Source organism: Sciurus carolinensis, chromosome 4, assembly GCF_902686445.1.
Source record: "Sciurus carolinensis chromosome 4, mSciCar1.2, whole genome shotgun sequence".
In the NCBI taxonomy this organism is placed as follows: domain Eukaryota; kingdom Metazoa; phylum Chordata; class Mammalia; order Rodentia; family Sciuridae; genus Sciurus; species Sciurus carolinensis.
Genome location: NC_062216.1, coordinates 115,132,809 through 115,204,897, shown reverse-complemented (window position 1 = coordinate 115,204,897; position 72,089 = coordinate 115,132,809). Strand labels below are relative to the sequence as shown.

General features: G+C 33.8%; 3 protein-coding genes and 1 pseudogene across 3 annotated transcripts; 1 reads left to right on the top strand and 3 right to left on the bottom strand.

The window, feature by feature from the left end:
* Nucleotides 1–11,952: 11,952 nt before the first annotated feature.
* Nucleotides 11,953–12,924, bottom strand: LOC124983069 (olfactory receptor 6C6-like). Its single transcript, XM_047549973.1, has one exon. The coding sequence runs from the start codon at nucleotides 12,910–12,912 to the stop codon at nucleotides 11,953–11,955; it is 960 nt and encodes a 319-aa protein (XP_047405929.1). The 5' UTR covers nucleotides 12,913–12,924.
* A 17,259-nt stretch (nucleotides 12,925–30,183) lies between these two features.
* On the bottom strand, nucleotides 30,184–31,109 carry LOC124983586 (olfactory receptor 6C74-like; annotated as a pseudogene).
* Nucleotides 31,110–43,696: 12,587 nt separating this feature from the next.
* Nucleotides 43,697–48,744, bottom strand: LOC124982582 (olfactory receptor 6C1-like; the record flags this gene model as incomplete). Its single annotated transcript, XM_047549452.1, has 2 exons — nucleotides 47,828–48,744; nucleotides 43,697–43,718 (listed from the first exon to the last, which is right to left on the bottom strand). Coding segments are annotated over exons 1-2 (939 nt in total), but the record flags the coding sequence as incomplete, so codon positions are not given.
* A 21,441-nt stretch (nucleotides 48,745–70,185) lies between these two features.
* On the top strand, nucleotides 70,186–71,136 carry LOC124983013 (olfactory receptor 6C6). The gene has a single exon (XM_047549864.1). The coding sequence runs from the start codon at nucleotides 70,192–70,194 to the stop codon at nucleotides 71,134–71,136; it is 945 nt and encodes a 314-aa protein (XP_047405820.1). The 5' UTR covers nucleotides 70,186–70,191.
* Nucleotides 71,137–72,089: the final 953 nt, after the last annotated feature.

Here is a 72,089-nt window from a genome sequence, read left to right as displayed (position 1 = left end):
TAGGAGGTCTCTGCTGGGTATGCTAATTGCCACCATCTTGCTGCAGAGCCAGGAGAGAGCCTTGCAAGGGGCCCATGGGTTGGAAGAGTGTGTGAGGGCATCCTGATCCAGGCTCACCCAGCTAACAAGCCTGGCACCCACCTAGAGGCAACTCTGGCAGTACTTGGTAGGACCCAATATCAGCCTGGTCCACAGCTTCCTCCCCAATATGGCATCAACTGACTACCTGGTCTTGCCAATTTGGCAATCAACAGGGCCCTCTGCCTTATCAGTCTCCAGTCTCCCTAGCACCCTCTAGCCACCAGCATGGACCAGTACGTGCAGCTTCATGGCTGGTCCACAGCTCTCAATGCCTGGCCGTGATCTGCCCCATACAGAATAATTTTCCTCCATGGGCACACAGGTCCCAGTGCTCAGCCCTCAGGATCTCTGGGGAGAGAGGTTTCTGATTGGGAGGTCAAAACAGCAGGGCAGGAGAGATACAATTTAGAGACTAAATTAGAGGCCAGGAAGCGTGGGATCCACAAGTGAGGAAAGGGGCTAAGACCAGGCTCCTGCATCACATGAGTGGACCCCGGAGGAGAGTCCAGGGGTGCATTCCTCCAGAGGGACTGGCAATTGCTATACTCTGCCTCCAGGAGAGCCGCCTCAAGAGGAATCCTCCCACCCTCTTCACTATTTGGAGGGTGGAGTTACCAGCAAACTCCAGAAAACTCCACCTATCAGATGAGAAGGGAAGCAGAGAAAATATTGATCTCCAACAGAAACAATTGTTCAATTTTCCTTGAAGACTCTTTTCTTTTCTTTTTCTTTTTCCTTTTTTCCCCTATATTTTTCTTTTTTCATTGCCTGTTCTCACATCCCCAACATCTTTATTTTTATTTTTTGTACTTTTAATTTTTATTTTTTACAGACTGCATTTTGATTCATTATACACGAATGGGGTACAACTTTTCATTTCTATGGTTGTGCATGATGTAGATTCATACCATTCGTGTAATCATACATGTACATAGGGTAACAATATCTGTCTCATTCCACCATTTTTCATACTCCCCCTATCATTTTGCTTTACATAATCTGAAATTCCTCCTTCCTTTTCTCACCCCTCCCACCCCTCACCCACATTATATATCATCATTCACTTTTCAGGGAAAACATTCGGCCTTTGTTTTATGGGATTGACTTATTTCACTTAGCATGATATTCTCCAATTCCATCCATTTATCTGAAAATATCATAATATTATTCCTTTTTATGACTGAACAATATTCCATTGTTTATATATACCAGAGTTTCTTTATCCATTCATCAATTGAAGGGCATCTAGGTAACTACAATCTAGTTACCGTGAATTGAGCTGCTATAAACATTGATGTGACTGTGTCACTGTAGTATGCTGATACTCCTTGGGTATAAACCAAGGAGTGGTATAACTGGGTCAAAAGGTAGATCCATTCCAAGTTTTCTGAAGATTCTCCACACTGCTTTCCAGAGTGGCTGCACCAATTTGCAACTCCACCTACAATGTATGAGTGTGCCTTTTTCCCCATATCCACGCCAACATCTATTATTGTTTGTGTTCTTGAAAATAGCCATTCTAATTGGAGTAAGATGAAATCTTAGAGTTGTTTTAATTTGCATTTCTCTAATTACTAGAGATGTTAAACACTTTTTCATGTATTTATTAATCACCTGTATATCTTCTACTGTAAAGAGTCTGTCCAGTTCCTTGACTCATTTATTGACTGGGTTCTTTGTATTTTTAGTGTAAAGTTTTGTAAGTTCTTTATAAATTTTGGGGATGAGTGCTCTATCTGAGGTACATGTGGAAAAGATTTTCTCCCACTCTGCAGGCTCTCTTTTCACATTATTGATTGTATCCTTTGCTGAGAAAAAGCTGTTTAGTTTGAGTCCATTTCATTTATTGATTCTTGCTTTGATTTCTTGTGCTTTAGGAGTCATGTTAAAGAAGTCTGATCCTAGGCCAACATGATGAAGATTCTGGCCTACTTTGTTGTCTATTTGGTGCAGAGTCTCTTATCTAATTCCTAAGTCCTTGATCCATTTTGACTTGGGTTTTGTGCAGGGTGAGAGATAGAGGTTTAATTTCATCTTACTGCATATGGATTTCCAATTTTCCCAGCACTATTTGTTGAATAGGTTATCTTTTCTCCAAAGAACAGATCAACACCAAAATAGTAGAAGACAGGAAATAATTAAAATCAGAACTGAAACCAATGAAATTGAAATGAGAGAAACAATTCAAAACATTGACAAAACAAAAAGTTGTTTCTTTGAAAAAGTAAACAAAATTGATAAACCCCTATCCATACTAACGAAGAGAAGGAGAGAGAAAACTCAAATTACTAGAATCCGTGATGACAAAGGAAAGATCAAGACAGACACCATTGAAATGCATAATTAGAAGCTACTTTGAAAATCTATACTCCAACAAAATAGAAAATATCGAAGACATTGAGAAATTTTTAGAGACATATGATCCTCTCAAACTGAATCAGGAAGATGTACACAATTTAAACAGATCAATTTCAAGCACTGACATATAAGAAGATATCAAAAGCCTATCAATCAAGAAAAGCCCAGGACCAGATGAATTCTCAGCCAAATTCTACAAGACCTATAAGGAAGAACTAATACACCTCAAAGTATTCCAGGAAATAGAAAAGGAGGGAACCATTCCAAACTCATTTCATGAAGCTAGTATCACTCTGATAGCAAAACCAGACAAAGATGCATCAAGGTAAGAAATATTAGACCAATATCCCTGGTGAACATAGATGCAAAAATCCTTAACAAAATTCTGGAAAATTGCATACAAAAACATATTAAAAAGATAGTGCACCATGATCAAGTGGGGTTTATCCCAGGGATGCAAGGTTGGTTCAACATCTGGAAATCAATAAATGTAATTCATCACATCAATAGATTTAAAGTTAAGAATGAGATGATTATTTTAATAGATGCTGAGAAAGCCTTTGATAAAATACAGCACACCTTCATGCTTAAAACACTTAGAAAAAACAGGGATAGTAGGAACATACCTCAACATTGTAAAGGCTATCTATGCTAACCCCACAGCCAACATCATTCTTAATGGAGAAAAACTGAAAGCATTCCCTCTAAAAACTGGAACAAGGCAGGGATGCCCTCTGTCACCTCTTCTATTCAACATTATCCTTGAAACACTAGCCAGAGCAATTAGACCAAAGAAATTAAAGGGCTACAAATAGGAAAAAAGAACTCATGCCATCACTATTTGCCAATAACATGATTCTATATTTAGAGAATCCAAAAAACTCCACTAGAAAACTTCTAGAACTCATAAATGAATTCAACAAAGTAGCAGGATATAAAAACAATATGCATAAATCTAATTCATTTCTATTCATAAGTGATGAATCCTCTGAAAGAGAAATTAGGAAAAACACTCCATTCACAGTAGCCTCAAAAAAGAAAAGAAGATCCTTGGGAATCAATCTAACAAAAGAGGTGAAAGATCTCTACAATGAGAACTACAGAACACTAAAGAAAGAAATTGAAGAAAACCTTAGAAGATGGAAAGATTTCCCACGTTCTTGGAAAAACAGAATTAATAGTGTCAAAATGATCATTCTAACAAAGGTGCTATACAAATTCAATGCAATCCCAATTAAAATCCCAATGATATTCCTCAAAGAAATAGAGAAAGCAATCATGAAATTCCTCCAGAAGAATAAGAGACTTTGGATATTCAAAAAATTCCTGAGCAAGAAAAATGAAGCAGGAGGTACCACAATACCAGACCTTAAATTATACTACGGAGTAATAGTAACAAAAATAACATGGTATTAGCACCAAAAGAGACAGGCAGACCTATGGTACTGAATTGAAGACACAGACCAACCCACATAAGTACAGTTACCTCATACTAGACAAAGGAGCCAAAAACATACAATATAGGAAAGAGCCCATTCCCAAACATTTTTAAAATCAAGTACTTTTCAATCATCAGGCTACTGAGGACTTGGAGGTTTAAATAGTGTATTACAGTGTTGTGGTACATTCTTTTATTTGTTTGTTTTTACATGTTTCTTTCTTTTCTTTTTTGATGTTTGGGGACTTTTTTATTATTATTATTATTTGATTCATTGTACACAAATGGGGTACAAATTTTTCAGTTCTCTGGTTGTACATGAAGTACACTGTTTGTGTATTCATATATATACATAGGATAGTGATGTTTGTCTCATTCCATTATCTTTCCTTCCCCCTACCCACTCCACACCCCTCATTTCCCTCTACACAATCCATCCTTCCTCCATTCTTCCCTTACACCCCACCTATTATTTACCATCATACACTTATCAGAGAAAACATTCATCCTTTGGTTTTTTTGGTGCTGGCAAACCTGGAAATATATATGCAGCAAAATGAAATTAAACCCATATCTCTCACCCTGTACAAACTCAACTCAAAATGGGTCAAGGACTTAAGAATTAGACATGAGACCCTATGCCTAACAGAAGAAAAAAGTAGACTGAAATCTTCATCATGTCAGCTTAGGTCCAGACTTCCTTAACAAGACTCCCAAAGTGCAAAAAATAAAAGCAGGGATCAATAAATGGGATAGATTCAAATTAAAAAGGTTTCTCTCAGCAAAGAAAACAATCAACAATGTGAAGAGAGAGACTATAGTGAGAGAAAATCTTTACCACTCACGCTTTAGATAGACCACTAATCTTTTCTTTTTTACTCACTCTATTTTCCTCTTATACATTTGTTTCTTTGGAGTCTCTTTCTCTATTTTCTCCTGTTGACAAACAACTTCTTTTATCCCTCTTTCACTCTTCCTATGATCTAACACCTCTGTATTCTCACTTCCTATCTCATTAGCATCACATCCTGAATTCCTCCCCTGTTCTCTCTCTGTACACCATTTAAAAATTGTAGATCCTATTGCAAATCTAATGTTTATGTTGTAGATGGTATTAAACACATCATCTCTGTTTATTGAGACAAAACTATTGATATCTTAATAGGGGCTACTTGATGTATGGCTTCTTATTATTTGCATTGGGTACTGTTAATATAACTATAAAACTATAGGGTGGAAACTGTAATACCTCAGATCCACACTGCTAGAGGGGAAGACACAAAAACAACATGAAAAAACAAGGGTAGAAAGTTCCCCAAGCAAACCAAGATGCTATATTAATGAAATCCATTGATAGCACAGTAGAAGAAATGTCAGAGAAGGAGTTCAGAATATACAAATTAAAATGATCTGCAAAGTAGTGTTTGATGTAAGAGAGAAAATGCTAGCAGCAAAGGATCACTTCAATAAAGAGTTAAAAGAGAAAATGCAGAAAGCAAAAGATTATTTCAACAAAGAGATGGAGATTCTGAAAAAAACAAATAAACAAACAGAAATTCCTGAAAAGAAGAAAACAATAAACCAAATTAAAAACTCAATAGAAAGCATCACCAACAGAATGAATCACTTGGAAGACAGAACCTCAGACATTGAAGAAAAAATATTTAATCTTGAAAATGAAGTTGACCACACAGAGAAGATGGTAAGAAATCATGAACAGAACTCTGAGCATTATGGGATAACATGAAAAGATCAAATTTAAGAATTATTGAGATTAGGAAGGCACAGAGATACTAACCAAAGGAATGAACAAACTACTTAATGAAATAATATCAAAAAATTTCCCAAACCTGAAGAATTAAATGGAAAATCATATACAACAGGCTTACAGGACACCAAATGTATAAAATTACAACAGATCCACACCAAGTCACATTATAATGAAAATGTCCAGCATATATAATAAAAATAGAATATTAAAGACCACCAGAGAGAAGTATCAGATTACATATAGGGGGAAAACAATTCTAATATCAGCAGTTTTCTCAACCCAGACCCTAAGAGCTAGAAGATCCTGAAACAACATAGATCAAGCTATGAAAGAACATGGATGCCAACCTTACATCCAGCAAAACTAAGCTTCATATTTGATGATGAAGTAAAAACATTCCATAATAAACAAAAGTTAAAAGACTTAAAAATAGAAAGCCTGCACTACAGAACATTCTCAGCAAAATATACCATGAATAGGAAATGAAAAACATCAGTGAAAGTCAGCAAAAGGAATAGCTACCTTAAAGGAAAAATTGATCAGTAAGAAACCAAGTCAAGTTAAAAACCAGAAATAAGGCAAATGACCAGGAATACAAATCATATCTGAAATCATAGCTCAATAATAACCTAAACTCATTAATCAATAAACGTAGATTGGCTGGCAGATTGGATTAAAAAAAACACCCAACAATATGCCACTTTCAACTTCAGGAATCAAATAGACTGGAACACAATAACACGGGGTGACTTTAACACATCTCTCTCACTACTGGATACATCTTCCAAACAAAAATTGAATAAAGAAACTATAGAAATCAATAATACATATATAGAATATCCATCTATCAATAAGTGAATACACTTTTCTCTCAGTAGCTTATGCATCCTTCTCCATATGTTATGCCACAAAGCGAGTCATAGCAAATACAAAAAAATAGAGATACTACCCTGTATTCTATCAGATCATAATGGAATGAAATTATAAATCCATGATAAAATTTAAAATAGAAGCTACCCCAACACTTGGAGAATAAATACTATGCTATTGAATTATGCATGGATAGCAGAAGACATCAGGGAGGAAATAAAACAATTCTTAGAGGTAAATGAGAACAATGATACAACATACCAAAATCTCTTGGATACTATGAAAGCAGTAGTAAGAGGAAAACTCATTGCATTAGGCTCATCATTAAAAGAAAAATAAAGTCAATGAATAAATTACCTAATATTACATCTCAAAGCTCTAGAAAAAGAAGAACAGATCAACACTAACAGTAGTGGAAGACAGAAAATAATTAAAATTAGAGTTAAAATCAATGAAATTAAAGCAAAAGAAACAATTCAAAAAATTGACAAAATAAAAAGTTGGTTCTTTGAAAAAATAAATAAAGTTCATAAACACTAACAAAGAGGACAGAGAAAACTCAAATTAGTAAAATCAATGATGAAAAAGGTAATATCATGACAGACACGATTGAAATAAAAACGTAACTAGAAACCATTTTGAAAACATACACTCCAACTAAATAGAAAACCTTGAAGACATCAACAAATCTCCAGAGACATGTGATCTACCTAAACTGAATCAGGAGGACATACACAATTTAAATGGATCAATTTCAATCAATGAAATAGAAGATGCAATCTAAAGGTTTCCAACCAAGAAGGCCAGGACCAGATGGATTCTCTGCTGAGTTCTATAAGACCTTCAAAGAAGAACTAATAGCAATACTCCTCAAAGTATTCCACAAAATAGAAAAGGAGGGAATGCTCCCAAACTCATCCTATGAAGCTAGTGTACCAAAACCAGATAAAGACACATCAAGCAAAGAAAACTGCAGATCAATATCCCTGATGAACATAGATGTAAAAATTCTTAACAAAATTCTGGCAAATCACATACAAAACATGTTAAAAAGATAGTGCACCATGATCAAGTGGAGTTCATCTCAGGGATGCAAGGTTGGTTCAATCAACATCTGGAAATCTATAAATGTAATTCATCACATCAATAGATTTAACTTTAAGAATCATATGATCATTTCAATAGATGCAGAAAAAGCATTCGATAAAATACAGTACCCTTCATGTTCAAAACACTAGAAAAAACAGGAATAGTAGAAACATAACATTATAAAGGTTATCTGTGCTAAGCCCAAAGTCAATATCATTCCAAATGGAGAAAAATTGAACAGCATTCCCTCTAAAAACTGGAACAAGACAGGGAGGCCCTCATTCATCACATCTATTCACCATAGTCCTTGAAACCTTAGACAGATGAAAGAAATTAAAGGGATATTCATAGGAAAAGAACTATTACTATTTGTCAATGACATGATTCTATATTTAGAGGATCCAAAAAATTTCACCAAAAAACTTCTAGAACTAATAAAAGAATTCAGCAAAGTATCAGCATATAAAATCAACACCCATAAACCTAATGCATTTCTATTCAAAAGCGATGAATCCTCTAAAAGAGAAATTATGAAAACTACCCCATAAAAAAAGGTCTCAAAAACAATAAAATATTTAGGAATCAATATAACAAAAGAGGTGAAAGACCTCTACAGAACACTAAAGAAAGAAAATAAGGAAAACCTTAGAAGATGGAAAGGTCTCCCATGTTGTTGAAAAGGTGGAATAAATATTGTCAAAATGGTCATGCTACCAAAAGTATTAAACAGATTCAATGTAATTCCTATTAAAACATCAACAATGTTTTTCATAGAAATAGAGAAAGCAATTGTGAAAATAATTTCAAAAAATAAGAGACCCAGAATAGCCAAAGCAATGCTTAGCAAAGAGAGTGAAACAGGAAGCATTGCAATACTATACTACAAAGCTGTAGGAACAAAAATGGCATGGTATTGGTGCCAAGATAGGCAGATCAATGGTACAGATTAGAAGGCACAGAGAAGAACTCACATAAATACATTCAACTCATTCTAGACAAAGGAGTCAAAAACATACAGTGGAGAAGAAAAATAGCCTGTTCAACAAATGGTGCTGGGAAAACTGGAAATCCATATGCAGCAAAATGAAATTAAACCCCCATCTCTTACCCTGCTCAAAATTAAACTCAAAATGGAACAAGGACCTAGGAATTAGACCATAGACCTTGCACTAAATAGAAGAAAAAGTGAGCCCAAATCTTGATCATGTTGTCTTAGGACCAGACTTCCTTAATGAGACTCCTGAAGTGCAAGATATAAAATTAAGAAGCAATAAATGGAATGGATTCAAACTAAAAAGCTTTTTTCAACAAAGGAAACAATCAATAATGTGAATAGAGAGCCTACAGAGTGGGAGAAAATCTTCACCACACCCGTTTCAGATAATGAACTAATCTCCAGGATTTATAAACTCAAAAAACTTAACACCAAAAATACAAATAACACAATCAACAAAAGGGCTAAGGAACTAACCAGACACTTCACAGAAGAAGATACACAATCAATCAACAAATATATGAAAAAATGTTCAACATCTCTAGTAATTAGAGAAATGCAAATCAAAACTACCCAAAGATTTCATCTCACTCCAGTCAGAATGGCAATTTTCAAGAATATAAATAACAGTAAGTATTGTGGGGATGTGAGGGAAAATGTACATGTCTGGTGGGGTTGCAAATTGATGCAACCACTCTGGAAAACAGCTTTGAGATTCCTTAGAAAACTTAGAATGAACCCACCATTTGACCCAACTATTCTACTCCTTGGCCTATACCCAAAGGACTTAAAATCAGCATACTACAGTGATACAGCTACCTCATGTTTATAACAGCTCAATTCACAATAGCTAGATTGTGGAACCAACCTAGATGTCCTCCAATAGATGAATGAATAAAGAAACTGTGGTATATACACACAATCAGATATTACTCAGCCTTAAAAAAGAATAAAATTATGACATTTGCAGGTAAATGGATGGAGTTAGAGAATATCATGCTAAGCGAGATAAGCCAATCCCCCAAACTCAAAGACCTAATGTTTTATGCTGGTACATAAAGGGGTAAGGAGGTAAGGAAGAATGTAGGAACTTTGGTTTTAGCAGAGGGGAGTAATGGGACGGTGGGGGCAGGGGAGTGGGAAAGATGATGGAATGAAACAGACTTTACTCTACATCATGTTCAACCAGAGAAATGCGAAGTTGTACTCAATTTGCATACAATGAATCCAAATGCATTCTGCTGTCAGGTATAAGTAAATAGAACAAATTTAAAAAAAAAATCATCTACTATGCCCCCTAAAACCATGCTTACCAACCAGGATATCAAAGGCATCTGAGGTATCCTGTGTAAACATTTATGGATGTAAACATTCAAATTGAACTTCAAATGGTCCTATGTAAAGGGGCTTTTTTGAATGAGAATTTGAAAAATGAATCTCATCCCTCCCAATATGTCCACAATACTGACATCACTGAGTAGAGCCAGCAATAAAAGCAGAGATTTGCACTCTCTGATACCATAACTTTGGTTTTCATAGAATCTGCATTGAAGTACATATTGCTAAGTCAATGTGACACACCTAGTTGTTCTTTATGAGCAGAGGACCAACTGGGAGGCCATTTCCCAAGGTTTCCTTCCCTGTATGGTAAATTGAAACCATCAGAGGACTTTGTGTAAAACTTGGAGGTGGGAAAAGAAGCAAAGGTTATTGTTCTCCCAGAGGTGTTTGTCGTCAGGCTGCTGAGCTAATGTGACACCCAGAGTATCTTCTCAATATGCGTTTAAGAATTACCTACTATACTGGTAAGTACTCTTTCCAGAAATTACTGAAATTCCTTGCCATTTCCCATTCACATTTCCTGCACCTTCTCGGCGGGGATCCAACCTGAAATCTTCAGTATTTGTATCCTCAACATTTAGTCATTAACACTCAAAGTTGGCTTTTGGCTCCCTCAGGTCTTCAAAAGTAAGTATAGTCTCCTTGGAGTCTATTGAATTACAGGGACAAGTAATCAAGTTTATTCTCAGCTGTAGTGGGTTCATAAAGAGAGTAACAAAATGTGGAAGGTGTTCCTCCACAGTTACCCTTCCTCTTTTCCTTGAGGGACACTTTTTTTGCAGGATGGGAATTGAGGAGTGGAATCAGCAAGGCATAAGGACACAGTCATTCTTACTAATTCCCATTTGACAGATTTTATTTCTGAAGGGCATATGAAAGGAAAGAAATTTTCAGAGATTGTCATTTCAGTTTACTCACTTTTCACACTATTGAAAGAAATGATTCACTTTTGTGGAAAGATTCCTTATAGAATAAAATACCAAAGTATTGAAGTAAGGGAGGAAAAACTGTCTATTTCAAAGGACAGGAGACATGCTGCTAAATCACACCAGCATAAGGAGAACCCGTGATGCATGCAATAGCCTGGGTGAACTTTGCTGTGTTGAATAGAAAAAGTCAGATGTGAAATTCAAACTATGTAGTTTCTTTTATATGACATTTCTGAACGGGCATGACTAATCTACAGTGACTAAGCATAATCAGTATATTTTTTGATTCAGTGGTGGATGGAGGTGTTTTATACAAATGTTTAAAATGTATAAATATTTCCCCAAAACAAGAAAGAAATGAATTGTAGATTTAATTTCTTCCATGAATTAAGATCACCTGTTGTGTTCAGAAAGTATAAATTTATAACCAAAGCCTGGAGTGGTTATTTTTACCCCAAATGACAACTAATTATGTTTATGAATAACTTCTTATTACAATTACACAGGAGAAAATTTTTCATAGAATATCCGTTCCTTTCATATGTTTTAGCCCTCATCCCAACAGCCTTGAATTTTTATTTTCCCTATTCATCTTTCAAAGTTTATTTTAAGTGTCGATTCTTCTTGGAAGTTTACATTGAACTTCAAAATTATTTAGGTTTTCTATTTCTTTTTTATCGTAACATCAATTACATTACATAATAAATGTCCATGTTGTATGTCTCTGACAATGATGACAATGCAAAATGCTTAAGAGCAGATGAAATGCTTAGCAATTAACACATATATCAAAATATTTAAGTATATCCAGGAAGGTTCGATTGCAAAAAGCATTCAGTAAACAAAACTACCCTTTAGGAGAATAGACATTTTTAGGTAAAGATAGAATTTAATATTCTGAATTGAAGAAGGCAGCCTATTCCTAGAGATTAGTAAGATCTACTCACAAAGAAGCACATAGAAAAGAGCATTAGACTTAGTTAACCTAGTAAGTTCTAAATAGTCAAGGAAAAAACGGCATAGATCCAAACTAATATAACAGATAATCATTGAATTTCATCATTCATGTGCCAACATCCTGTTATTTATGTCTAAAATTTGTCTTTTTTTTTTTTTTAAATGAACAAAACCTTTGGAGCATATGCTTGAGAGCTTCTTTCACCTGCTGGTTCCTCAGGGTGTAAATGAAAGGGTTGAGTAAAGGTGCAACAGAGGTATTGAGCACAGCTACATCTTTAATTAAAGTCACCCTTTCTTTTGCTGATGGCTTCATGTACATAAAGATACAACTGCCATAAGTAATAGAGACAACTACCATGTGTGAGGAACAGGTGGAAAAGGCCTTCCTTCGTTGTTGAGCAGAAGGGAATTTGAGAATGGTTTTGATGATGTAGGTATAGGAGAGGACCACCAATAACAATGTGAGGACAAGGGTCATCACAGCAAAGACAAAAGCCATCAATTCTATGAAACGTGTATCTGTGCAAGAGATCTGCAGGACAGAAGATTCACACAGGAAGTGATCGATCACTTTGGAAGCACAGAAATCCAGCTTGAGTAGCAAGAGCAAAGGCGGAAAGATGATTAAGAACCCAGCTGCCCAGGAGCTGAGCACCAGCTGGCAGCACACTCTGCTGTTCATAACGACTGGGTAATGAAGGGGTTTGCAGATGGCCACATAGCGGTCATAGGACATGGCAGCCAGGAGGTAAAACTCTGTAACCCCTAAGAGGAAATAAAAGAATAATTGAGTTGCACAAGCATTGTAGGAAATTGTTTTGTCTCCAGTGAGAATGCTTATCAAGAACCGTGGAATGGAGGCTGTGGTGAACAAAATTTCCAAGAAGGAAAAATTTCTGAGGAAGAAATACATTGGAGTCTTGAGGCGGGGATCCAACAGGGTGAGGATGATGATGATGAAGTTCCCCATCAGGCTCAAGATATAATTGAAAAATAGAAACAGGAAAATCACAATTTGTAGCAGAGGGTCATCTGTCAGTCCAAGCAAAATGAACTCTATCTCCACTGATTGATTCTTCATTTCTCCTTTGTTCTATAAAACTTACAGAAAATAAAATCTAACATCACAAGAAGTTATTTCTTCCTTTTCAGCTATATAAAATTCCATTTTCAGCAACTTACCAGTTTACAAATATTTCTACAAATCAACTTAGAATTCATCACAATAAACATATCCTCAATTTATTCATCATGTTAATAGAAGACTTGTCCAAAGCTGAGTAGGTCCTACTGACCAGTTTATAGGACACTTAACAGTTATTTGAAATTTAGTTCCTCAATTTGAATAATGTTAATCTATGACCAATCTTTCAAATGCTTTATCACAATAGGCTATTCAAATATTTGTTATTTTTTATATTCTGAATTTATCTAATATTTCAAGCAAATTTTCATTCAAGTGACACAATGGATATAGGAAATAGTTTTCTTCCCAGTAGCCATAAAAACTAACAATATAGGGACATATATAATAGAATAGCAAATTTCTAAGAAGAAAAAAGTCCAAAGGAAAGATTATGTGAGGGTCTATTAAGTATCTACCATGGTAAGTTTGGGTATGCTCGGATCAAACGCTGCTTAGTATGTCATTGATAATGAAAAAGAAGATAAAGAAAACAACTTTCAAATGTGGGTCATCATTTGAAGTTGCTATGATAAATACTGTCAAGTGGTTTCCCATTACCATCCTCTGTCTTTTATCAGGTCTGAATTGTAGGGGTTAGGAAGGAAGCTCTATCTAATAACAGTGATTCCTAGTGCTTAAGCTACAGTTAGCAAAATTATGTCAGGTAGACAGTGGTCACTCATGATTTACAGGTAGTTTTCAGGTAAGAAAAGCAGTTTTTAATTCCAGAATACTGTGACAGAAAATTAAAACTTTAGTTCACAGAAAGTGAAAAAAACTAACATCACAAAGAAGAAGTTACTTTTTCCTTTTTAGCTATATAAAGTTCCATTTTCAGAAACTTACCAATTCACAAATATTTCTCAAATCAGCTTAGAGATAATAACAATGAACATATCCTCCAATTCATTGATCATGTTTATAAGAACACTGAGAGGTCCTTTCCTTGTGCAGAGCTGAGTAGGTCCTACTTATCAGTTTATAGGACTCCTGGTAGTCATTTCAAATGTAGCTCCTCAATTGCTCAATTGATTAGTGTTAACCTGTGACCAATATTTCAAATGCTTTAACCATAATAGTCTCTTCAAATATTTGATTTTTTCTTCTTTTTTTTTCTTTCCTTTTTTTTTTTTTTTTTGTACCAGGATTGAACTCAGAGACTCTTAAACACTGAGTAACATCCCCAGGCCATTTTTGTGTTTTATTTAGAGAGAGGTTCTCACTGAATTGCTTAGGGCCTGGTAAGTTAAGGAGACTGGCTTTCAACTCAGGATCCTCTTGCCTCAGCTTCCCAAGCCCCTGAAATTAACAGACATGAGCCACCATGCCTGGCTTGATATTTATAATTTTTTATTTCTGAATTTAGCTAATATTTCAAGCAAATTGTCATTTGAGTGACATAATATTTATAGGAAATAGTTTTTTTCCTGCAGCCATAATAAATAAAACTTTAGAGATACATATAACAGTGTAGGAAATTTCTAAGTAGAAAAATATATATGAGGGTCTAGTGAATTTCTAGCAGGATGAGTGCAGAAATGACCAGGTCAGAGCAGTGCCTAGGAAATAATTGAGAAGCAGGAAAACAAATAACACAACTCTCAAATGTGGGTCATCATCTGAACGATAAAAAACACTGTCACCCCTGTATGGTTTCCCATTACCATCCTTTCTCTTTTATCAGGTCTGAATGGTGGATGCAGTGGGGAAAGTTCTATCTAATAACGGCGATAAGCTGTTACAGTTAGCAAAATTATGTTTCAGGTAGTTATGCAATGCTCATTCATGTTTATAGGTAGTATTCTGGTAAGATAATAGTTTATATTTCCAGAATGCCTAGGCAGAAACTTAAAATTTTATGTATTCTAACAAAATTAAAATTGTATAAATGCAGTGAGTATTGATCATATGGATTTTTAGAAGACCCAGAAAGCTTGGAGAATGTGCCTTTTTCCATAATATTTAAGATCTGAGATGGCATGTCTGTTCTTAAATAAGATCTTATAAAGTAGAACAAAATATACAACAATCTATATCTGGCATTTAAAATACACATTGTGAGAAACAAATCTAATATAGGTAATCAACCAGAATGTGTCCAACTCTCCTGTTTTATTGAGTCTATGAAGGTATAACATGCCTGATTATTTAGTGACTGTTATGCTTATTGATACGACTGGTCCTCAAATATTTCCCAATAAACAGGGAAAGAATCTATTTGCTTTTCTTGGGAGAATTTCCAACTCCTCATCTCTGATGACACTTATACCAGATACCACTCCCTTCCCAATACATTTCCATTATGAACAATTTGGTAATGCTGTTATAGATAGCAAAAACTAACATTTTTCTTCTAGTTATAGTTTGAAACCTGATAAGATCTAATGATGTGAAAAGTACAATAACAGTTTTTGGAATCAAATAAATATAAAAACGTGTTTGTGATGTACTATGAGAAGAGAAATACAATGTGAAGAGAAAGAAATGGTCATAGAAACCTAAAGAAAAATTATATTTTTTAAAAGTTAGGGAAATGGGCTTAAGGAAAAATTGAATGATTAAAATAAAGAAAGATAATTTTATAAGTATGTATATATAAAGGAGTAATAAGGGAAGAACTTTTAAAACAAGAATTTTCTTCTTTATTGCAACATACCACTTTGTTGATTCCATAAAGCGTAGACTACAATCATGAGTATACTTTAAGTCAGCATGATCTAGAGGGGGGAACAATTAAGTGATAAATTTCAAAATTATACTCAGTGGTTGAACTGCAGTTCAGACAACTTTGGATAGCATGTATAGCCTTACCAACATAATGATGTCAAATGTCAGGTAAACAAACTACTAAGTCAATAAATATAATCTTATGTCCATTGAGAACTATACAACAATTACTATTCTTGATACTCTGCATGTGTTATGTGGGACAAATGAGATTAAACATTTAAAAAAGTGTCCAGGCTTGCATTCAGAGCAAAGAGTCAGATTCATAGAGGTTATTGTCAGAAGTCCTGACTTTACACCATTTTCTAAAAACTTTTACTCAGGTTTATATAAGTTTTAACTAGAACCTGAATTATGGATAATACTTCTAAAAAGAATTAGTGATACTCCTACAGAAAAAAATCTTTCTTAGGTGTTTTTATGATCATAACAAAATATTTAAACCTACTTTAAATGGTCGCTATGTAAAATTTTTTGCATTGAGAATATTAATGGAATTATCTTCAACATCTAAAGCATCACTGATTCTTAAGACAGCAGAATCCATATAAAAATAAACATAAAAGAATCAAGAGCTAACCAAAACATGAGAGATCTTCCCAGTGTTCTCTACAGGAATTTAAATAAGGAGATATCTGAGTATGGATCTTTAGATGGGCCTTAGAAGGAGATGAACAGATGAGACAAGTTATGCTAGGCAGATGAAGCAGTATAAGCCAAAGAAAAGCAATGAATCCAAAATAATTTGGTTGGAAACAGTGTTTAGAGTTCCCCTATTTAATGGTGTCTAATAAAAGCATAAATCATTGGAAAGAGCAGTGACCCATGTCCATAGTTCTTTGCTATATTCAAATGATTGTAAAATTATATATTATAAAATTATTTCATTTACACAAATCATCACAATGGCAACACTGATATCAATGTTTAATCATATAATAAACTAGAATTTATTCATATCAAATTATTGATTTGTCCTGATTCAACAATCACACTTACCATGTATCTGTACAACACATCTGTGAGGGAAAAGAACATAGGTCATTGATCACCATCCAATAACTGCAAGTTCATGCTGTTTTGTTGAAAATAGTGTATATCACATAAAAATTGTAAATTTTAAATCATTATATTTATCTTACCTATAATCTTTAACCAGTATCCTCAAGCTAACATGAGGATCCTAGTTAAAACACTAACCACTTAATAGTTTAACACAGATTTGTGCTCACTGATTTGGGCAAACCTTCTGTGCTCCCATACTTAACTCATCGTCCTGGTGAGCAGAGAGTACTGATGATTTCTCCCTAGGTACTTAATTCTACATAAAACATATGTGTGATTTAAATGTTATTTTAGAAATACTATTTTTGACTCATACATTACCTGTTGTTAAGAAATTTATCAAATTACCTTCTTTTCCAAAATTTACTATAACCCACTTATCTGAAGTATTGTACCCCTTGCTAAATGTGATAAATTAACCATCATGATATTGAAAATGATTTTTGTCTTCTGTCTTACAGGAAAATATCTAACAAGAACAATGAATTCTCAGGATAACTGATATCCCAGAATATCATTTCCTAAGGGATTGCCAAATTGTGAATTATAGAAGTGTTTCTGCACACACACACACACACACACACACACACCTTTACATGTTCTAGCTAGGCTTCCAAAGAATTCTGTGAATGTTGCCCTACTAGTTGATTTCCTACCACCACACACCAGTCCCAGGGTTCAGAAGTAGAGAGAAAGAATATTTTTTCTTTAATTTTTTTATTTTTATTTTTTACAGACTGCATTTTGATTCATTTTTGAAATGAAAAGCGTGACTATAAGATGGAAAAATATAGCCTCTTGCAAACATATTGACCTCAGGCTAAATATGTCATATTACAGATACCTGTTTCCTTTTGGTTTATTCACCAACCAACAATATCCTGTCAAATACACCACATGAATTCATGGAATCATTTCAAATTTATTAATTGCTGCATAGTCCTTCTTTATAAGGATGTGTCATAGTTAATTTATACACTTTCATATTTGGCTAATAGATTGTTTTGAATTTTGACAATGAATGAAATTTGGGCATATGTATTTTCATTAAAAAAGTTTAATAAACCACGAATTACAGTATAAATTCTTAAAACTGGAATTTCTGAATCAAAAGCAAACCCCATTCATTTTCATTTAGCAATGTCAAATCATTTTCTACACTGTATTTCAATTCCCATCAACAGTGTTTTATTAAGGTTCTTGTGTCCCATCAACCTTAACAATAAAGTTAGGTTTTTATAGTTACAAAATGTTGACTACCTTAAGAGTTAGACATGGTAACTGAGAATACATGTTACTTTGAATTTCCCTAATTATATGTGGGATTGAATATTATTTCACAAATCAAACAGCCATTTCCTGTAATTCATATAGAAATTATGAATTATGAATTCATAATTCATATAATTATGAATTGTCTGTCTTTAGCTAATCTTCTTTATCAAGTTTTCATTGTTATATATTTTAAGTTGTTTATATATCATTAAAATCATCTTTTTATATTTGATACATTATAATATTTCCTCCTCGTTTGACCATGACTTGATTTTGTTTATGAGGTTGTATCTATGTATGTGTACTAAAAAGTTTACTTTTGTGTCTTCAAATGTGTCCATCATTTTTATTGTGCTTGTATCTGTTTAACAACTAGAAAACTTTTTCTTTTATCAAAGATGAAGAGATATCCAACATATTGACTATTTCATTGTTGTGTAGCTTTTTTTTTTTAATTTCATTTTTTTTTTTTTTTTCTGGTTTTTGCTTTTGTGTCCTGTGCTTTTAAGGCCTTGTCTAAATAGCCTTGCCCATTTCAATGACTTAAAATTCCCCTTTATTTTCTTCCAGTAGTTTCATAGTTTCAGGTTTCACATTAGGTATTTCCTTCTCTTTGAGTTAGTTTTCAGAACTGGTGAGAGGTGGGAATCTAGCTTCATTCCTCAGCATTTGTATATTGAATTTTACCAGCACTGTTTAGTGAAAAGTTTATCTTTCCTCCCATGCATGTTCTTAGCACCTTTGTCATAAAACAGTACCATAGATGTGTGGGTTTGCTTTTAGGATTTCTGTTCTGTTCCACTGGACTACATGTCTGTTTTTATCCCAATACTATGCTCTTTTGATTACTATAGCTTTGTAGTATATTTTGAAAGCACGTAATGCAATGCCTCCTGCTATATTCTTTTTGCTCAAGAGTGGTTTGGCTATTTAGGGTCTTTTGTAGTTGAATGTGAGATTTAGGATTTTTTCCCTAGTTCTTTGAAGAATGTCACTGGTATTTTGATAGAACTTGCATTGAGTTCATAGATCACTTTGGGTAATATGGACATCTTAACTTTTGATTCTTCTAATTCAAAAACATGGAATATCTTTTTATTTTGGGGGTCTTTCATCTTGGATTTCTTTCTGTAATGTTTCATTTTAAATGTGAGATTATTCCTATTATTTCATATTTTTCTAACTATTGTCAAAAGGATGATTTTCTTGATTTTTAGATAATTCGTACATGACTTATAGAAACGCAACTAGCATTATATATTGATTTTATATTCTGCAATTTTGCTGAATTCACTTATTACTTCCAATTGTCTCTTGGTGAAATCTTTCTGAAGATCATGTCATCTGCAAACATAGACAATCTGACTTCCTCCTTTTTAATTTGGATGCGCTTTACTTCCTTCATTGCAGAATGCTCTGATTAGGACTTCTAGTACCATGTTGATAACATTGGTGAAGTAGGCATTTTGTTCCAGAGTTTAGAAAGCTTTCAGCATTTCCCAGTTCAGTATGATGTCAGCTCCTTGGCTTGTTATACACAGCCTTTATTATGTTGGGTTAATTTCGTTCAAAACCTAATTTGTTCAGAGTTGTCATCATCAAGGGATAATAAATTTTATCAAATGTCTCTTCTGTATGTATTGAAATAATCATTTTTTGTCCTTCATTCTGATGACATTTATCAATTCACATGTTGAAATAACATTTAATCATGACAAATCATTTTTTAGTGTACCATTGGATTCAGTTTTTTAGAATTTTGTCAAGAATTTAGAATCTATATTTATCAAGGACATTAGCATATACTTTTCTGTGTGGTGTGGTGTGTGTGTGTGTCTGTGTGTGTGTCCTCATCTGACTTTGGTATTAGAGTAATGGTGGCCTCATAGAATAATTTTGTGAGAATTTCATTTTCTATATTTTTTGAAATAATTTCAGAAAAAAAAAGTATTAGTTCTTCTTCAAATGTTTACTGTCTTTTAGCAGTGAAACCATCCTGTCCTTGGCTTTTCTTAATGGGAGATTTTTTTGTAAAGCTCACATGTGACAAGGGATTAATATCCACACTATGTAAGAAATTCAAAGAAATCAACAGCAAAGAAAAACAAAGGGAAAGAAATAAAGATAAAAACAAGAAAAAAATCTGTTTCATAAAATGTAAGAGTAGAATGATAGTAACAGAACCAGGCAGAATAAGGAAGAAGGAGGAATGAGGCCTAGTTTATCATTGGGAATTAAGGTACATTTAGATAGAAGTAAGATGTTCATTGTTATTGAACAGTAGGATGAAAGTAGATATCAACAATATACTGTATATTTCAAAAAGTTGAAAGAAAGGATATTGAATGTTTTCACCATGAACAAATGAAAAACCTCTGAGGAGATATATGTGTTTACCCTTATTTAAGTAATTCAAAATGTATACATCAAAACTTCAGATCAACAGCCAGCTTCTCCAGGTTCTCGGAACGGAACTGGCCCGCTAGTGAGAGCCTGTCTGAACAGAGCAGGCTCCAAGTCCCGGAGCCGCTGCAGTGCAGTGTACTCCTGCAAAGAACCAGCGGAGAGCCCCGATCTGCAATCAGCCTCAGGGATAAGGGCAGGGCAGCCGGAGACCTCTTCAGGCGGCTCTGCCCACTCCGGCTGCGGGCTCTCTTCACGGGGCGATCCAAGATGGCAGCCTAGAGGGAGACTGCACCCCCGGTCGCTCCAGAACCCAGGAGCTAAGAGGGGGAGGCATAGAGAGACTCGGACTGAAATAGAGCCACGAGTGAGTCTGCCCACTGGGTAAAGCTCAGCCCGGGTGGCAGGCCCAGATAGAGGTGGCTTAGCAGAGCCGGGCAGGGCAGCTTGAGTCTTCCCAAGGTAGTCTTCCACACTCCGGCAGTGGGCTCTTCCCACACGGCCAGCTGCACGGTGCAGGCCCACAGTGAGAGCATTTCCGCACAGAGCCAGTTCCAAAACGTGGAACCAGTAGGGGGCTAGGGGCAGTATTCTTCGAATGAGCTGCTTTATCAGATTCCTCCAAGACATCAGGCTACTGAAGGCTGGGAGGTGATACACTGGAAATCTACTGGGACACTATAAGCCAATAGTGGAAAACTGCAATATCTCAGGGTCCCACTGACAACTGACCATTATGAGAAAACAAGGGAAGAAAATGTCCCAAACAAACCTAGATACTACATCAATAAAACCCAATGACAGCACAGCAGAAGAAATGTCAGAAAGGGAGTTCAGAATGTACGTAATTAAAACGATCAGGGAAGCTAATGAGGAGATGAAAGAGCAAATGCAGGCATTGAAGGAGGAGATGAAAGAGCAAATGCAGGCATTAAATGATCGCACCAATCAACAGTTAAAAGACCAAATACGGGAAGCAAGAGATCATTTCAATAAAGAGTTAGAGATACTGAAAAAAAACCAAACTGAAATCCTTGAAATGAAGGAAACAATAAACCAAGTTAAAAACTCCATAGAAAGCATAACCAATAGGATAGAACACCTGGAAGACAGAACCTCAGACATTGAAGACAAAATATTTAACCTTGAAAACAAAGTTGAACAAACAGAGAAGATGGTAAGAAATCATGAACAGAATCTCCAAGAACTATGGGATATCATGAAAAGGCCAAATTTGAGAATTATTGGGATTGAGGGAGGCTTAGAGAAACAAACCAAAGGAATGAACAATCTATTCAATGAAATAATAACAGAAAATTTCCCAAATCTGAAGAAAGAAATGGAAAACCAAGTACAAGAGGCTTATAGAACTCCAAATATACAAAATTACAACAGACCCACACCAAGGCACATTATTATGAAAATACCTAACATACAAAATAAAGACAGAATTTTAAAGGCCACGAGAGAAAAGAATCAAATTACATTCAGAGGGAAACCAATAAGAATATCAGCAGATTTTTCAATCCAGACCCTAAAAGCTAGAAGGGCCTGGAACAACATATACCAAGCCCTGAAAGAAAATGGATGCCAACCAAGAATCTTATACCCAGCAAAACTTACCTTCAAATTTGACGATGAAATAAGATCCTTCCATGATAAACAAAAGCTAAAGGAATTTACAAAAAGAAAGCCAGCATTACAGAACATTCTCAGCAAAATATTCCATGAGGAAGAGATGAAAAACAACGATGCAAATCAGCAACAGGAGGCGCTAGCCTAAAGGAATAGCCAAATAAAGGAGAAACCAAATCATGTCAAAAACAAATATGAGTCAATTGACTGGGAATACAAATCATATCACAATAATAACCCTGAATGTTAATGGCCTGAATTCATCAATCAAAAGACATAGACTGGCAGATTGGATTAAAAAGAAAAATCCAACAATATGCTGCCTGCAAGAGACTCATCTCATAGAAAGAGACACCCATAGACTAAAGGTGAAAGGATGGGGACAAACATACCATGCACACGGACACAGCAAAAAAGCTGGAGTATCCATCCTCATCTCAGATAATGTGGACTTCAAACCAAAACTAGTCAGAAGGGATAAAGAAGGACATTACATGCTTCTTAAGGGAAGCATAAATCAGCAAGACATAACAATCATAAATATCTATGCCCCGAACATTGGCTCATCCACGTACGTCAAACAAATCCTTCTCAATTCCAGAAATCAAATAGACCACAACACAATAATACTAGGCGATTTTAACACACCTCTCTCACCACTGGATAGATCGTCCAAACAAAAATTGAATAAAGAAACTATAGATCTCAACAACACAATCAGCAATTTAGACTTAACGGACATATATAGAATATACCATCCAACAAAGAATGAATACACTTTCTTCTCAGCAGCACATGGATCCTTCTCTAAAATAGACCATATTTTATGCCACAAAGCTACTGTTAGTAAATACAAGAAGATAGAGATACTACCTTGTACTCTATCAGATCATAATGGATTGAAATTAGAAATAAATGACAGAATAAAAAACAGAAACTTCTCCAATACCTGGAGATTAAATAATACACTATTATATGATGAATGGATAACAGAAGACATCAGGAGGGAAATAAAAAAATTCTTAGAAGTAAACGAGAACAAAGACACATCATATCAAAATCTCTGGGACACTATGAAAGCAGTACTTAGAGGAAGATTTATTTCATGGGGTGCATTCAAAAAAAGAAGTAGAAATCAACAAATAAACGAGTTAACACTACAGCTCAAAGCACTAGAAAAAGAAGAGCAGACCAATACCAAAAGTAGTAGAAGACAGGAAATAGTTAAAATCAGAGCCGAAATCAACGAAATCGAAACAAAAGAAACAATCGGAAAAATTAATAAAATAAATAGTTGGTTCTTTGAAAAAATAAATAAAATTGATAAACCCTTAGCCACACTAACAAAGAGAAAGAGGGAGAAAACTCAAATTACTAAAATTCGGAATGAACAAGGAAACATCACAACAGACACGAGTGAAATACAAAACATAATTAGAAGCTATTTCGAAAATCTATACTCCAACAAAACAGAAAACCTTGAAGACATCAACAAATTTCTAGAGACATATGAACTACCTAAACTGAACGAGGAGGACATACACAACTTAAATAAACCAATTTCAAGCAATGAAATAGAAGAGGTCATCAAAAGCCTACCAACAAAGAAAAGTCCAGGACCAGATGGGTTCTCAGCCGAGTTCTACAAAACCTTTAAAGAAGAGCTCATTCCAATACTCCTCAAACTATTCCATGAAATAGAAGAGGAGGGAACCCTACCAAACTCGTTCTATGAAGCCAATATCACCCTGATACCTAAACCAGACAGAGACACATCAAGGAAAGAAAATTTCAGACCAATATCCTTAATGAACATCGATGCAAAAATTCTCAACAAAATTTTAGCAAATCGCATACAAATATATATTAAAAAGATAGTGCACCACGATCAAGTGGGTTTTATCCCAGGGATGCAAGGTTGGTTCAACATTCAGAAATCAATAAATGTCATTCACCATATCAACAGACTTAAAGTTAAGAATCACATGATTATTTCAATAGATGCAGAAAAAGCATTTGATAAAATACAGCATCCCTTCATGCTCAAAACACTAGAAAAAATTGGGGTAATGGGAACATTCCTAAACATTATAAAGGCCATCTACGCTAAGCCCATGGCTAATATCATTCTAAATGGTGAAAAACTGAAAGTGTTCCCCCTAAAAACTGGAACAAGGCAGGGATGCCCTCTTTCACCGCTTCTATTCAACATCGTCCTTGAGACTCTAGCCAGAGCAATCAGACAAACCAAAGAAATTAAAGGGATACGAATAGGAAAAGAAGAACTCAAACTATCCCTGTTCGCTGATGACATGATTATATATTTAGAGGAACCTGGAAATTCCACCAGAAAACTTTTAGAACTCATAAGTGAATTCAGTAAAGTAGCAGGTTACAAGATCAATGCTCATAAATCCAATGCATTTTTATACATAAGTGATGAATCTTCAGAAAGAGAAATTAGGAAAAACTACCCCATTCACAATAGCATCGAAAAAAATAAAATACTTGGGAATCAATCTCACAAAAGAGGTGAAAGACCTCTACAATGAGAACTACAGAACACTAAAGAAAGAAATTCAAGAAAACCTTAGAAGATGGAAAGATCTCCCATGTTCCTGGATAGGCAGAATTAATATTGTCAAAATGGCTATACTACCTAAAGTTCTATACAGATTCAATGCAATTCCAATTAAAATCCCAATGATGTACCTCGCAGAAATAGAGCAAGCAATTATGAAATTCATCTGGAAGAATAAAAAACCTAGAATAGCTAAAGCAATCCTCAGTAGCAAGAGCGAAGCAGGGGGTATTGCAATACCAGATCTTCAACTCTACTACAAAGCAACAGTAACAAAAACGGCATGGTATTGGTACCAAAATAGACAGGTAGATCAATGGTACAGAATAGAGGACATGGACACAAACCCAAATAAATACAATTTTCTCATACTAGACAAAGGTTCCAACAATATGCAATGGAGAAAAGATAGCCTCTTCAACAAATGGTGCTGGGAAAACTGGAAAACTATATGCAATAGAATGAAACTAAACCCCTATCTCTCACCCTACACAAAACTCAACTCAAAATGGATCAAGGACCTCGGAATCAGACCAGAGACCCTGCATCTTATAGAAGAAAAAGTAGGTCCAAATCTTCAACTTGTTGGCTCAGGATCAGATTTCCTTAACAGGACTCCCATAGCACAAGAAATAAAAGCAAGAATAAACAACTGGGATAGATTCAAACTAAAAAGCTTTCTCTCAGCAAAGGAAACTATCAGAAATGTGAAGAGAGAGCCTACAGAGTGGGAGAATATCTTTGCCAACCATACCTCAGATAGAGCGCTAATTTCCAGAATCTATAAAGAACTCAAAAAACTCTACACGAAGAATACAAATAATCCAATCAACAAATGGGCTAAGGAAATGAACAGACACTTCACAGAAGAAGATGTACAAGTAATCACCAGATATATGAAAAAATGTTCAACATCCCTAGTAATAAGGGAAATGCAAATCAAAACTACCCTAAGATTTCATCTCACCCCAATTAGAATGGCGATTATCAAGAATACAAGCAACAATAGGTGTTGGCGAGGATGTGGTGAAAAAGGAACACTCATACATTGCTGGTGGGGTTGCAAATTAGTGCAACCACTATGGAAAGCAGTGTGGAGATTCCTCAGAAAGCTTGGAATGGAAACACCATTTGACCCAGCTATCCCACTCCTTGGCCTATACCCAAAGGACTTAAAATCAGCATACTACAGAGATACAGCCACATCAATGTTCATTGCTGCTCAATTCACCATAGCCAGATTGTGGAACCAACCTCGATGCCCTTCAGTTGATGAATGGATAAAGAAACTGTGGCATATTTATACAATGGAATATTACTCCGCAATGAAGAATGATAAAATTATGGCATTTGTAGGCAAATGGTCGAAATTGGAGAATATCATGCTAAGTGAGATAAGCCAATCTCAAAAAACTAAAGGACGAATGATCTCGCTGATAAGCGGATGAGGACATATAATGGGGGGTGGGACGGGCTAGCATTAGGTTTAGGGTTAGGTTTAGAGTTAGGCTAAGAATGAAGGAAAGAAGGACTGTGTAGAGGGAAAAGAGGGGTGGAGGGGTGGGAGGGGGTGGGAGGGGTGGGGGGAGGGGAAAAATATAATAAACAGCATTACCCTATGTAAACGTAAAAAAAATAAAAAAAAAAAAAAAAAAAAAACTTCAGATCATAGTCCATAAATAAATATGGTCTTATGTTCTATGTATCAGGGAAAAAATCAAAAAGAAATTCACCCACATTTTCTTTTAATACTGTCTATTTCATTTTTCACATTTCAATCCCTAAGTCATTTGGAGTCAATTTTTATATATGGCTTAAGAAATGAGGTATCTTTATCTTTCCAAATTGCTTTTCAATTTGCCCTGTAATATGTATTTAAAAGTTCATATAATGCCTGTGATCTTCTAGCTTTATTATATGCAAAATTTCATATGTAATATAATCTATACCAATATTTTCAATCTATTCCATTTAATCTAATTATTAATATTTCTACAACTTGATATTTTCATTAAATATTCAATGCCCAATAACTGTAGTTAATTGTAGACTTTATTTTCTTAACAAATTCTTTAGGCAATATTGCTTTATTACTTTTTCACGTATAATGAATTATACCTACATCCATAAGAAAAATCTCATTGATACTTTTATTAAACTTTTAGTAAACTTTTAGTTTATTAAACTTTTAGTAAAATAAGTGAGAACTTTCATCATTTTGTAAAGAATAATTCTGTTGAATCACAAGGAAGGATTTGTTGGTTTCCTTCTACCTTCAGTGAATGTGTATGATTTTTCACTTTATCTCAATAAGAGTTATATTCTTCAAAATACAAAATCAACAAATTGTAGTCCAGTCTAATACAGAATAACAGCAGAGAAAACTAAAATTAATAAAATAAGAAATGAAAGAAGAAACATTATGACAGATGCTTCAGAAGTAACAGAATCATAATGAACTATTATGACAAATTTCTTGCCCCAAAATTAAATAACCTAGAGGAACTGGACAGATTCCCAGAAATATATACCCTACCAAGAATGGATCAAGAATAGCCTGAACACACTAATAACAAATAAAGAAATGTAAGTAGTGATCAAAAATTCCCCAAAAACAGAAAAGCCCAAGATAAGATTGTTTTGAAGATGAATTCTAAAAATTCAAGGAAGAACTAATACCAATTCATCAATTCTTTGAAAAAAATTAAAATACAGAGAATACTTACAAATTCATGTTCACTCTGATATAAAAGCCAGAATATTTCAAATATTTTGACCACAATAGAAATCCCAGGTAAGCTTTCAATAAATAATACTGTGAATGGAATGTAAAATTGGCTCAATAAATAAGTTAGTAAACAGAGAATCTGTTAGTAAAAATTTCAAGTTATGACCAGCTTTAGAAAATGGATTTAAATTTATAAGAATATATGAATATAGGAATTATGACATGTTTGGGAAAACAGAGCAATAAGGATAAGTAATATAAAATTTAGAAAATTATATTTTGGATTATTCAGAAAAAACTTCAAACTTCTGCTTAGAATTTATTTTATGTGTAAATGATATAATGCTTTAAAAGAGTCTAAACATAGACTAATGGCTAACATAATGTTAAATTACTTAGTGACTTAGTAAAATTATAAAAGAAATATTACTATTTTACAAACCAAAATTTTGAGATATTTGTTTTATGAGTGAACATTCTGACAGTTTTCCTTTTTTTCTATAGTGACATTATATACATTATATGTTTTCCTACAAAATTTTACCTATATTTTCACATTTTATTCATTCATATGTATTTTTATTTGTTCTAGTTACTTATACATGGCATTAGAATGCATTTTGACACATTATACATAAATGGAGTATAACTTCTCATTTTTCTGGTTGTACATGATGTAGAGTCATATTAGTCATGTAGTCATCTATGCAATAGGGTAGTGATGTCCACTTCATTCTACCATCCTTCCTACCCCTTCCCCCTCCCCTCCCTCCACTCCCCACTGCCTAATCCAAACCTATTGAAAACATTTTTTTGAATAATAAGTAAAGGTCTTCCACTTTAAATATTTTATTTCAACTCAGGAAGATTTATTTGATGAGTGAACAAAACCTGGCTGGATGCATAATCAGAATGGAAGTTTAAAACTCTTAGAATCTATTTTAAAAGAAGTTAATTCAAATAGCTAATTTTATGGGTAAATCAAATGGTAAATTAGAATGACATTCGTGGGATAGGTTCCACTGAGTTACTAAAAAAAAAAAAACAGTGTTATGAATTAAGTAGCGGAGACGGTTGAGTGATAACTCTGCCTTGAAGTGACAAATCAGTTACTTAAGAAAAATGATATTTGAACTGGATGATTAGAGGTCTCAGAATAGTTAATACAAGAAGTATTTCAGAATAAATGACAGTTAACCAAGTAGTTTAACTTGTATGGTATTGATTTAAGTAGACCGACCCTCACTGATACATAACAGAGTCAAAATTAAGTTTCTATTGAGAGTACCCCTTAGGCTTTAGTTTCATTACATTGCTACAAAATATTTATACATAAGTGTGTACATGTGTACATACACGTAATGTGTATACATTTATAATTTGGTGTCTTAATATTTCTAAACATTAGATAATGCTCTAGTGTAAATCGACAAGTGAGAAAAAACAATTTATAATGAATTGCTTAAATATGATTTTCCTGAAATCACATTTTTAACATAAATATCTTCTAAGATCCAATTCATTCTATGAATTCTAAAGAAACTTGAATAATTATCTAATTATATCCAATGCTGATTTTTCTCCCTGGTTATATTTTATTCTGTCTCTTTGGGTGCTATTTTCAAATAAGTATACTTTGTTGCTACCAAGATTCACAGTTTCAAAAAATAGAAATGAAAAAGAACGATCTGATCTCATATACAGAAGTTTATTGAAAAAAATCATGAAATTGGATGTGTGTGTTTGAAAATATTCTCTACTATATTTAATTTTTGAATAATTGTGGTTATTGCACAAAATTTAAATTTCAGAATCCCCTAATAGATTTGGTCCAAAGCTAAAATTCTCTAAGCTAGAACTTTAATCTTCTACTATCTTGGTTTCACTGGCAGGAGGTATGTTCATAACTATACCTCTGCATATCTCTGTTATGTACACATAGATCTGGCACATATATCAGACAAATAATATGTGAAAACAAAGCAGAATTAGCATTGTTCTTATTTCACAATGATTCACAAATCATTTAGAATTTGCTTTAGGAATATCCCAAGTTAATCAGAGGAAGTTTGGGCAGAACCTCAAATAAGTATTACATTTCATTTTTGATTTCCAAAACAAACCAGTAAGTTTATCACATCTTCTTTAACCGTGATAAACATCCTTATAAATTTAAAGTCTTTATCTGAACACTAAGTGATTTGTTCCTTTAGATAATATGCACGTACTCATACGAATGTGTGAATATAGACACACATATAAGACACTTAAATATACACTTCAAAGATAAACAGTGCTCAAAAGGGAACATCAAGAACTCTGTTACAATTTTCTCTTAATTACTTAATTACAATGTACATCAATTAATTGGAAGCATAAAAAATAAATTAGTTCTAAATTGGTTTCAATTGGTCATATATCAAATACAATTTTAAATGGAAGAAAATTTTAATTGCATTTCTTAAAAGACAAAAGAGATATTGAAAGTGGAAGCTCAATATTTTCATATGTCCGTAGGGAAAAAACTAAGAGAAGTGGGAAAGCAAAGTTAAAAATAAAAGGCAGCTTTAATTGAGATTAAAAGGAATATTAGTATTTTAGACCAAAGTTTTGAGAAAATATATTTTTCAGAAGACAAAAAGATGAATTTCAGAGCAATGAAATACAAAGTAAAAGGGGAAACTATCATTTGGAAGCTGCTGATACTACCTGAGCCTCTTTTATTTATCCTATGGATAAGGAAGTAGAATACTCATTTCTTTGAGGAGACAATCCCGTGCATCAGATTGACAAAGGCTTTTTTCACTTGTTGATTTCATAAGGTATAGATGAATGGGTTCAGAAGTAGAGCAACTGAGGTATTGAGCACTGCAATTCCCTTGGAAAAAGATATTTTTTGTTTTATCGAAGGTTTAAGATACATGAAGATGCAGCTGCCATAGGAAAGAGATATCACGATCTTGTGAGAATATGTGGAAAAAGCCTTTTTCCTCTGACTGGTTGAAGAACTTCTTAGAATGGTCAGGGTGATATAGGTGTAGGATATGATCACCATGACCAATGTGACCAGGAGTGTCACCAAAGCTGAGATGAATCCCATCATCTCCAAGAGCTGGGTGTCTGTGCAGGAGATCTGCATGAGGGTGCAGAGTCAGAAATGGTCAACAACGTTGGATGCACAGAGGTCAATATTTAGGCCTAAGACCAGTGGTGGGAAGATGACAAAAGAGCCAGCAAGCCAACAACTGAGGACCAGCTGAATGCAGATTTTGCTGTTCATGAAGGTCATGTGATGCAGGGGCTTACAGATGGCCACGTAGCAGTCATAGGACATAGCTGCCAGCAAGTAAAATTCTGATGCTCCAAGGAGGAAGGCAAAAAACACTTGGGTAGCACAACTGGCATAGGAAATGGTCTTGTCCCCAGATGCCATAGTAGCCAGCAATTTAGGGATGCAGGTAATAGTTTAGGAAATTTCTAAGAGGGAGAAATTCCAAAGGAAAAAGTACATGGGGGTCTTCAGTCCATATCCACCAGGGTGAGTGTGATGATGATCAGATTGCCAGTGATGCTGAGCAAGTAGGTAAGAAGCAGGAAGACAAATAACATGACCTTCAATTCTGGGTCCTCAGTCAAACCCGCTAGGATGAATGCTGTCAATCTTGTGTGGTTCCGCATTACAACCTTCTGACATTTACCAGTTCTGGATAGTAAACAATAATAATCTCAACAGAAAAATGACAGTGATAACTAGTGTCAAGCTAACATTAACAAAGTGATTTTTCAAAGAGAGCAATAATACTCATTGCTCTTTTAAAGATGATTATGTCAGGAAGAATAATAGATTGTGTTTTCAGAATATATAGGCAGAGAATTAACACATTAATTTGCAATTGCACTGAAGAATAATCCATACAAGGGTAGTAATTGTCCATTCTGTTTATGTGAATACAAGAAAATTTTTATAAAACAAAATTTTAAAAATCTGAATAGAGAAAAATATTTTTGCTTTCTTGAGAACACACAGGAGTTGGGATGACATGTTATTTTCCTGTTCAATTAAAGAAGTTGAATTCAATAAAACTCAACAATTTTGCATAACCAAAGATATACCTATTATATGAAATGCAATAGTTTGCATTCTTACTTAAAAAACACACATGTACACACAGAGCCATGTTCCACCTATAGGACTAGGATGGCTTCACTATTATATTCAAGAAATCCCAAATGCAGGATTCTTGTCTCATTTACTTTCATGGTTGAGATCCAGGTTCAAGTAAGTGAAAATGATGCACAGGACGTAATTCCATTTACTCTTTCTAGTATTTGCATTACCTCAATATCTGCTGTCACACCAATCTTTCTGCCCTCTACCCCAATACCAAATCAACTAGACCTCTCTGATAGTGTGTGTAGTAAGCCACTGCAGTTCTCCTCTGAGGTTGTGGTTCTGAGAATGGACCAAGTAAAGTAAATAGTGAGACACATGAATGTAGAGACAAAGAACAATATGTAAATGTGGATTTAGGAAGTTGTTTGAAGTGGGAGAAGTAAAACAAAACAAAATGCACACTAGATACATAAGAAGGAGTCTCAGAGATAAGATAATGAGCTGGGGAAAAATTAAAAGATTAGACGTGTAAATTAGTACATGAATATTACAAGGGAGAATGGTCATTAATAACATTTCTCTCCATCTGCTTCTAGTTCTTTTTGCTTTTTGTCTAAAATAGAGATTGAAACATCTACAATTTTGAGTTCTGCCCTGGTCTAAGAAGAAAAGCAATAGTTGGTAAATTTCAAAAGCATAATGAATCACAAAGTAGCATTGACACAAATTATAGGTGGCATGTATTTCCCTATCATGAGAATATTCAAATGGCCAACTAACATGCAATTAAAGAGATATTAATAAATAGATAATTATTTCGCACATCTAATGTATATTGAGACAGTGAAATTAAGAAATAAAATCATGTTCATACAGCTAGTACATTGGAAATCTAGTATTAAGGTTAATGGTATATCTCCAGGGAAAATTTCCTTCCTGGATAGTTTCATCATCAAATGCATAAAATATTTACATTTTCATAATTAGCTTGGCATTACATGATAGTGCATGTAATTATTTGCAACCTTCAAAACTTATATTATGACAGGAAAGCATATACATAAATAAAAATAGACATATAAGGACAAATAAAACTGGTTTGTAATAATATCTAAAGAAGTGTACAGGAGAAATTTGGATTCTAAAGTAGGCCTTGGAGAAAAAGAAATGAGATAAAATATTCTTAGGAGAAAGTAGTCTGAACAGAAAGTAAAAGGCACACATGAATTCATTAGAACAACGAGTAGAATTTAGCTGCTAACACCATACATGTTAGTAATGTTAACAAAAAAGTGACAGAAATGATTGTTATTTTGTTAGAAATTTCTTCACATTCATATGATTTTGGAACAATCTGTTATAAGATTTTCCTCATTTACGCAAATTACCCCAATGGCAACAGTTGTCAGAATCCATACATCTATAACATAAATTAAAATTTTGTCATATCAAATCATTTCATTGTTCTACTTAAACACTCATACACACAAATTATCCCTCAACAAACACTGTAAAGAGATTACATTCATATTTGAAATCAGGCCTCTGAATGCAATTTTGTTTAGTTGTCTAAGCTCTCATGATAACAGATGAATTTAAAAATGTAAAGATATTGTCAACTAAATTATCATGGTATTCTATGGACTGTATTCACCATTTTTCCTAAATCAGAATTTAAGTGTTGGAATTATAAAAAATGTTAATGATTTAATGATAAATTACTGAAATGAACCAAATAATTTAATGATAAACAAATATCTAATAGGAAATATATTTTTTTGGTGACATCCTTGCCTTTATTGATTTAATCAGGGGAGACTCCAAAGAATATATGGAAATGCATTTTAAAATACATACTTTCTTGTATCAATCAATAACTAACATCTATTATCATTCCTTCCCTGCTGTCTTGACATCCTGGAACCTGCTGAAATTGGGTTTTGCTCATTCACCTTCTCAGTAAGAATTTCTCTGATTGGTCCTTTTTATTAATACTAATAATAGCAATACCCCAACTCCTAGTAGTCTCTATTTTCCTTCCCTGTCTTGTCTTTCTCTGAAGGCCTTATTATCATCTAACATACTATAGAATTTATATGTTTAAGGACATACCATTTTTAACTTTTACAAATGTTAATTATTTTCATCTTTGAATCCTAAAGCAGTGTGCAAAAAAAAACCCAAAAAACCCTATAGAGTGCAAACATTAATATGAAACACAAATTCTTTGGTGGTGGTAGGGTACTGAAAAGTAAATCCAGGGGTGCTTTACCACTGAGCTATATCTCCAGCCCTTTATATATTTCGAGACAAGACTCACTATGTTGCTGAGAGTCTCACTAAATTTCAGAGGCGGCTCTAGAACTTACAAATTTCTGTCTCAGCCTCCAAAACTGCTGGGATTACAGGCATGCACTGCAATTACCAGCTGAAAGAAACATATTTTAAAGGCATAAAGATACAAGTTTATTGAGAGAAAATCTTCTGAGCCTTGATATTTAACAATTTTACCATATTGAACTGAGCTTGCAAACATTCCACTCCTCTCTGAATGTTCTACCTCATAATTTTAGATAGTTTCTTCTCACCTGCAAATGGCACTCTAGGAAATTATTTAATTTGTTATTTTATGGTAGTTAGACCAGTTTATTAAATCTCTCCTTCTCTGTAACTTATTTATTCATGTATTAAATCCTTTTCTACATATCACCCACACTGCCAAATAAAATAAAGCAATCCTGACCCTATGAACAGTTTATACTTTCTGTGCCCTGAATGAAAATAGCTAGATTATGAAGAATTCTCAAGATGACACATGATCCAAGAACCATTTTCCTAGAGAGCACAAGTTTTTATATTATACAAGCATTCTCCCCAAGCACTCTACATTTTAAAAACAAAATTTATATTAAAAAGAGACTAAGATAGATCACCAGAGTATCCAGTATAGATTGCCTTAATATGTGTTTGCCTTTCCATTTGTGGAAAGGAAAAATTTATATTTTTCAGAAAGGCATCTAAAGACAGACCTAATCATTCAGATTATAGTTTAGTCTGGCTTCCAGCATCACTTTCCTGCTAACTGGTATGCCTCAGGCCTCCCAGTTCAGTAAATTGGTTTTGCAAGGGCTAACTGAAGGCAGTGGGTTGAATCTCTCTATTTCTCGAAGCCGTCAGTCATGTGTCATTATCTTTTTCATTCATTGACTGAGCATAGGGCTTGGGAGGATGATTGAGGTGTTTGACCCGGGAGGTTGGTGAGTTGGGGGAATATGTAGTTGCTGGAGTCGCCCCCATTGTCTTTGTTATCCAAAATTTCATATAAATGGAATCACATAGGGCAGAGTTTTTAACCATTTCTTCTTATCTTTTTGCATTTTGCATTGATATTTCTTCTATGTGCTTGCGTACATGACAGTTTATTTCTTTTATTATTGAATAGTATTCCATTATGTGGATATATCACATATGTATAGACCCCTGCTAACGAAGAATGTCTTAATGGCTTCTATATTTTGTCACTTACAAATAAAGCTGCTTATCATTTGAATACAGGTGTCTGTGTGGATATGAGTTTTCAGAAAACTATTGAGTAATTAGGAGTGTGATTTTTTTTAATTGTGTAGAAACATTATATAATTTTTTAAGGAAATGTGACATTTTCCTCAAGTGTGGTTCTCTTACTTTGCATATACAAAGGCCATGAGTGTTTATGCTATTTTCTCTTTTCTTGTGCATTTCAGGTTATTTATTCACTGAATGTTTTTAATAGTATGGAATTATCCACAATATTCCCTAATTTTTGTGTGTGTCTTGCCATATTTTCCTAATGTGGAAATTTGAGATATTTTAGATCGCTCTTTTTTATAAAAATTCATTTAGTCCTATGATTTTTTTCCTTTAATCATTACTTTGCTACATCTCACAATTGTACAAGTTGCATTTTCAATTTTATGTAGATAAAATGAGTTTATGTAGATAAAAATCAGTTAAATTGTGTAGTAACTTCAATTGCATCTCTCTTTCAAATTCTTAACATTTATTGGAAATAATTGGAAAAAAAATTCTTATACTAAATATCATGTTATTGATTTGGTGAATGCACATTTGTAGATTAGTAAATAGTACCTGAAGCAGTTTTCTTAACTGTCATGTGAAATAATGTACCCTCATTCTCTTGACCCTTTCCACAACATATTCCTTGAGTCAACAAATGGTAGCCTGTAGGCTACCAGCAGCCCAAGGGCTCTTCACACAGTTTTCCATCTAGGAAATCCTAATTTCACGTGTTTAAGGGGCTGTCAAAAGAAGGAAAAAGGAGACAAATTTTATAATTAATCTGTAGTTTTTTAATACCAAAGGTTTTTTTCCCTCATATTGCCCCTTATTTAGACCAATGTACTAATTACCCTATAATAGACATTCTGAACCTATCCTTACATTTATTTTACTAATCACCATGCAATTTTACCTTTAAATCTTAATTTACACTTGAATATATTAACCTCACTAATCTCTTGTCGATCACTGTTTCATTCATTTATTTATTCCTTAGTAGGCACTGGGTTAGATGATAAGGATGTAGAAATCTATAAGAGGTAGAATCTTCCTCCAAGAAATGAATACAGAAAATTTGTGTGATCCATTAAGCACTATTCAGATTTTATTATGAGCACTATGAATGATTGAATATGGAATGAGATATAATTGTTGACCAGACTGTCCATAGGAAGCTCCATATTAATTAACTTCAACTGATGGTTAAAATTTTGCAAGCCAGCAAAGAATATTTGAACAGGCATCTGCATTCTCTGTTTGTGAATGCATGCATTTTGTGCAATATACTTAGTTGTTCAAAGTGGTTGAGGCATACGGTTTGGCATAGAACCTTTATTATTATTATAGTGTTGCTATTTGAGTATCTGTTGGGATGGATGGATATCTTTTGCTTTTATGTGATGGCCTTCTTGGTATGCAGCTTTTTCCTGATGATGTTAAGTTGGTGTTGGTTTGCTGTGTCATGATGTATTTATATCCAAATGGACATGATAGCATAATCCTCTTACAGCTCCTTTGGCTATGATTCATGGATTTGAGCACATAGTGTACCACATCGGAGTTGGAGAGACTCATTGCCTGGGCAAGTCTTATAAGAATGGGAATAATCTGCTACTTGAGGTAGATGGAGTGTAGGCAGCAGGATATGCACCCTCTGTGGTTAGTTACTTCTACAATGAAAGTCTCTATCAATTGTCACAGTTGGTATTAGTTCTGCTACTTGAAAATGATTCCATTGGTTGTTCCAGTCTTGATGAAGGGCCTATTCTCTTACTGGACATGTTACAGATCTAAGCATTTCATAGAGAGACAACAGGTCCCAAATAACAGCTTCCATTCAGTGAGATGCACCTCCAGTCTTGTTGGTCCTTCTTGATCTGACAAGATGTGGTTACAAATCCGTGGAGAACCCTTATAGATGTGGTTTTAGCAACATTGTATTTTTCCTCTCTGTCCCTATGGTGGGACTGTCTACCTGGGAGAGGACCACAGATTACTCTTAACTGTGAACACTTTGGATCAGGTCAACAACTGGGAATTTATAATTTATATTTTTCTTATAATTTCTTATTTTTCTTATTTCTATACCTTAAGTACAAGTGTTCGCCAGTGTTCAGGAAGGAGCATGGTTGGAGATGCACACTATTCCTTTCAGCTGGACTGTGGGTGCAGCTCAGTAGCAAAGTGCCCAACCATCTTGCACTTTGATTCAGTGTCCAGCACTGAAGAAAATAAAGAAAAGAAAAAATGGAGAAATAATGTGAAATAAATAATTAAAATTAAATTTAAAGAAAACTCAAAAAATTAAAAATAATTAAAATGCAAAGCACAATACATAAGAAAAATGATTTTACAATAAATAAAATGAAGGAGATACACAAATTCCACTGGTGGAGGTGCTCACATATGCGAACCTGGGCAGATGGTCATGGGCTATGCTTAGCAGCAGAGTGCCCAACCCATCTTGCACAGGGTCTAGCTGCAATCTCCAGCCTTGAAGAAAATACAGGAAAAGAAAGGAATGAAGAAGGAATATAAAATATGTAAATAAAAATAAATTTAGGGAAAGCTTAAAAATTAAAAATACTTAAATAAATAAGAAAAATGTTTTAAAAATAAATGAAGGAGATACACAAATTCCTTCTAGTGGAAGTGGTCACATACACAAGGATGGGCAGATGGTCATGGGCTGTGCTGATCCAGGTCTCTGTGTTCTCCAGGCCTTCTAAGGTTTATATCTTGGAAGCAAGGAATTATCTTGGGCTTTCTTATTCCATTTCCTTCAGAAGAAGACCCGGCCAGCTGTGACAGTGGGTGGATCCCTGGTGAAGCTAGATGAATGTTGTCTCAGTTGGATTTCTTATGAGTTTGGGCAGAATGAGAGCCATGCAGGTTGTATGTTCTCTTGAAACGTTTTAAATTGCAAGCCCAAAGCCTGAGAACTTACGGAAGGTTTGGTGGGTCTTCCTCACAAAAAAATAAGGGTGTAACATGTATTGCACCAGGTTCACACTCACTTCAGAGCTTTACAGGTTGTGTATCCAGTGGCAGAGCAAGTGATGAGGCTCTTGTGGGCTCCTAGATGCCTGGAGAAGGAGGGGGGATCACACTTGAACCCAAGTTCTGCACTAGGACCATGGGAACCCTGTGATTTGCCACTTTCCCACCCTCAAACCTGTGACTTCAGCCCTGGCCCCTGGGCACAGCTACACTCAACTGTTCCTTCCCTGATGATGAATTCAAAGAGCTGAAACAAAACAAGAGCAACAAAAGAATCCCTCCTGCCAACCAGTAATAATGTACCCAGTAAAGTTGTCTTTCAGAAATGAAGGCAAATATATATATTCCCAGAGAAATGAAAGAAGTTTCCATGTATTTTCTTTTATTTTTAAAATTAAATTCATTTTTAAACATACATAAAACATAAACATCATACATGATAATAGAGTACCATGGAATATTTTGATACATTGTGCATCATGTAAAGTTTAAATCGGGTTAAACATATATATCTTCTTACACCACTATCATTTCTTTATGGTAAAAACATTCAAAATATATCATTCTAATCTTTTGATATACACAGTACATTATTGTTATGTGTAGTCACCCTGCTATGCTATAACACACCAGAGCTCTTGGCTCCTATTTAAGTGTAACTTAGTACAGATTGGTCAACATTTCCCTGTTGTTCCTTTCTTCCTATTCTCCCCAATCTCACCTCTGGTAACTACCAGTCTACTCAACTTCTTTGTAACCAAATATATATATATATTTCACATATGAGTAAGATAATACATTACTTGTCTCTTTCTTTCTAGCTTATTTCACTGAATATAATGACCTCCAGTTCTACCCATGTTGTTGCAAATAATGAAATTTCATTCTTTTCTATAGCTAAAAAATACTTCATTTTGAACCACATTTTCTTGTGGATAGATTGTTTCCATTTCTTGGCTATTGTGAACATTGCTACAATAAAAATGGAAATGCAGATATCTCTTCAACATATTGATTTATTTCCTCAGCATATATAACTAATAATGGGATTTCTGGAAAAGGCATTTGTATTTCTAATTTTTTAGGAACCTCCATTTTGTTTCCCTACATGCTACACTAATTTGAATTCTCACCAGCAGTGTGCAAACAAACATTCACATATTTCTGAAATCTCCCCAATATTTATCAAATAGTAACCATTCTTACTGGAGTAAAGTAATAACTCATGTGATTCTGATTTTCATTTCCTTGATATTAACCTTATAATATGAAAATAATCTCCTTTTCAAAACTTTAATATTGACTTTGAAGCTCTAGTGTGTCTAATTTTCTTAAAATTTTATTGAAGGTAAGTTAAGAACAAATATGATAACTCCAAAATTCACAAATTCTCCTTCACACATTTATCCAAAGAGAAATATTGCTTATAATTTGTTGAGGATAAAGATATGCATCCAACAAAATTAAAACTCAGTATTTGAATGGATATGCAAATATATGCACAATTAACATTTTTCTTTCTTTTTGTTAATCTAAACAGACCAAAATGTATTTAAGAAAAAAAAAAATTGTTTGCTGAGTTTGATCAAAATCACAGCTTTGGTTTTGACTTTGCAGTTCAGCTAAAAAGCATTTAACCACTCACACTATTTGATAAGTCATTGGCCACTGGCAAAATTATTTCTACAAAGGCCTTAAGATTTTATAATGACATAATTAAGTTATGCGGTTAGAAATATGCCTGACAATTTTAAGTATTAAGAAAATGTTAGTTATTAGTGGTATGTCTAATAACCTGAAGCTTTGAAATTTTGTATTTTTTTACTTGTTATTCATATCTTGGGTACAAGAAATAAAATAAAATTTTTCTACCTTCTTCATTGGTTTAATTATGTAAATTGTTAACAATATTAGAAAACCTATTATTATTTACATCTCAATATGTTTGTAAATATATACAATATAGAGGCTGGTGTTGCAACTCAGTGGTAGAGTGATTGCCTAGCATGGGTGAGGCCCTGAGTTTGTTCTTCAGCACCACATAAAAATATATAATTAAAATAAAGATATTGTGTCCACAACTAAATTTAAAAAAAAATATGTACTATATATTCCTCCTAGATATGTAATAGTTATAAATTCGATTGAGAACACCTATTTACTTATTTTATTCTCTCTTGTTTAGGTCTACATGAGAGGAAGAGCTAAACTTTTCAATCACTGAATTATTTCTTTAGTAGAAACATTTTGAATAAATAATTTAATAAATACATTCGTGAAAGTTCCTTGGAAATATTAAATTCAAAAAACTATTGGAAAACATTTAAATCAAAGGCATGTGTTCATTTTTAAATCACAAAATTCCTAAAGATTGCAATGCTCAGATATTACCATTTTAATTTCTTATATTGTAATCCTTTGATTTTCAGATTTTAGCAGACAGTTGAGATATAAGAACTAAAAATTATTTGAAATGTATTAAAGTCTGTATAACTTTGATTTTATAAATATTTAAAATAATTTTTATATTTTTACTTGTAAATTACAGTCATCTACAAATTTAGAAATAAAATGTATTAAAGTTTTCTAATCAACATTATTTGGGAATTTTTTTTTAATAAATGAAAAAAATTGAAATTGAAATTCTCATTTGGTGTAACTATCAAATAATAATTCAAACCAAAAGTTTAATTACTGGGTTGATGTTCATATGATTAACAAGATTATAATGAATCCTAAATTTATTTTTGTATATTAAATAAGAAACCCAATTACAGATAAAATGAAAACTTTTTCCTTTAAATTTCACAAAGTATAGAAGTCTACATTTAAGATACAATGCAATAAACATATTACCTATAGTGACTAAATTTAATTAACCATGATACAGAACATGTAGAATCTAAAACCATTATGACATTATCAATAAAGAAAAAGAGTTGTGCTGCACAGTTGTTATAGGAAATGGTCTCATCCTGGATGATAATAGCACCCAGAAACGTAGGGATACACACAGTTGTAAAACATTTCTGAGAAAGTGAAGTTCCAGAGGAAGAAATACATAGGAGTCTGTAGATGGGAGTCCACCAAGGTTAGAGCAACCATAGTCAAATTTCCAGTGACACTTAATATGTAAGTGATAAATAAAAAAAGGAAAAGTACAATCTGAATTTCAGGATCATCAGAAAGGCCTAGATGCACAAATTCTGTGATCACTATGTGATTCATCTTTCTCTGTCTTTCTCTTTGTCCCTGTCTCTTGGTCTCTTCTTTTCCTCTACTAAAGATACTGGGGGTGAAGGAGAACCAAAGAGAAGAATGATATAATTTATTATGATCAATATAGTCTTTATTGATACAATTTTAAATATCTTCCATAACATGTAAGAATTTATTTTGATTTTCCTCTTGGTATTATATTTTAATACATATTTCTAAGTCCAGCTTGTTTACTACTGGTTCTTTTATTTAAAATCTAGCAACAATATTTAGGGAATTTTTATATAGTAAACCACATCATAGAGAGATGGCAAATAAAATCAATAATTCCTATTTTGCGTCCAATTTATGTGAAATATTATTACCTGTTTTGCTGAAACAATCATAAGAAACATGAATTTTCCTTTTCCTTTCTTTTCCCATGATGAAAGTGTAGTATTTAGATAATACTACAACCTAAAAACAAAAATATATTATTTTGATTTTATCAACAGGCAAAAGTAAAAATTTGAACACTAAAGTTGAAAACCATTACACTTTTAATGATATAAAAATATCGACCAAATATTTTGTTTAAAAATGAAATAATTTTAAAAATATAAATTATTTGATTTATTTTATTTTATTTTTAATAGTAATGTTTGGACTAATTATCAATAAAATATAAGAATATTCTATTAATATTATGCATATGTATTTACTATAAAATAAATAATGTGATTAATTCATGTAGTAACCAGGAAATATGTTCACACATTAATTTATCTTGTAATTCTATCAAAATCTTTAATGTGAAGACTTTGATGATTTATTAGAAATATATGTACATTTACACATGCATGTATACATACATATGGGAATGCTTGCATATATACATGTATATATATGTATACACATACATATTCAGGTACACTATATGCAGATTTTTTCTTTTTTGAATTTAAAGGAACATGTATTTATTTTTCATTTTGCTTCAAGGCATAAATTGGAAAGTAACTACTTGCCTTAGGTCTTAACAGCTCTGTCACTTGAATTATAGCACAATATGTTTTCCATTTGAACATCATCCTTCCTTATCTAGTAAGTTTTAAGGAAAAATGTTTTCCTTCTTAGTCATATTGTCTCACATGAGACACTCATTCCACAGATCCACTCATCCACCAGGATGTCTAGAAATGTACAGGAAAACCTCTCCCATTCACTTTAACCCATTCATTTATTCCCCAGGTCTTCAAACACTGCCCAGGGTTTGCTATTCTGTGGATTGGTCTGCTAAGTCCTAACAACTGTCTTTTCCCTATTTAGAAGGTCAAATTTCTGCTGTGAAGGACAGAATGTAAAACCATTGCTTTTCTGCCAGACACTAGAAATGGTCATACTAATCAAATTTGATTTTATATTTTCTCAATTTTCTGATGACTGAAGGTAAATATTTAGGGAAATAAACCTTCAGAAAACATGATAATACACTATGTTCCCTTTCACTAACTGGATGTAGAAGTTTAAGAGAGTAATGTTTAAAGCAAGAACAGAAAAGATATGACATCATTGTATATTATGAGTATAGATTCTTAAAGCAGAATCTTGCTTCCAACTGGTTTCACTGTATATCTCAAATATTTCAAATCTATTTGTTTTGTTTTCCAAAGATGTGATCTTATGGGAACAAGACAAAGTCCAGGCCACATCCCTGTGATCTTCAGATCTTGAGGGATTTCCATTAGCCATCCTTCAGTTTTTCAATAGCCTCCTAACTCCATTGTGGATCTCCCTTGAGAATGGTTACATTCCTTTCAGTATCCCACAGAGAATCCATAACACTGTCTTCTACAAACTATGCATTTCCATTAATTGCAGTTACTTAATATTTTATTATTTTGTAATATTTCATGAGCAATAAAAGTAGTTTGTTACAAAATCTGAGCCTTGAATCTAAATGATATTTAATTATATTTTAAAATATAAAAATTTTCTGCATTTGACTTTTTGATTGTTAATACTTTGTCTTTGTTAGATGTTGGTCACCTGTTAACTGAAAGTTTGTGTATAATAGTGAGTTAAAGAATAACTTTTAAAATGTACATATTGTTCTCATAATTTAAAAAATACTTTTATATACTTTTACTAATTTCATCCTCATTACAAAGTGCAATATTTAATTGCTGTGTCATCTTTCCTCATCTTACTATTCATCTTGGCTTTCATTTATTTACCATCACTTCAACATTTTAATAAGAAATAATCACAAAATGTTAAACCTTTGTTATATGAAGTTCTGGTTAGTGGATTACACCTACTTATTCTCTTTCATGTTCTTCATGCTTCTCAAATATTTTTGAAATAAAAATATCAAATCTGATGTGTTAGTCATTTTTTTATTGCTGTGACTCAAATACCTGACAAGACCAACTTAAGGGAGCAATGCTGACTTGGGGTTTCAGGGGTGCAGTTGGTGGTTAGTGATCAGCATTGCTCTGGTGAGGCAGAATATCATGGTGAAAGGACAATGGTGGAGTAGAACTTCTCACCTCATGGAAGTCAGGAAGGAGGAGGAGAAGAGAAAGAGAGGAAGGAGAAGGAGAGGTGAAAAGAGGAGCTGGGGAAACAAGATAAAGTGCTGGAGGGCATGCCCCAGTGACCTGCTTCTACTCCAATCCCACTTGCCAGTAGTGACCACCCAGAATTATATTCAAATTATTAATCCATCAAATGTCTTAATCCACTAACGAAGTTCCAGTTATCCTCATCTAATCATTTAACCTCTGAATATTCCTTCATTATCTATTACATGAATTTACTGGCGGACCCTTCATATCAAAATCATAACATTAGATCATAGCACATATTTTTGATATATAATCATACGAACTAATAATACATATCATATAATAAAAATTACTCCAATATAAATAGATTTGCCACAGTAAATATTTAGATTTACAATTTTAATTCATGTTAATCATTAGGGTTTTTTTTTTTCAGTTTAAAACTGCTCCAGAAAGGAATACATTTTAAAAAATTTTTCAAAAATTTCTCAACAGCCATTTGTGATGAACTGTTGACTCCATTAGTTCATTACATGGTACAAAATTGTAATATTTCCTATGTATCTTATTATACAAACCCTATGGAAAAGTTCAGATAAATGCTTTCTCTGTTCCCTATTCATTATTCTGAGTTGGTTCTCTAGTATTTTATGTTGAATCATATACAGATACAAACATAATTTTGAAATTTCTTTTAGACCACATTAGTATTTGACATAAACGTATCAAGGAAAATTAAAATTGACAATTCTACCTCTTTAGAGTGCTTCAGATAGGCACGAAGTGTTGTGTATTTTTTTTTGAACATACATTTTAATATTGTTTGCTTTCTTCTTATCTACTACTTCTCCCCAAAACATACAACACTTTCCTGCATTATGCCCGTAATTAATAATTTCTCCAGTCTTCTTACATTGGCTGGGAATTGTTGACTGAGATAAGACTCTGGCCTCAATTTTGTCATATATAGCCTTTAAAAAGTTGAGGTAAATTTCTTATTTACCTCATTGCTTCAGCATTTTTAACATGAATGGGTGCTGGATTTTGTCCAAGGTTTTTTCTACATCTATTGGGATAATATAATCTTGTCCTTAATTCTATTTATATGATAATTCACATTTATTGACATATATGCTGAACCAACCAGAGCATACATATGTTTTGACTGACCATATATATGTTTGTATGTTGTTGTTTTTGTTCACTTTATTAGTTTTATTAATCTTTTTAGTTTATCATGGTTTCTCTATACTCATATTTAGTAAGCAAAGATTATTTTTGTTTGCTTGCTTTGGGTATAAAGAAACTTTATATCAAGCACTGTTTTCCATGCTTAAGTCAAGAAAAGTGATAGAGACCCAAATTCACATGAACTGGATGAATACTGACTAAATAACAAACATCTAATTTTGAATACCATGTTATTTGATGATAAAATGCTACAGAAAAATTAATGAAAGCCCACATAGATTAGGCTAAAGATTATGTGGAGTCCTGTACCACAGACAGGTTTAGGATTAAGTCAGAGAGTTAGAACTTCCTCATTAAAGTAGTGATGTTTGAACAAAGGCCTTAAGGAGACCTAGGTGACAGAAACTTTTATAATGATATCAGAAAGGCCAACAACTGAGTCGATCACATAAAATTTATGATCTGTAATTATCATTGTTGGAGTTCCCAGGCAGTTTGTACGACTCAATGTTTATGTTATATGGCACATAGAGCCCACTTACATGTTACAGGACCAATTATAGAATAATTAGTCTATGACTTGCTTTGTTAATTTTTCCCATATATTTTCAAAATGCATCAAACTGCTCCCTGGGGTTTCCCACTTGACCTGGTTCTAGAAAGAATTAAGGGTGTGCAGGTTAATTTTATGTGTCATCCTGGCTGGGCTAAGGGATACCCAGATAGCTGACTGATAAAACTTTATCTGGATATCTGTGAGAGTGTTTCCATTTGAATTGGTACACTGACTTAAAGAGGAAGGGACTCCTTATTATGGGTGGACATCATTCTACCTGTTGAGAGCTCAAGAGAACATTCTACCTGTTGAGAGCTCAAGGAGAACAAAAAGGTAGAGGGAAAAACGAACTTTCTCTCTTTTGAACTGGGAAATTCAACTACTCCTGCCCTTGGACATTTCTAAGGCTATAAAGTTAGACCAGGTATTCAGTCATTGACTCCCCATCCTAGATCTTTGGACACTGAGTGACTCTGTGGGCATCCAGTTTGCAGATGGCAGATTATGGGACTTCTGTTAACACAGTTGCATAAGCCAATCCCTCCTTTTCAAGGTGTATATAGAATTTCCATATATCTGTATCTGTAACTCCCATTGCTTCAAATTCTTTGGAGAACTTCTACTAATACACTGTACTTTGCAGAAATTTACAGAAAATACCTTTCAGAAACCTAAGTAAAATTAAGAAGTGGGTATTATAAAACTTCCTATTAACTTTAATTGCAACATTAGAAAAATGGTGTATCTTAAAATGAATTCTGGACATGTTGACTTAATAAGATTATGAGATTATGAGATCTGAGATTATGCTTGGATTTGTTTTCTAAATATTCTTTTTTGCTTTTTAACATTTCCATTTTTTGTAACTTTGTGCAAACTGTTTTTTTGGTTCTCTGAAATACTTGTTTTTTGGCAAATTTCTATTCCTTGCCATTGTTTCTGTAGGAGTTAGGTCCCCTTATTTACACACTGGGCATTATTCATGAACATCTCTCTTCTAACTCATGACTTTAAAACAGAGTTTGTTTTCTTTAAGATCTGTCTTTGAAACTACTCTGCAATTACAGAAGACTACAAACTGGTAGAGAGAAAAAACCTGACATTCAGAGAGTTTATTTCTGTTTTATTCTGATTCATTCTATATAGGCATGTCAGTGAAATTTCTTCAAAATTGAGTGTATTGATTTGTAGTCTTCAGATAGTATATGATAACCAACAGTGCCTGGCACATAGTAACTATGCCTAGACAACATGATTAAATTTTTATGAAAATATTAAGTAAGACATAATTTTATCACATTAATAAAGGTACTGTCATATTCTTAATAGAGATTAATAACAAAAACATACAATCCTCTTATTGCAGACTCTCTAGTTGACCAGGTTGATGTATTTCAATGATCACTGACTGCATTAATGCAGAGTACAACCAAATACTGCTTCACAGACACATTTCCATCTGTAAGTCTGTCTTCTTCATTCAATGACATCTTCTCTAAACCACCAAAATAATTCCTGGATAAATTTGCAACAAACATAAATTTGGGTTCTGTCTAATTTCTTATCACAATCTTTCTCTAGAGATTGCAAATAAAAGTTTATGTAGAATTTTAGATGGGAATATGACCCAAACATGCCTGAAGGAAATTATGCATTCAGCACTTTATTGGAAAAACTATCTCAGTAACTATCTACTGGGCAGTAGTCAGAATATGAGCTCATTTTAAAATATTTGCAATTTCTGACAAGAAGAGTAGCCTTATATAAAATACTCCATCAGGATTACACATTTGATTTATAACTATGTTATAAATAAAATCACAATTTATATTTTAGTGTGTATTAAGTTAAATATATCTACTATTATAAGTTATGTCTCCTGTATATGGGGATATTTTCTTTTCATGAACAAAACTCAAATTGTAATTTTCTGTGCAGAATAATCATTGCTTGAGAAGGTGTGATAAACATGCACCAGAAAAATGGGATGTCAGAAAGGCATAAGAAAATAATTTAAATTTGGTGAGATGTATGTTAAACAAATATGCCAGTAAACTTGCTAGAATAAAAAAGAATGAATGAACAAGAATGACAGGGAGGGCAATGCTGATTTGAATTTCTACTGAAAATTTATTCTTTTGTATTTTAATTACCCATCAATGTGCTTTTACCTCAAGACACCCCATCTTTTCGTGTACTTGTGAAAAATACAATCTTCCTGGCCATGTTCATGAAGGCTTGCTTGACCTGCTGATTCCTCAGGCTGTAAATAAAGGGGTTGAGCATAGGAGCCACTGAGGTGTTCAGTATAGCCACGCCCTTGCTCAAAGACACTCTGTCTCTTGCTGAGGGTTTAATGTACATAAAAATGCAGCTGCCATAAGAGATGGAGATGACGATCATGTGGGAAGAACACGTGGAAAAGGCCTTTGTCCTCTGACTAGTAGAAGGAATTTTCAAAATTGTTCTGATGATATATATGTAGGACAGAAATATCAATGCCAAAGTGAACATCAGAGTAAACACGGCACAAGAAAACCCCATTAACTCTAAGAACTTTGTGTCTGAACAGGACAGTTGGAGTAGGGGAAAGTAATCACAGGTAAAATGGTCAATGATATTAGACCTGCAGTAATCAAGCTGTAGCAGCAGTAGGAGCAATGGGAAGATGATTAAGAAGGAGACCAGCCAGCAAGCAAAGACAAGCATTGTGCAGACCTTTGGATTCATGATGGTGGTGTAATGCAGAGGCTTGCAGATGGCAATGTAACGATCATAGGACATGGCAGCCAGAAGGTAAAATTCAGTGACTCCCAAGAGAATGAAGAAAAATAACTGAGCTATACAGTTGTTAAAGGAAATGGTTTTATCTCCTGAAATAATGGTACCTAGGAACTTGGGTATACTGACAGTTGTGAAAGAAACTTCTAATAGGGAGAAGTTCCTGAGGAAGAAATACATGGGAGTCTGGAGATGGGAATCCAGCAGGGTGAGGGTGATGATGGTCATGTTCCCAGTGATGCTGAGCATGTAGGTGAGGAAGAGGAAGATGAATATTACCACCTGGAGCCTTGGATCATCCGACAATCCCAGGAGGATAAACGCTCTTATTTCTGTATGGTTTCTCATTTGCTACTTCGGTCATTCATTTTTCTCTTCTCAAACCTATGGGAGAAACCACAAAGAAAACACTTGAGTTGATGATTAATAAATATCCAAGGGTGAAGCTGGAATGTTGCTTAAATATTATGCCACTTCCACCTTAAGGGGAAATGGAAAGCTACTTTCTTTTACAGTGAAAAACTCTTTAGTGAATGTGAATTAAAAACTGTTTTAGTATCAAAACTAGAATGTGATTCCATCTCACCGCTGTTAGAATGATTATTTTCAAACACACACACACACACACACACACACACACACACACACATGGAAATGTTGAGAAAGAACTCTTACACCTGTTGGTTAGAATGTAAATTAGTACAGCCACTCTGAAGAACAACACGTAGGTGCTAAAAATCTAAAATTAGAACTAAGTGATCCAACCATCCTACTACTGGGTATATATTCAAAAGAAATGAAGTCAGCATTCCAAAGACATATCTGCATGCCCTTGTTTACTATGGCACAATTCACAATTGTAAAAATAGTAAGGGCCTAGGTGGTCTTCCACAAATGAATGGATGAATAAAATGTAGTTTGTATACACAAATGAGACTTATTCAACCATAAGGGGGAGTGAAATCATTTGCAGCAAAATGGATGAAATGAAGGGCATTATGTTTAGTGAAATATGCTAGACACAGGAAGACAAGTCTCATATATTCTCTCTCATATGTGAAAACTAAGGAAAGTGTAGAATAGTGATTAGTAGCGATTAGGAAGTGTTCAAGGGTAAATTGATGGGAAGGTGAATGAATAGTGGTTGAATATGCATGCTGTGTACATCTGTGGAAATATCACACTGAATGTCATTAACATGTACAATTAATATGTGTGCAAAAAGTAAATTAAAATAAAAATGATAAAATTATGGCATTTGCAGGCAAATGGATGAAATTGGAGAATATCATGCTAAGTGAGATAAGCCAATCTCAGAAAACCAAAGGATGAATGATCTCGCTGATAAGCGGATGATGACATATAATGGGGGATGGGAGGGGTTAGCGTTAGGGTTAGGGTTAGGTTTAGGGTTAGGCTTAAGGAGGGTGGCAAGAATGGAGGAAGGAAGGACTGTATAGAGGGAAAAGAGGGGTGGGAGGGGTGCGGGGGAAGGGAAAAAAATAACTGAATGAATCAACATTACCCTATGTAAATTTATGATTACACAAATGGTATACCTTTACTCCAAGTACAAACAGAGAAACAACATGTATTCCTTTTGTTTACAATTTTAAAAAGTAAATTAAAAATGATGAGCAAATAATTTGGTATCACACAGTTTGAAATGGTAGGGTCAAGGTTTTTAGGCAGACTTTTCTGATTCCAAATGTCACTTCTTGCCTTTCACATCTGTACCTGCAAGATACCTTCCCAAATAAAATCACCTTCAAGACACTATTCCAATCTCTAAGACAATTCTTTATGTGATAGCTTAATTTCATTGAAAATCACCAAAAATGGAAAAGACATATAGCTTTTAAAAAAGTTGTTTTGTCCTTAGCCATCTACCAAATTTACTACCACTCATCAGTTTTTCCAACTCCTGCTACCTTATCGGAAGTTGGAAATACTGATGTTATTGGCTTCAGCAACCTCAGTTGTCAGGGAGAGAGGGGAGAAAGAAGAAGAAACAATGTACACTGGAAGATTTGAACCTGTGATTTATTCATGTAAATCTCTTGCAAAATTTCATGATATTTTATTTTACTCATGTGTCATTTTTATGACCTTTATTCCTAGTCAACTAATTTTGCTTTCTAATCAAAATAATAAGTATTATCTATGCTAATATTTGAGGATGTCCTCAGTTAAAGAGATAGATAAGCATACCCCAAGAAAGCTTGCTTTGTTTTTTTATATTTAACAATAATAAATTCTAATGTGTATTTAAAGGTAAAGTTTAAAGATTATTGCCAAAGATGTTTCCATAGGAAAAAGGGGTAATATCTGCTTTTGAATTCAATCTACGTTTTAGGTCTTAAAATCACTTACACCTCTGTGCTCAGTTTCCTTATCTACAATTCAAATCATTCTCATTTGATAATTGTGGGATTTAAATAAGTTAATATATGTGAAGCATTTGGAAAAATGCTTACCATTTAATGGAAGCTGTATATGGAGCTTCCATTTCTATGGAGAAAATGTTCCCTAAGCATTGAGCTGAAAACCTTTGGGATTAGGATGATGTCCTAAATCAAAGATTATCTTAGATAAATAGGAACAAATACATTTAACCCCCAGAGAATGACACAAGAACAACAACAACAACAGTAGAGTAGGAATTACCTGATTGTACAGTTCCTATCTCATTTAGGCAAGAGATTCTTAGCTTTGTTCTTCTACCCAGACCACTTTATATTGCCCTCTGTAACACTGTTTTATCTACCTCCTCCACTCTAACACTAAACACATACATACACACACACCCTCTACTCCCATCCCTGGCTAGGATTTGATTATTGCATCTGAGCAAATTAGATAATCACAGCATATCCACATTAACCATGGCTAGTTTGTTTTTCAGATTTCCATCAGTAATAACCTCTCTGGAAGTGATTGTGATGTTTGCAGTAAAGTATAACGAGCTTTGTGAGTGCACATTGTAATGACACCTTGAATCCCTTCTTTCCATCACAGGGGCTGTGCCCATTGTATACATGTCATAAGAGACCCTCGGTCATTACTCCCAACCCACCATATTTGGACTGTGCTGAAGTCTCCTGTGAACTCTGTCCTTACCCTGCACACCCTTGAAAGAACAGGATCTTATCTTCAAAGCTAAAAGAAACAATCATCTACTTAATGTTGAATTTGTTGTTGAGACGAATTCTGCCATCAGGAACAGTTTCCTATTTTATGCTCCATTCCAGCCTGGGCAGTACTTACTTTTTTATTTTTCCCTTGTAAGATGCATTTTCCCACATACCTTACAAAATGTGCTTACATACTTAACCAAAACTCCCTATATTGAATAAATTAGAACAAAAGATATGTAAAGAAAACCACATTTTTTTGATATTATTGATACATACATTTTAAAAAAAACTTCATGAAACATTATTTCTAAGTGATTTTTGTGACATTTCTTTATAATCCATCCTTTCAATTTCCTTTACTCCTCCTCCAGTAATATCACTCTTACCTTATCAGGGTTTGTTTTATTAAAATCAAGAGTTTTTCATAATAACTTGATGTAACAAATAGACATTCGATGTCAGTCTCAAGTTTCGTGTTCTTGGAATAACTTACTGATATTGGAAACTCATATTTTTAAAAACTCATTTACGTTATTACTATTCCATAGTGTAAGTGTATGAATGCCCTCTATTTTAGCCTTGTTTCCACTTTATTGGATGTTCATTTTTCTTCCTAATTTTTGTTAATTTTAACATTTTTTCTGAATATTGACAACAATAACATGACTCATTTTTTTTTTCGCTATGATTAAAGCTCTGAAGAAGTATAGGAGGAGTTGTGAAGGAAGATATCAATGACTAGAGGAAGGCTTTATGAGGGCATCACAAAAAATTAACATTTCTGTAGAAAGTTTCCAAAGATCAAAGAAATAGGCTTAAAGAAACTCTAACATCAAGTATTGGGGGTGGTATACTATGATTTTATGCAAAAATTCATAAAAATTCAATGGATTGTTTTCATTTGCTAACATAGAATGAGTGTGATAAAGTTATGAGTTCATATTCCTTTGAAAGAATAATTAAATATTGAATAAGGTATATATGATTCCTAGAGCCTTAAACTATTCCAAGGTTGTATTGTGTGCAGGAGGATGGGTATCTGCAAAGAGTTAACTCATCATTTCACTTTGTTATTTGTGAATGCAGAGTCATATTTTCTCCTGGAAGAACATGTCTTAGGTTATTAATTTCTCCTTTCATTTTATCCATTCCTTCAAAATTAGTTCTTACTTGCTTTCCAAAGAATCTGAGACAGGTTCTTTGAGTCATTCAAAATGAAATTTAATAGATGTATTTATTATTTGTTATATAAAATTTGCCCTTTCCAAATCTTGACCATCAAATGAATGTTAATACTGAATGGCTAAACAAATAAGATAAGATATAGGCATCATATTTGATGTCCAAGTTGAAAAAGAAACACTTTATCAAAAGATTAGGTTTGAATGATCAAAGGATGTTCCTTAGAGACTGAGATAAGAGACTTTGATTCCATTTGATTTCTGATCTCTCTCTCTCACTCTCTCTCTCTCTCTCTCTCTCTCTGTGTATGTGTGCATGCGTGTGTGTGTGTTGTTTGTAATAATTTTTTGAGTTGCTAATGCAATAACTTTGAGAATCGAGTTTTCTAGTTTTTCCACATTTTGTTTGCTCACTTCTCCCTTCTGCAATTAAACCCCAGTAGAAATAATAAGAAAAATTTCATAGAGCATTTGATCCTGTCACACTCTTTCTTTCTACTTTATAAATTTCAAGAGCTGTTCAGAGGCTACTTTAGTACTTTAGAGAACAGGTTAATTATTGAATTCAACGTCCAGCCCAGCTTCATAACCACACTAAAATGCACTCTGACACTCCTCTGGCATTCCAGTTTCTGGGCCCTGACATGGGGTTGGTTCCTGAGTTCATCTGTCAGCATGAATAAAGCAGACTCCTCAGGAGAACCAACTGACTGTTTAGAAGACTTGTTTTGTTTTTTTTTTTTTTTGGTGCTGGGGATTGAACCCAGGGCCTTGCGCTTGCGAGGTAAGCCCTCTACCAACTGAGCTATCTCCCCAGCCCAGAAGACTTGTTTTATGAGAATTTATTTTTACTGTTTTTACAATTATTTTAGAGGACTTTTCCCAAAATATTAATAAGAATAAAAATAATTTGTTTATTAATTTAAGCAATGATGGAAAGAGTCAATTCTCTGTAATCATACCAGCTTGTGTAGAAGCAAATCAAGAGAAAAGAGAGATCATCCAATCACATTTGATGACCATTTCATAGATATTAACACTCGTGTCTGTAAGGGTTTATACTTTCATTCCATTAACTACTTATCTATAATTTAAACAAGAAAAGAAGAGGAAATGAAGTAATAATAAAAGTATCATCTAAAAACATAATTAATTTATTATTTATTACATTAGGTGTGGACTTAGCTGTTAGATGTAGATTAAAAATACAAATGCACCATGCAATGGATTGGTGACTTTGAATGTGTTACTTAATTTCATTCAGCTTCAATCTCTCTGCTTAAAATGCAGTTGGAATTTCAAGAGTGTTTTTAAGATTTAAATAAAATTATGTAAAGAAATGTGCTCTGTAAATCATGTTACTCTTAGGTTCTCAGAATAGTTGTGTTAATGATTTTTCTTTTGATTAGAGTTAATTCACAACTCTGGGAAGGGTATTAATAGTAGTTGTGGCTTACTAAACACAAGTTCACTCCATTGACTGAAAACTTTTATATTTTATCTCAGTCTTCATAGATATGAAGTTGTCCTTCCAATTTCTAAATGAAGCATTGAGACTCAGAGATTGTATAATTTCCATTAATTCACACAGCTAGCAAATGTGGAATACACTCTCAGACTACCTACATCTAAAGTCTGTTCCCTTAAACACAGTACAAGTCTGCATTAAATTTAGAATACAGAGATACAGATAATAATTTCCTGCTTTTATTCAGTAGAAAATGAACAGATAAAATAAAACATCCTAAGCATTTTATATGACTTTTAATATGACAAGTTTCAAAATATATCCCAGTATATTCTATTTAACCTTGATTAAAAGTAGAGGTATTAAGGATTGAATCAATACTGAGATTTGAGAGACTTCCTATGCCTTCTCTACGTCCAACTTACCTCTGGTTTTCATCCACGTTCATTAACACACAGAATGACTGGAATAATAAAAAAGATTAGTCAATGCCTTTGTTATAATCTGGAAAACCAGTGTTTATAAAATATTCCCTCTTTCTTCCACTGAACTATTATGCTTGTTTTAAGTGTAGGTTTTGGATCACTAGCAATAAAAGTCAATTGTGATAATGTCAATATTTTTTTCTTATTTTTCCATTTTATTCCGAGTAGTTATATTTATTTCACTATAAATCGTGAGGAAGAAGCAAGAATATAAAATAGAAACAGTATCAGAAGTACCTTAAAAAACTTGGCATGGTTTCTATATAAATTTATGTAGCATGATCTACTTAATATTTTTATCCATTTTCTCTGTCATTGGCTCAAGGGACCAATTCAGTGAATGAAAATTCACTGAAGAAGAATGTAAACAAAACTCAGAGGAATATAAACACCATACATTACTGTCAAAGTTCTGAAAGGAAACTTGTGGGACAGTGTTCAATAAGAGAGAAAAAATAATAACAAGCAAATAACAACACAAGTGTAGAATTTTTTCCTTTGATCTCATTTTCTGGGATGAAGATAGCAACCAAATACAGAATCTTAATTCCTATTGCAGAATTGTACCCAATGATCCATGAAAATTTTCAAGCTAGGAATCTACTACATTAAACTAAAGGCCTCTATTATTTTCATTGTTAGTCTGCCTTCCTTGAATAATTTCTACTACCATAATACTGCTCACTCTTTGAATATTTTTTTATGCTCATTCTTTTGTTCAACAGCACTGTTGAAGAGTTTCCTGTTTTGATTGATTGATGATGTAATTTTTATGTCAAGTAAAATATTTGAACTTTGTATCTCCCTTGAAAAAACTATATATAATCTGCCCAAATGAGGTATAATGATGGAGAAAAGTCAAAAATTTGTTCAGAGTCTTAGTAAAAACAATCATTGCGTGGTTTCCCATTCTGACTTTTTTTTTTCTTCCAACAAAGTCTATTGGTGAAAAATAAGGCAAACATATAGAACAAGTTCGATGTTAAAGTATTGAAAATTAAACTTGATATTAATATCTCCAAAGACATTTTTCTTATAAGAATGTTTCCAATACTCACTCATTCCTATTAAAGCAGAAAACACATGTACTCAGTTGCATGTCAGAGTCATGTTTTAAGTCCCCTCTTCAATAAATTTACATCAAACCCGAAGTATTTCCAAATTTTCCTTATGTGCAGTATATCTTTGAATTACAGCTTTCTGCAACAATATTTATCAAATATATCTATATGAAATGAGCCATTGTCTCTCAGTTTGCAAGATTATATATTTTTAGGACTGAATTATCTAATTTTTAGTTTAATCTGATGCCATTTGCAAATTTAGAAAATTAATTGTTGGGAATTGATCTAATCACAGTTGCTAAGCTTAAAGAGTTGTTACAATTATTTTTATTCTCACTATATATTGTTTTAAATATAACCATGGAAATAAATGAGTTTTAATCACAGAAATATAGAACTAGTATTACTTTGGTATGAAACAGAAGTTCTACATTTATGGAAAGAAAATCAGAGGCCAGAGAAATTAGCATAGTGATCAAGCTCAATAATATATATAGATCTACAACCTATGAATTCTTTTATATCATTTTATATTTATTATTAAAATTAACAACTGAGTTTAAAATTTTTCTTGTATTACTTTTTCCTGTTACTCTTCAACTTGCCTGAGAACAAGGCAGAAATAAGGAGTTTTCTGATGCTAAAATATGGCATTGCCTCCTCTCCTCAAGGCTAAACAATCAGAATAAATATAATTTTCTCTAGGATTTACATTATAGAAATCACATACTCTACAATATAACCTATATGACTTCTATCTGTCCTGTTCTCTGCCTCCCTTGCAGTTAGCATTACATCTGAGATAGAATTTCTCAACTATATTTGTCATAATTCTTCTCTCTATAGCATGAAAGGAATGACGCAGCAGATGATAAGCATTAATACTGATTTTGTGCATTTTTTCATGTTTTGAGTTTATTCTGAAAATCAGCATTCTTTTCCCTTGGGAATTTGCATATTTTTTCATGAATATATAAGCAAAACTAGCAACTCAAAGTCAGAATCTATTACTGTGGTTTGAACAATTGTTGAAACATATTAAAATGTAAAATTAACAATAACACTTATGTTAAAGTGGTAATTTGAGCATCCTTGTTATTTATTCCAATAGACTGTTGAATGACAGGAAAAATGAATTTACTGAAAAATAAGAACATACTTTCTGATATGCCTGATGATGTCAATTAGAAACATAATCTAAATTTTTCTTGATTTTCTTAAAATACAAAATTTGATGCATTAATAACATACTTCAGGAGGATTTCGTTTTTTGTTTTTTGTTGTTTGCTTTTTCTTTTTTTCTCATTTAGTTCACTTTTCCTCAATCTGTTACACAAAAGCCTTCACAGAGAAAGTACAGGCTGAACATCATGTAAGATTTCTGTAAGCCTCAGTTATAAGTGAAAATAAATTTCTCTTTCATACCTTTGTATTTCCACATGAACAGAAACATTGCTCTGACCTAAACTCCAAAAGCTACTCTTGCATACCTGGATGTTCTTTCTGTAAATTTCCACGGATTACTGTTTAAGATACTGTAATATGAAACATTTCAAATCTCTCTGGATAAGATAAAGATTGAGTACCATACAAAATAACAAAACTTTACCTTCTCTGTGCACTATATAAACCCCAGAGAGGCTAGATTGAAGAAAAGAAGCATTCGAGTAGAGATAAATTCAAAGATGTAGTGATGTCATGAGGGTTTTCTGGAGAGTTGAGCCATACAAGGAGATAAAAGCAAAAGAGTTCTAGTCAGCTGGTACAATCAACCTGGTTTCCCTTTGGCTGTACTGAATTTTCCTAATATGCACATGGACTTAGGCTTCACTCAGGAGATGATGAGTTGGCTCAATCCAGGATCCAGCAACTCCACAGTGGATGGTACCTATAGTGTATTCATGTATATGTCTCTGCCAGCATTATATTATATATTATGGGATTATAGGCATGCAACACTACACCCAACTATTTGACCTTTCTTCGTATCAGTTTTCCTTTGCATAAAATGAAAAGATTGGTAGTTTTAACTCATAGGATACTGTAAAAATTAAATGAGAGATAATGCTTAAAGTGCTTAGCAGAATAGTTAAGGCATATAAAGGCTTAGTATAGGAGTGTTATATATTTAAATAATTTTACATTTTCTACCTAATAGAGACTGAACATTTTTAAATATTTGTTTTTCTTGCCCATTAATTCACTATTTTGTGTTCATTTTCCATTGAGCTTATTGTCCTATTTATTAGGAAATATTTATGTATAATATGTCTTTTCTGTTGCAACATGTTTTCAGAGCCTATAGTTATGTTTTAACTTTTTACAGTGTAGTTCAACTGAAAAGATTGGGCAGTCTGTCATGGATTCGTAGTGGTCTATTTTTCTAAACACCTCCTTCTCCACAGACCTCAAATTTATACAAAATTAATATTCATGTAAACCTAATACTTATATGCATATGGTTTTGACACCTGTATCTTTAATCCATGCAATCCTTTTTTTTTTTTTTTTTTTTTTGGCTGTGCTGGGGATCAATCCCAGGATCTTACATATGCTACCCAATGATCTACTACTAAGCTTCACCCCAACCCCCAGAATTTATTCCTCTGTGAGATATAGATTTATTTTTGTTTTCTTTTCAGTGGAGAGCCAACTCTCCTAACAACTCCAAGGTCCCCATAAACAATATGAGAGTCTGAACAGGGAGTTATTAAAAGCTCCAAAGTCACTTTTGGCTTCTGTTAGCAACAATTTTACCCCTAAATGCTAAGAATATCCATATGCAATCTTATAGGTGAGGATGAAATTGAATCTGTTGAACTATAAAATTGCTCTGAGATACTTAAACTTACTTTTGTGGGAAAAATATTCTTTTTTGCAAAGGACTATTGTCCTCCTGCCAGTTCAGACTCTTTCACACCACCTACCTACTCTCCTCACTTTTTGCATTCTAGGATATCTGTTTTCTGTTCGTTTTTTGTATTAATAACCAGATACTTTCTATTTTTCCTGTGAACATTCACACATGTCCTGCCTGCCTCTCTCTCTTTCTCTCTCTCCCCTCTCTCTTAGTTACTGTGTCCAGGGGAAGGAGTGTTTGTTCAGCATGGCTGCTGGCCAGCCCTCTCACCCAGTTCATCTGAAAACCAATTTGAATACATTACACCCTTCATTCCACAAATCTCTGTCCATTTCTGACAGGGAGAGATTTTTTTTTAATTTTATTTATTTTTATTTTTACAGACTGCATTTTGATTCATTGTACACAAATGGGGTACAACTTTTTATTTCTATGGTTGTACACGATGGAGAGTCACACCATTTGTGTAATCATACATGTACATAGGGTAATGATGTTTGTCTCATTCCACTATCTTTCCTTCCCCTGCCCCCTTCCTTCCCCTCATTTCCCTCTATACATTCCAAAGTTCCTCCATTCTTTCCTTACCCTCTGCCCCCACCCCATTGTGTATTAGCATCCACTTATCAGAGAAAACATTTGACCTTCAGGTTTTTGGAATTGGCTTATTTCACTTAGCATGATGCTCTCCAACTCCATCCATTTACCTGCAAGTGCCATAATTTTATTCTTCTTTATGGCTGAATAATATTCTATTGTGTGTATATATACGAAAGTTTCTTTATCCTTTCATCAATTGAAGGGCATTTAGGTTGATTCCACAATCTAGCTATTATGAGTTGAGCAGCTATGAACACTGATGTGGCTGCATCACTGATTTTAAGTCCTTTGGGTATAAGCCAAGGAGTGGGATAGCTGAGTCAAATGGTGGGTCAATTCCAAGTTTTCTGAGGAGTCTTCTGACAGGGAGAGATTTGAAGGAGGAGGCATAGGAGCATCACTGCTTTCTGGCTGACCCTGATCAGTCCCAGTTTCGCTACCCCATCGGCCATGCTTCTTATCCCAGAGACCAGAGCACCTGATTCAAATGAAAATGTCCTTCATTCTTCTCTACTGTGCAGACAGATCAACCAAACATGGTGGATACCACGGCCATTGTGAGTTTCTACTGTGTTACAGTTTCACTGCTATGTCCAGACAGATTAATGATTTAGACGGTCACCAATCCAGTGAAAAAGTAAAGCCTTCAATTTGTTTGTTCTTGGCTATTCGAAGAACAAGTACTTCAAGAAAAAGATAACAAAGAAAAAAATAGAGAGCAAAAAATGAAAAACAAATGTTAATGCAGGTGGTTCCTGTCTGCTGCTCAGGAAATTCAAAAAGTCTTGTTAAGCTGTGACTATTTCCCTTACTTTAACTACTTCTACTGGGGAATGCCACGACTATCTACTGGAGAGTTGCCAGGACTTTCTTCCCTACATTCTCAATCTGCTGTTTCTGAACTTATTTTCTTCTCAGATTAGAAATTTTTTAGATAGTGAAATCTGTTTTTCTTCAACTCAGGACAGTATCCTTCAGCTTTTTGGATGGGAGATTCTCCTCTCCACCCTTGAGCTAGAGCATGCCTAATGCTGCTTTAGTCTAAGATTTTAATTCTCTTTCTTTTCTAGGAACTGATGTTTTTGATTTTCACCTGGTTGCTAACTTACTGAGTTTCCTACCAAGATCTTCCCAGTCTTCAAATCTCAGTTTGCTACCATAGAACTGCTCTCATAGTTTACTTTTGGGTAGTTGCTCTGATAGCGTGGCTGCCTCTGATTCGCCATTTTTCTTCCTCCTTTTATGACATTTCTAGTACGGCAGGTCTAGTGATGATGAACTCCCTCAGCTTTTGTTTTTCTTAGAAGATATTCATTTCCTCTTCATTTCTGAAGGACAGTTTTGCTGGGTATAATGTTTCTAAGAGGTAGTTTTGTTTTAGCACTTTGAATATATCATTCCACTTCCTTGTGACCTGCAGATTGTACTGAAAAAAATCCACTGATTGATGATTGGGCTCACTTATAGGTGATAGGTTGCTTTTCTTTGCTGATTACAAAATTCTTCCTCTTTGATTTGTGGCGATTTTACATACTCCTTTATAGTGTAATCATCTTCAATATTATCTTCCTTGGGTACTTGAAACTTCACGAGTCTGAATATCCATGACTCCAACAGTTGAGAGGTTTCCAGTCATTTATTTCTCTCTTCTCTTTCTTTGACCTCCATAATGTATATATTTGTCCTTTGGATAAGAAACTTCTAGGATTATAATCAAATTTGATAGGAGCCAGGGCATTTGGCTGCTTCTCAGTCTTTAGTGGGGTCTACAGTTTATGGGTCAAACCAGGAGTTTGGGCAGCTACTGATCCTGTCTGGTCCCTGTATGGATGTGAATGCCTGTAAGACCTGGTCAGTAGAATTGTCACTGTAACAAAGATCTATTTCAGGGCACCTTAGTCAAACACACAGTGAAAGAGACTGGTTTCAGGTCTGTATGGGGCACCATGCTCTGTAGTCCTTTGCCCCAGTACACATTAACCTTCCTAAAACTGGCCCTCCTCTATCTCGGGTTTTATGAGGGTTTTGCAAGCTCCTATCTTGCTCTGCAAGATCCCACATAGGCATTTTTCTTAGTAGGTAGCTCCCACATTATTTTTGCTGTGAGAATCATGAGCAGGGAACCTCTTCTTTCACCATCTTGATGACATTCTTGCTCTTGTTTGTTTTTTCTTATCTTTTTTTTGAAGACACCAGAGTTTTTTGGTTGCAACTCAATATATCTGCATGAAGCATGACTAACCACTCTATTTGGAATTCAAATGTTGTTTTGTTACCTCATTTTATGAATCTGAGTAAAATCCAATCACTAAATTAACACTTGTTCCACTTTTATTTCCTTTGATCTATTTCAGGACTCCTTCACTTTTCGGTCTTTCCAGACACTGCATAATCCTACTTTTCTCTTGGTGTATCCCTTCATCTTATCAGTTTCTTTTCAAATTTCAATCAGAACTTTTATGTTTTAGTAACAGGAAGGTTTTTTTTTTTTTTAAAAATCTGAGTTCTATACTTTATGAAATGAAGGTCTCTTTTCCTTCCTTAGTTTCTAACACTATATTTTAATTTATATTAACAATAGTGTAACTACGTGCTTATTCTCCCTTATTTGGTTGATGAGTGTATTAGCTTACTATGATGATTGTAACAAATTACCACATAAAGCATGACTGACATACAGCAATGAAAATTTGTCCTTCCATATATTTTGTAGGTCATAATTCTGAAATAACTTTTACTGAACAAAAATCAAAGAGCATGCACCTTCCAGAAGTTCTAGAGTAAAATCTATTCCTTGTCTCTTCCAGGTTCTGAGGACTGCTATTGTTACTTGACTTTTGATCACCTTATTAAATTTCTTACTCTGTCATTACATTTCTATCTTCTGTCCTTTTCAAATATCCCTCCCCCCACTTAAAGGACACTTAATGATTACAGTAGGATTATACTAGGACTAGTTAATCCAAGATCTTCCCCATATGAAGATCCCCCAATATACCCTTTCATAGTAAATATTCTCAAGTAATAGGAACAGATGGAATTTAACTCAACATAAAGGTCCATGTTTATAATTGCACAGATGATATCATACTCAGTGGTAAAAAACAAAACAGTATTTTTCTCTGAAATCAGGAAAAAGGAATTGCTGACCAATCTCACCACTTCTATTCAACATAGTACTGTGATTTCTAGTTGGAGTAACCCTGTGCCAAGAAAAAGAAATCAAATCAGATATGAGAAAAAAATTGTGTGTGTGTGTGTGTGTATGTGTGTGTGTTTTACCAATACTGGTTATTGGACCAAAGGGCATTCTACCACTGAGCTGCATTCCCAGCCCCTTTTATTTTTTATTTTGAATCAGAGTCTCAGTAAATTAACCATGGTTGCAATCCTCTTTCCTCAGTCTGTCAGGTAGATGGGATTACACGTATGTAACACCATTGCCAGCAAAATGATCTGTTCAATGATTCAGTGGTGGATGCCTGTAATCCCAACAGCTAGGGAGGCTGAGGCCGGAGGTTCCTGAGTTCAAGCAAGTCTCAGAAAAAGCTAGGTGCTAAGCGACTCAGTGAGAACTCTTGTCTCTGAATAAAATACAAACTAGGGCTGGGGATGTGGCTCAGTGGTTGAGTGCCCCTGAGTTCAATCCCCTGTATCTGCACCCCCACAAAAAAAACTTATAGATAGAAAATCCTAAGCACTCTAAAATAAAAACAAAAAGAACAATTGTTACAACTGTTGCTAAATGTAAATTTGTAGGATACAAATCAGCATACAAAAAGCAGTTGATTTTCTATACACTAAAATCTATCGGAGTCCCTCAGACAGCAGCAACTTGATGGAATATGTGGGCCCTGAGTCTCCCTGTCCTACAGTAACACTGAGCAAACACCTACACATAGATCAGTTCTGTTTAAGAAAAAGCCAGAATCAGGTTGAAAAACTCCTACAAACTAGACAACTGAGAAAATTCTTGGAGTTGACAGAGTTCAGAGTTTAGGTGAATTTAATATTTGCAAACTATTGTGAAGGCTGATTAAGAGTGCAGGCAGATGTCTCATATTAAATTCTTATCGAAATTTTCATGTCATTTTTCACAGAAAGAGAACAACTAATTTTAAAATCCATATGGACCCAGAAAAGAATCCAACTGAAGAAACAAAACAGAGCTGGGGACCCAAACTTCCCTGACTTCAAAATACATTATGAAGCTATATAATCAAAGCAATATGGTACTGTAGAAACAGACACACAACAACAAATGGAAGAGGATAAAATTCCCAGATATAAACCTCAAGTCAGTTCATTTTTAACAAAGTTGCCAAGAACACACAACAGAGAACTATTAATCCTTTTAATGAATAGTGTTGGAGAAACTGAATATCCACAAACAGAAGGGCAAAGTTGAACTTTCATTTCACACAGTGAAATTGGACTCCTAAACAAAAATCTACACAAAATGGATAGAAGACTTAAACTGTTGAGTTGATAGAAGAGAACAAGGAATGAGCTACAGGGTGTTGCTTTGGACCATGATTTGTTGGAAACGACTCCTAAAACACAGGCAAGAAAAGCAAGAGTAAACAAAGGGGATGACATCAAAATAAAAGTGTTCTCTGTGGTCAGGGAAACAATTAACAGTGAAGAGACAACCATGGACCAGGAGGAAATATTTGCAGATCATACAGCTGACAAGGGGTCAATATCCAAAAGATATAAGGAACCAAAGCAACTAGAGCAAGAAAACAAGTGATTAGCTTTAAAAATTAGCCAAGAACCAGAACAGACACAAGTGAGTTTGTGGACACAAGCACAGCATCCCTAATCATTAGGGGAATTCCAACTAAAACACAGTAAATAGCACCTCACAAAATTTCTAATGCCTGTTAAAAGAAAGATGAAGCATAACAAGTGCTGGCAAGGATGTGGAGAAAAGGGAACCCTGTACACCATTGGTGAGCATGTGCATTATTAGAACAACAATTTGGGAAAACAGTACAGCAGTTCCTCAAAAAACTGAAAATAGGTTACCTTACAGTGCAACTGTCACACTTCTTCACACTCCTGGTGATGTATTCATAGGAAATGAAATTGGCATGAGAAAGTGACGGCACACTCCCGTGTTTATTGTGGCATTTCTCACAATAGCTAAGATACAGAATCAACTGAGTGCCCATCAGGGTATCAACAGATAAAGAAAATATAGTATATATACACAGAGGAATGTTGCTTGGCCATAAAAGGATGAAATCTTGTCTTTGGCAGAAAAATGGATGTCATGGTTGGACATTATGTTAAGAGATATAAGGCAGACACAGAAGGATAAGTACCACATGTTCTCTCTCAGATGCAGAAACCTAAGAATGTTAACTTGAATGTGGAACAGTGATTAGCTGAGGTGGCAGAGTATGGAGAGTGAGTAAAGGAGTCTGGATTTGATTAGCCAACACTGTATGCACGTGTTGAGATATGATTCTGAACCCTACAATTGATACATGTTAATCAAAATAAAGTGCTTTCAATAGTTCAGAAAAATAAATCAATTGGTGGTGAAAATGCCCATATTTGGCAAGTAACAAAGTAAGATGTTTAACTTGGTGACTTATTCAACTCTACCTAAACAAAAACAACTGGAAGAAAAAGTTCCCTATATATGAATGATTGATTAAGGGTTTGAAGACCACAGAAATTTAACCTTTATTTTGTATGTTTAATTTTTCATTCCAGGATTTCCATAGGAAAATTTTATCAGCTTTTTTAATACTAAAGATTATTTTTATTCTCATAATGAAAAGGTTATAAGTATATATACAACAATTTCCCAAAGAGAAGGCATTATAAATCACAAGCCCTTGGTTTCTCATTCTTTCCTCTAGTACACATAACCAAGAGATGGTTGTATATTTTGCAAATTATTCTGCACTAAGTACATTATTATTTATGCTCTTTAGATTACATGGTAATCATCCTTGACTTGAATCTACCTCCTGGTCAGTATAATCTATACATAATTGACAGGCATTAAGAACTGACATAGGAAATTCTCTCTCTTCTTGAAGGAACATTGTAGAACCACTTAATCATTGGTGCACTCTCAGGCACTGTCCTGGGGAGGATAGCATTTACTTAGTTGTAGGAGAACACAGTCTAATAATAAGACCTAAGAAGTTTTTACAAAGCCATTTATTTGAAAAGCCTCTATGCTCTACGATGTCCCTGCTCACCCCTTCTCTGCTTTAAATGCCTCAAATCCAAGGACCAGTTTTCTTGCTAGGCAAGTGCCTTATTATTGAGCTATACACCATCATGCAAAAGTTATCAACTTCTTAATCAGAAAACATCTATAGAAATTCTTAAGTGTTACCATTAAACGTGCTATCCAGAGTGTGATATAGCCCATCAGCATCCATGTCATCTGGGTGCATGTTAAAAACTGAAAGACTCCTGAAGGAAAATGCTATTTAAAAATCTGAAGGTCCTCGGGTATCATAATCAAATTTCCATATGCTCAAGGAGATAACTTTTATTCCTGGATTTTTATCATTTCAGTGTTAATTTATTTCATGTTTTTTACTTTAATTTCTGTGCATCTTAATTAAGTGTTTAAGCAAAGCGAAGCACTTTTTAAAAATTTATTCTAATAAGTTATACATGATGGTAGAATGCATTTTGACACATCATACATAAATGGAGTATAACTTCTCATTCTTCTGGTTGTACATGATATAGAATTTCACTGGTCATGCAATCATATATGCACATAGGGTTTTTAAAGGAAAACATTTACTATTTTAGTAATGTCTTTTCGATACTATTTTTTTAAAAAAATCAAAATTATGATGTCATTATTAGTAGACCTAATACTTAAAAATATGTTTATCTTTGAATGGAAACATATAATAATGTCTTCTTAAGGTTGCACATAGGTCATTCAGTAATACATTAAAAGAAACATCAGATTCTTCAAAATTTAATTTTCTCGATGAAAAAAATTATAGCTAAAATGTTCAAAGAGTTCATTAATTATTCATTATTTTAAAAGTCATAATTTCAAAATTTATTATTTAGATCTCCCCTAACATTGTTTTTATTTGGATATGAGGTGTTCCTCCAAATCTCCTGTGTTAATACTGGAAATTTGAGAGGTGAAATGATTGGATTGTAAGAGCTGCAACCTAGTCAATCCATCCTACTCTGAATGGACTGCTGGCAACTGTAGGCAGTTGGGGCACCACTGGAAGAGATGAGCACAGGCCCTGGGAGGGTGCATCTTCCCTATGCACCTGCCTCCTGCTTCCTAATCCTGCTGTGATCTGAACATCTTTCCTACCCTGGGCCTTCTGCTATCATGCATTGCCTCACTTTGGACCCAGAGCAATGGAGTTGTCCATCTATATAGTATGCAGCCTCTGAAACCATGAGTCCCAAACAATTCCCTCCTGTAATTTGTTCTTGAATGGTACTTTGATCACAGAAATGAAACATGAACTAAAACAAACATGCATCCTTATCTTTTTTGGGGGGGAGTGGGTGTACCAGGGATTGAACTCAGGAGCACTAGACCATTGAGCAGCATCCCCAACCCTATTTTGTATTTTATTTAGAAACAGGGTCTCACTGAGTTGCTTAGTGGCTCACTTTTGCTGAGGTTGACTTTGAGCTCACTGTCATCCAGTTTCAGCCTCCCGAACTGCTCGGATTTCAGGCATGCACCACCGCACCCAGCTCATCCTTTCTTTCATAGTGAAATATCAAAAATGAATTAATTTGGACTGGGGCTATAGCTCACTGGCAGGGCACTTGCCTAGCATGTGTAATGCACTGGATTCAATCCTTGGCACCACCACATAAAAATAAAATAAATAGAAAGTATCATATCCGTCTAGACTAAAAATATTTTATAAAAAAATAAACAAATCTGATGACAGTTATCATGTTATACAATCTAGTGGAAATAAAATTTCTCAAGAAAAATATCTAATGCCTGGATTAAAAATGCAAAAGATAAATATGAATAGCAAATTAAGAAAGAAATTCCTTTATAATAATAATAAAAGGAATAAACTAGGAAGACATTTAAGTAAGGAATTGATAGCCTTGTGCACTAAAAACTATAAAACATTAATGAAAGAAATTTAGGAATATATATAAGTACATTGAAGACATCCTATGTCCATGGATTAGTTAATTTTTTAATGTTAAAATGTCAATACCCCAAAATGATTTACAGAGTCAATGTAACCCTATAAAAATTCCAATTACATTTCATTAGTAAAATTACATTTTTATTGCCATTGTGTCTATTTAGTAGTTGAAATGTCATTAGTTTGACTTAGACACTGAATATTTCACTTGAATTAAAAAATACATATCCATCTCCCTATGGCTAGTAGCTATTTTGGGGGGCAGTAATTGTCCAAAGTTTTCTTCTAAAGAGCTGGTTAAAAAAGAAACATATTATATACAAATGAATATGTTGGAAAGATGATTGAGTTTGAATTTAATGACAAGGATCATCTTTTATGGGTATATGGTTTGATCAACTTCAATAAACATATGTAATTATGCAACCACTACCAAAATAAAAATGTAAAATATTTTTGTCATCCAAAATTGTTCTCTCATAATACTTCTCTAGCCAATCCCTGTCTTCAGACCAAGAAACCACTCACTGATTATATTTCTGTCTCAATAATTCAGTCTTCTCCAGAGTTATATAAATGGAATTATACAGTATTATTATATGATTATGAAACCAATTTATATTGGCTTTTTCACTCAGCATACAGTTTTTAAGATTTATTCATGTTTCATATATATGGGTAGTTCATTTAATTGTATCTGTAAATCAGTTTCGAATTTTCCATTCTCTCCCCAGACAGTGAATTGTTGATGTTGCTGTTAAATATTTTGTTGACTTTTCCCAATTATTTATGATACGCCTCAGGGATACTTTCTCTTCGATTTTGACTTAAACTACAGGGGGGCCTTCAATTGCCAATAATTGTACTTTTGTAACACTGGTCCCCAGAGATTTTATTTTTGTTTTATTTCAACAGATTCCCTGGAGTTGGCAGTAAGTAGAAAATGATGTACCTGCAGCATTAATGAGTATATAGTTGGCCATGTGATATCTCTTTCTCAGAAGAATTATTTATGTTTCAATAGTGATTTTATATTTTATTTCACAGCTTTTATTTCATTTTAAAGAACATGTATCCAACTGAGGTTTTGAAAACTAGCAATCTAAATTGTAAGAAGAAAATTTAAAAAGTTCAGCATATCTGGAATGGATGCTAAGCACTTATTAAAATTTTTGACATCCAAGTCCCAAGCTTCCAAATGCATGTGAATTTGAGGAAAGGTGGAAAGCCTTTTCTTTGCCTCTCTGCACAAAATTATTGGTAATAAATCTCCTCACTGGAAAATAAAACATTATTATATAAAGAAGTGAAATTGTCACAGAAGTGAATGAATTATAGCTCAAAATGAATCATAGCTCAAAAAAGGTAAGTCCACTATAATTGTACCTTAATTTTAAAATCAGAAATCAGGGCAAATGAATAAGGAGTAGCTCCCAACTCTATCTACTAACAAGTAACATAATCTATTTTATTCACATATGTTGATTCTGTTTTATTTTCTTTCTGTGACCCTTTTAATGAATTATTGGCATGGGTGAAGGTGATGTAGAAAAAAAATGCTGAACAATTCTTCCCTAGAATTTGAGATAGCATAGTTTTAGAAGAGGCTGTTAGAACCACATGTTTCATAAATTGCTAGACTAACTCCTAGAAAAACTTGAAAAATCAGAACTGGGCAAACATGGGAGTCTTAGACGTACCAATGACAGAAATATTCAGTTCTACAATCAACGTTTGTGACCACTTCATAGCTGAAGACTGCAGGAGTTCAGTTTTAATTAAAAAATATTAAAACTATTCACTAATATCTACTTTGTAAAATCATATTATACATGAAAAATGCTAGTGTTTTCTCCAAATTAGATGATAAAAGAAAAGAAATATTACTACATGGGAAGGAAAGCAATATTAATAAAGGCAAAGGAATAAAGATAATGCACAGGAGTTTAGTAACCCATTTTTTGAAAGTCCACAAATAATGCATGTAATGAAGCAGATGGACATGTTTAATCAAACAGAGAACTAATATAATATGGAACTAAATACAATTCCAATATGTAGAAAAGGTACTACTCTCCTGCATATTCAATAGTTTTGTAAATAATGATAGAAGTAAAACAAGGTGCCCAAATTGCATAAATATGTAAAAGAACATATTTCAAAAAATCATCTAAAAAGAAGACAACTTATTGTTTATTAAAATATATAATTCATGTGATTTTATCATTCTGTTTTGTTTGTCCTATATGCTGATAAATGAATATTCACTTGATTAAAACAATATAAGAAAATTGATAATAGTGATAGTATACTGTTAGTGCAGAAGACATTTCAAAATCCATTAAAAGTAAAATTTTTAACTATTAAAATCTATTGTACCTTACTCACTGACTAATACAGTAATTTTAATATAACCCTAACTTTGAAACATCACTGGTACTCATTCCAAAAAGACAAATAAACATAGAAGAATTTGTGCAGATATGATAAAACTAAATTTCAAATAATTAACATGTAATTTATATTATATATTAACATGTTTAAATTGTGTACAGCTAAGAGGTCATTTGGAAGTAGTAACTGTATATTAACAAAAAATATATTTTATTAAACTCTGGGGAAAATTTGGATATTAAAGAAAGCGAACTAGAAGGGATTTTGAATTAACCTATAGCATATAATTATGTGTCATCTGATATTTTTGGCTAGAAAAAAACATTTCAAATGAATAAATTTGAGAATGTATATCCTTTTTTGCTTTTATTTGTATGTGTGTTTTGTGTGTATTCCAATGCACATATATTTAAATTTTTTTCTTCTTTTTCTATACAGATTTGATAAGGTTCACAAAAAGAAATGAAGAACCAATCAATGGAAATAGAGTTCATTCTCTTAGGTTTGACAGATGATCCACAATTGCAAATTGTGATTTTTCTGTTTCTATTTCTCAACTACTCCTTGAGCCTAATGGGGAACTTAATCATTATCCTTCTCACTCTTCTCGATGTCCGCCTCAAGTCTCCAATGTATTTCTTTCTCCGTAATTTCTCCTTTTTGGAAGTCATATTCACCACTGTGTGTATTCCCAGATTCTTGATAACTATTGTGAGTGGAGACAAAACCATTTCTTACAATAATTGTGCAGCTCAATTATTTTTTATCCTTTTACTGGGAGTTACAGAGTTTTACCTCCTGGCTGCCATGTCCTATGACCGCTATGTGGCCATCTGCAAACCTCTGCATTACCCAGTCATTATGAACAGCAGAGTGTGCTACCAACTGGTGCTCAGCTCCTGGGCAACTGGATTCCTAATTATCTTTCCCCCTTTGGCCCTGGGGCTCAAGTTGGATTTCTGTGCTTCCAGAATCATCGATCACTTTATGTGTGAAACGTCTCCTATCCTACAGATCTCTTGCACAGATACACATGTCCTTGAAATGATGTCATTAGTATTAGCTGTGCTGACACTTGCGATCACACTGGTATTAGTGATTCTCTCTTACACTTGCATCGTTAGGACCATTCTGAAATTCCATTCTGCACAGCAAAGGACCAAAGCTTTCTCCACCTGTACTTCCCACATGATTGTTGTCTCCATGACATATGGTAGCTGTATCTTTATGTATATAAAACCATCTGCAAAAGAAAGAGTGACTGTATCCAAAGGTGTAGCTTTGCTGTACACATCAATTGCCCCTTTACTAAATCCTTTCATTTATACTCTAAGGAACCAGCAGGTGAAAGAAGTCTTCTGGGATGTATTACAAAAGATTTTGTGCTTTTCAAAAAGCAAAATTTAAGGACATGATGTGAATTACAAACTTACCTTAAAAACTGAAAATCAGTTTCATACATTTGTTGTGATCATGTTTTCCACCTCATCAATTACCTCCTGAAGGAGGTTCTCTAGAAAAGTTCTCTTACTCTATTCCTCCATTTTATGAAGCATTTTGCAATGCTCAAGAACTATTTTGCTCTACTATGGTAACTTCCTTCAATTTTTCAATCCAAATTTTAACTAACATCTCCTTATAAAATACTGAATTCCCCAAACGTGACTGTGAAATTTGTATAACTTGATGGATATAATTTGTTATTTAATTTGGTATGTATTTTTTGTATAGGTATCTTGTTACAGACATTGGGTGTAGTATAATCCTTAGTTTTAAGAAGTTTTCATTGCCTGAAGGACACAAACACATAAACCAAATATTGCTGTACAATAAAGGTGTACAAAAAATATTATGGTATAGATAACATACTTCTGTGGAATTTAAAAGACTAAGAATACTTCCAGAAGAAAGTAATAACTCTGCTGAAGCTAAAAATATGTGTAAGGAAAGAAGACTGAGGTATAAGTATGTGCAAATAGCACATGGTGTTAGATAACTATATTTATTTGGAGACAGTAAGATTAATGGTTAGTATACAGTTTGGAGATATTTAGCTTGGTTCATTTAAAGTTTTACCACACTCTCTGTAGGGTACTCCATAAATCATGCAAACTCTCATTCCCTTGGTTTCTCCATATGTATTGTAGGAAAAATGAAACCCATTCTTCTCATTTAGTAAATAAATGCTTTTGAAGTAGTTTAACACTCAGTAAAGGTTAACACTTTGTGAAGAAGTCAAGAATGTGCTACTTGATATGTTGATATAGATAGAGGCAACAATAATTAAAGAGGTGGAAAGATTAAAACATGAAGGGGCCTATTAGCCAGAATACTGTTTTGGAATTATACCTAATGAATCA

Excerpts from the sequence above, each read along its gene's own strand:
- LOC124983069 (XM_047549973.1), bottom strand. The coding sequence starts at position 12,912 with ATGAAGAATCAATCAGTGGAGATAGAGTTCATTTTGCTTGGACTGACA.
- LOC124983013 (XM_047549864.1), top strand. The coding sequence starts at position 70,192 with ATGAAGAACCAATCAATGGAAATAGAGTTCATTCTCTTAGGTTTGACA.